Below are 71,395 nucleotides of genomic sequence, written 5' to 3'. Positions count from 1 at the left end.
AGGGCTGTAATCCAGAGAAACCCTATTTCATGGGGAAAAAAACCAAAAGGTAAAATTGTTGTATATTTATATTTGTGTGTGTGTGTGTGTGTGTGTGTGTGTGTGTGTGTGTGTGTGTGATATGTGCTTGAAAGCATGTCCATGCCACAGTGCACATATGGATGTCAGGGGTGACTTTTTTTGAGTCAGTTCTTTAATTCTGTTGTGGGCTCCAGGACTGAGCCCAGGTCATCAGGCTTGTGCAGCATGCACATTCACCCACTGAGCTGTGTTGTCAACCCATGATATTTTTTTTTTTTTTTTTTTTTTTTTTTTGGAGTCAGGGTTTCTCTGTGGAGCTCTTGCTGTCCTAGAACTTGTTCTGTAGACCAGGCTAGCCTTGAACTCAGAGAGATCCTCCTGCCTCTGCCTCCTAAGTGGGATTGAAGGTGTGTGCCACTACTTACCAGTAATGAATTATTTTGATGTTCAAATTGTCCATTGTTTTACTAGTGAGATTCCCTTCCAGCTGGCCCCTGAGTATCTTGTTTGTTGATAAAGTTCACTAGGCAGCCTAGGTTGGCTTGAGCGTCTAGCTTTCTGACTGCTGGGATTACAGGTGGGCATTACTGTTTCCAGTTGTATTTGAGTTATAAAAGATACTCCAGCATCATGCTGTAATTTTTCCTGCCCCACCTCTGCAGTCAACTACTGCTTCAAGGTGTCCTTATTACTTTTTGTAGAAAATAGTTTTTAGAAGTCATGATATAGGCATGAAGTATGTTTACCAATACTGAACTCTGGCTGCCCATTGTTCCTCATAATTGCATCAAGTCAAGGCCCCCTCCCTCCTCTCATGCACACACACACACACACACACACACACACACACACACACTCAATCCACTTGTCCATATTGAAAAACTGAGTTTAAAGTGTCCATTTCAAGCTAAAACCGCAGCACTCACTCTAGTTTTGCTTCCAACAGCGAACAATCTGGCAATGCAGAGCTCCTTCAGCTGGAGGAGGGTGTTGCACAAAGCCTTTATGAGGATGTGAAAGAAGAGCATTTGCCATGCAGATTCTGGCACAAAAGTGTTGTAACAGGACTCAGCTTAGTCTGCAGTGGCCTGGACAGTGGTGCATTGTGGGAGAAACAGCAGGACTCATACAGCCGGTCAGCAGGTGACAGTGGCTAGATAATAGGGAATGGTGGAGGTATCCATTTATGGACCTTTGTAAAGATTCTGATTTTTTTCAAATGACCATGATAGAAAGCCTTCAGAGCAATCTGAACAGAGGAGGGGCACAGCTCCAAAAGGCCTTGTTAGGCCTGTGAACTCGAAAGCCAAAAGACTGATAGCAGCTAGGTAAATGGTGGGGAGAGAGTACTGTTTGTTTGGGAGGCTAGTCAACTGGATGGGACCTGTGCTCTGAGGGGGAGGTGATGGTGTCTGTCAGATAAATACCACTAAAAGCCTAGGTACAAGTACTTGGTTGTGCAGTACTTGCTGCCACTGTCTGTCAACTGGTGAACGATGAAAACCCTGCTTTGTTACCACCAACCCCATCGGTCCTTTGCAGTGTCCTGGAATGTGATTTGTCCAACAGAGCTCTAAATTTCCAAATTGAGTTCCCTCTATCCTTCCCTCCCCTTCTCAATGAGTCAAAACTCCTACTCATTGGAACCCTGATCCTGCAGGGCGTGGGTTGACATCTGATAAATAAATATTGTATAGACTTCTTTTAAGATGCCTACCCGCCTACCCCTCCCTGAAGGATTCACTGACTCACTTTTTTTTTTTTAAGGCGGCAACTTATTTACCTACTTCTGAGATGTGTTAATAATGAAGGAGATCATTTCTCAAATGGCAATGTCCTTGTTAGTGTTACTATTGCTATGACAAAACATCAGGACCAAAGCAAGTTGGGGAGGAAAGGATCTATTTGGCTTACACTTCCACATCATAGTCCATTACTGAAGAGAGTCAGGGCAGGAATTTAAGCAGGGCTAGAGGTAGGAGCTAATGCAGAGACCATGGAGGAGGGCTGCTTACTGGCTTGCTCCTCATGACTTGTTCAGCCTGTTTTGTTATAGAATCCAGGACCACCAACCCAGGCATGGCACCACTCACAATGGGCTAGGCTCTACCTCATCAATCACCAATTAAGAAAATGCCCAACAGGCTTGTTTACAGTCCAATCTTATGGAGGCATTTTCTCAACCGAGATTCCCTCCTCTGCGATGACTCTAGCTTGTGTCAAGTTGACGTAAAACTAGCTGAGTGTGTTAGCACATACCTGTAATTCCAGCACTTGGGAGGTGGAGGTAAGAGGTTGGGAAGTTCACAGGCAGTTTGAGGGCAACCTGAGCTACCTGACACCTTATCTCTAAAACAAACAAAGCTGGGTGGTGGTGCCCCCACACCTTTAATCGCAGCACTTGGAAAGTAGAGGCAGGCAGATCTCCTTGAGTTCAAGACCAGCCTGGTCTACAGAGTGAGTTCTAGGACAGCCAAGACTGTTGCACAGAGAAACCCTATCTTGAAAACAAACAAACAAGCAAACAAAAACCATGGAAGAAAAATTGACTCTCTCGCTCCCAGCAGCCACAGTTGCCGGAAACTCTTCAGCTGGGAGTGGGAGTTTCTGACATCTCCTCCACTCTATGTTGGGGTTTCATCTGACTTAATTTGCATAGGTCTTGTGCTTGTGGTCACAGCTGCTGTGAGTTCATACGTGCAACCACCATGTTGTATCCAGAAAGTACTATTTCACTGTAGTCACCCACTGCCTCTGGCTCTTACACTCTTCCTGTCCTCTGTTCCAGGCCCCTGGAAAGGCTGCTAAGGCTTTAGGAGATACCCCACACCTATGCACACATTACCAGTGCTAAATGGAGTCTATGATTTTTTTTTTTTAACTAGACAACACATGAAATAATGTGAGGAAATAATGGTGGTAGGGACAGGGGAGGAATTGGAAAGGAGGGTATGGGGGGTGGATTTGATAAAAATATATTCTCTTCATATAGAAAATTCTCAATCAAAAATAGACTTTAAAAATCAGAAAAAAAAAAATGATGTGAATTTCTAATTAGCCCCATTTTTCATGGCCAGAAAAACATGTAAGACTAACAGGTGTGGGGTGTGATTTAACAGTTTTTAAAAAAATATAAAGAAGTAAATAATTTGCATTAGTAAATACTCATCCCCATCTCCAGTGACTAAAAGTTAAGTGATCTATGAGTATTACAGCATCATTTTTTCTTAATAGCCCCATAGGTGGAGGCAACCCAAGTATTCACCACCTGACTAATGACTAAGTGCAGTTCTATACTCTGCCATTGAAATATTATTTGGTAATAAAAATAATGAGTTACTGATATATGCTGCATCATGAATGAACTATGAAACATTATGCCAAGTGAAGGAAACCAGTCACAAAAGACCCACGTATTGTGTGATTTTATTTATAGAAGTCTCTAGAATAGGCAAATCCATAGAGACAGAATGTGGATTACTGGTTGCTAAGGGGTGGGAGGCAATGAGGAGTAACTGCTAACTAACGATGAGACCACACAGCTGTGTGAATATGTGACAAGCCACTGACTTATGAACTTTAAATGGCTGGATGGTATAGGAGTCAATTCTCAATAAAACAGTTAATATATATATATTCTTTTTAATGCAAGGAAGGAAGGGGGTTCCAGGGAGGAAGGAGGGAGTGATGGAGGAAGAGTAGGAGGGAGGCAGGGAGGGAGGGAGAGAAGAAAGGAGAACCGGAAAAGAGGGAGAAGGGATGACAGCAGGCAGGAAGCCAGGTTAGAGCAGTAGCTAAATGGAACCAGAACCAGGGATGAGAAAGGACCACAGAAACTTTTTCTATTTCCTCTTAGGGAAACACTGAGCCGGTTACAGTGTGGATCCCCCCATTAGAGAACAGAGGATGTGGGACTGGAGAGAGCTCAGCCCTTAGATCACCTGCTGCTCTTTCAAATGATTGGAGTTGGGATCCCAGCATCTACATTGGGCAGCTCACAACAGCCTGTAACTGCAGCTGCAGGGGGTCTGACTCCCTCTGCTAGCCTCCAGAATCACACAGCATGCATGCATGCATACATACACACATAAAAAATTAAATTAAGTAAATCCTACAAAAACCAACGAAGAGCTTCCCAAATTAGAAAACGAAAAGAAGCACTGCATATTTCTTTAGCGCATGTCTTAACAGAGTCCTCAGTGTGGTTTCAGTGTTTAGAGATGTCCCTTTGTTTGACTTGAAGGTGATAGTTCCTTGGGGCCCAAAATCTACAAAGTGATATGCTAACACAATTCCAGTAGTGAAACAAATAAAAAGGATGACCCTAGCAGGCACACAGTTGGCCCACATCTGTAATGGGGAGACTGAGGCAGTAGGACTGACAGTTTGAGGCCAGCCCCGCTACACTGTGAGGTCTTGTCACATGCACATAGGAAGGATAATCCCAAAGGTAATAGTTTTATTATCCTGTAGGCCATTAATCAATTTTGTTTCTAATCTGGCAGACTGATTTTGGCATGCCTTTTCCTGATGAGCTACACAGTTATTTCCTTAAAAGGAGTTAAATGGTCCTTTGTACCATATAACATTTTCCCATTTACAAACACATCTTGGATGCATGCTCATTTTAGTAAGAACTAAAGTTCTGAATATTATTAAGGTAACAGTTTGACAAGGAACAGAAGTTGTTTTCTGTATTACAGAAACGATACTAGTTGGGTGGTGGTGGTGCACACACCTTTAGTCCCAGCACTTGGAGGCAGAGGCAGGTGGCTATCTACAGAGTGAGTTCCAGGACAGGCTTCAAAGCTACAGAGAAACCCCATCTCGAAAACAAAACAAAACAAAACAAAAACAACAACAGCAAATTATACTGGGGACTGGAGAGATGGTTAAGAACATTTGCTGCTCTTGCACAGGGCCTGGGTTCGATTCCCAGCACCCACATGGCAGCTCACATCTCCAGTTCCATGGGGATCTGAAACTTTCTTTTGACCTCTGCAGGCACCAGGCATGCACATAGTGCATAGACATACATGAAGGCAAAACATACATACACATAATAGAAAAGAAGTAAATCTTAAAAAAAAATTAAAAATGATATTGAAAAATTATGTCCTTGTTAAATAGAAGATATCTGGATTTGTACCAGAAAGATCCCCCTGTGGTCTGCACAAATGAGGAGGTGTTGCAAAGGATTCTGGGTACTGAAAGCCAGGGGAGATGTTACAACATTACCATATGAAAAAGGTTTGAAGAGAGCAACGGATAAAGCTGTCTTGTCCAGGCCTCCACCTGCATTGGGGGAGCACACATATTTTCATGCACCACACACAACAACCCCCCACACAAAGACAGGGATTATGCTTAAAATTCTTATAAGCATATGTATAGGAAGTAGGATAGAAAAGAAGAAAGTGGTTTTTTTTTTTTTCCTATTCTTGATTCTCACCTAACATTTTTGATTCCAGACTTTTGAGGCTTCTCCAACCCTACCCCAGGCAACCCCTCCTCCCAAGATTTGCTAAAAGCCATTAGCTAGGCATCTTCATTAGTTCAGTTCAAACCAGAGCTCAGCCTGGAGGCAGAGTCAGATCCTATAGGTTGAGGGTCCAGCCCCACTAGGGTACCAGTCTCAAGTGCAGACTGTGATCTGTGCTTCCAGAACACTGAGGTTTGTTGTCAACCCTCCTTGGCGTCAGTCACTTTGTTAGAACTCAGAACTCAGAGACTTTTTATTAGAAGATGTAACAAAGATTATCGACACTAGCAAGTGGTGCTCAGAGCTGAGGGAACAGGAGAGGAATGAGTCCCGTGTCCCCCCCCCCCCCCCCGTCTCCCCCCTCCACTCCTCTCCTGCAGCTTCCCTGAGTTCACCTCTCTCAAAGCTCGCAGAAGTCAGTTCCTCAGGTTCCTGTGGAGATTTCCAAGGTAGGCATGACTGGCCCTCAGTGTATCGCCTTCACATTCAGCCTCTCCCCACTCCCTATCTCTCTAGAGAAACCAAGGATTTCAGAAGCTAGAAGCAGGGATAGACATCAAAGGCATGTCCTGTGGTTTGAATGTCCCTACTACAAAAATAAGTCAGAACTTAATCCTCCAAATGCCAACCATTCCAGAGCCAAGAAATCCTGCTTTATAAAAACAGGCTGGCGTGGTGGTGGCATATGCCTTTCATACCATTACTCGGGAGATAGAGGCAGGCAGATCTCTGTGAGTTCAAGGCCAGCCTGGTATACAGAGCCTTTTCCAGCACAGCAAAGAGAAACCCTATCTTGAAAAATACAAAACCAACCAACTAACCAACCAACCAACCAACCAACCAACCAAACAAACAAACAAACAAAAAAAAAAAAAAAAAAAAAAAAAAAGCTACAGAGAAAAAAGGCAGAACTTGAAGTGTCCACACTCTGATTAGAATTATGGAAAAACAAGTGAGGATCCAGAAGCAATGAACTCCAAATCCCACCTGCCCAGTGCCCTCCCCCTTAGGATGGGATAAGGAATGACAAAGGTGATTTTTATTGTTGTTACTATTCTCTTTTTTCTTCTGGAATGTAACTCCTGTTCTTAACCTTGCAACATTATATGGCTACAATAATGAATGAGGATATCTATATATGGTCATTGGCAATGTGTAGAATATATTAAGTGAAAAAAGCAAATTACCAAACCATATGCATAGTATGATCCATTTTTATAAATACAAAATTATACAAAAGGATATGAACACTTGCTTATGTGAATAATGAAGCAATACCACAGCAATTATATTGGAGGAAAAAGGAAAATGTAGCCCTTTCAGTCAAAACAATAGGTTGAGAAAATCCTGTTTCATCTCCAAGACCAATAAAAAAACAAAAACCTCTCAGTATACAATCCTCAGAGGTTAAACCCATAAAAAGCCATCAAAGTGATCAGAGAGAGGACACTAGCAGGTAAGAGATTCTCCTGGAGGTTTCAGAAGGTGGGAAGCAGCTGAACTGACAGAGTTGAAACTGTCCCAGAGGTGCCAAGCAGCCTGCTCTGCTAGTCCATGTCAGGTATGTTCAAGCCACCCCTCACAGGCCACATGCCTCCCAGGTCAGCTACAAATGTAGTCAAATATGTTTGTAGTAGATGACATCGTATTGCCGTGTCCAAGGCTTGAGCATGCCCGCGCATAGTCATTATGTGAACAGGAAGTGGCTCCTGCAGAGGCATAACTTCCATGGGTGGGGACTGACATCATTTGGTGTCCCAGCCACTGCCCTGATGTCTGCTGAGAAATGACCACCATCAGTGGACCAAGTTAGCAATATCTACTTGGTAAATTGCTCCTTAAAATGTGGCTTTGCTATGTGCTCTTGGCTTGCATATACTTACATGGGAAGCCTTCCCAAGAGGCAGGAGGTTTAATGAGTGACAGCCCCAAAATGCTAGGAATTGGGTCAGAACGATATATCAGAGCTGGAGCAGGGCACATAGAAGTGTGACTAGGATTCCCAGGTGAAAAGCAATGAGACCACAGCCAGGATTCCGTTTTCCAAAATTGCCACTCCAGTGTTTCCTATTTCATGTGCTGCCCCACGGTGCTACTGAGACCTCCCTCCTATTGAGAGATAGAGTCTGTGTTCCCTCTCTTTCAATGGGGTGGCATTCAATTCATGAGTCACTCATGACAACAGAGTTCAGTAGAAGTACCGCTTCCCAGGCTGGAGCTCTTGTACTGGAAGCTTAAACCTTCATGTCAGCAGTTTGACTTCCCTGAGACCACCAAGCCTCAAAGTAGCCTATGTGGGGACACACAGGCAGAAGCCCCAAGATTACAGAGAGAGGGGCAGAAGTCTGGCCAGCTAGCTCTCTGTCATCTAGCTGGCTGGAACTGCAAGGGAGATCCCAAGCCAGAACCCCTTGCTGAGTCCTCTCCCAATTCTCCACCCACAGAAACAGACTGCAAAATGAATGTTGTTGCTTTCATCACTTCAGGGTGATATTCCTCACATCGGTTATCCTTGGAGTAATCTCTCAGAGGCCCTTTCAAATGTGACATGGCCAAATCTACTCTTTCGGACCCTAGTATAGGTTGCTCTACAAACCAGGGAAACACAGGACAGGGCCAAAGGCTGGAAGGAATGTGATTCTAAAACCAGAGGTATTGTACAAAAGTCCACATGACTTGGGGCCACATGGCTCCGAGGATTCTGCCACTTAGGCACATGTCTTCCACAGCAGGACACTGGACAGTCACCATTGGAGAAACTCGGGAAACTATCATATAGATGTGGTGAGCCAGGCTAAGTCTTCACACAGCAGCAAGAGTGACTCCTTCAGTAAAATGTTAGGGATCCAGAGAGGTGATCTAGCTGGCAAAGGCACTTGCTTCGAAGAAGACTTATGACCTGAGTTCAAGTCCCAGGAGCCACACTTGGAAGGAGAGCCAATTTACAAGTTGTCCTCTGACCTCCCATTAAGTGCTGTGGCCTGTGTGTGAGCATTCTCCACATACTAAATAAATAAAAATGTGATTTTTAAAAAAGATTTTATTTATTTATTACACATACAGTATTCTGTCTGCATGTGTGGCTGCAGGCCAGAAGAGGGCACCAGACCTCATTACAGATGGTTGTGAGCCACCATGTGGTTGCCAGGAACTGAACTCAGGACCTCTAGTAAGAACAGTCAGTGCTCTTAACCTCTGAGCCATCCCTCCAGCCCTAGAAATGTGACTTAAGAATTTTTCCAATGCTATGGTTGTGATGCAACTCAGTGGTAGAACATTTGCCTAGCTCAGCTCTGGGCCTGATCCTCAGCACCACAAAAAACATAAAGGCAGATAATCCCAGAAAACACTGGTTGCGGGTTGGGGAAGTAGGACTGGGAAGGAAGGAAGCTGATAAACAGGTGTGTGATTAAGCCAGTGCACAGTGTGAACAATTGGAATTTGATCGTACTGTCAGCCTCTGGGAGAGTGTGCAGAAAGAGCATGCCTCAGAAGTGTTCCATCCAGTGGGCAGGGATCCATCAACTGCTTCCAAGGGAGTAGTAGAGCACTGTTTCTTGCAAGCTTTTCCTGCACTTGGAATGAGCATCTGACGTGGAAGAGAATAACCCTTGGGAGAAGTCATAGACACAGCCAACAGCTCTTTACATAATACTCAGAAAACTAATTTGGACATACTTTAGAAAACTAATTTTGAAATTAAGGATTCGAAACCAAGCAAAAATTAAACCCATCAGATTTGAAGACAGAATAAAAATATTCCCATGTACCCTATTTTGGAAACTACTAGAGTGTAGATCCACCAAAAAAATGACTCAGGATCCAGGATGCAGGGAATGTGGCACAGACAAGCAGAGAGTGTGTGATGGGTCCAGGATGCAGGAAATGTGGTACAGACAAGCAGAGAGTGTGTGATGGGTCCAGGATGCAGGAAATGTGGTACAGACATGCAGAGAGTATGTGATGGGTCCAGGATGCAGGAAATGTGGTACAGACATGCAGAGAGTGTGTGATGGGTCCAGGATGCAGGGAATGTGGTACAGACATGCAGAGAGTGTGTGATGGGTCCAGGATGCAGGGAATGTGGCACAGACAAGCAGAGAGTGTGTGATGGGTCCAGGATGCAGGGAATGTGGTACAGACAAGCAGAGAGTGTGTGATGGGTCCAGGATGCAGGGAATGTGGCACAGACATGCAGAGAGTGTGTGATGGGTCCAGGATGCAGGGAATGTGGCACAGACAAGCAGAGAGTGTGTGATGGGTCCAGGATGCAGGGAATGTGGCACAGACATGCAGAGAGTGTGTGATGGGTCCAGGATGCAGGGAATGTGGCACAGACAAGTAGAGAGTGTGTGATAGGTCCAGGATGCAGGGAATGTGGCACAGACATGCAGAGAGTATGTGATGGGCCACACAGGCACACTGAGAGGAGTGGGGCAGAGTGGTGAGACCTCTAGAAGTTTCTAGTTGGGAATGGGACTTACTGTTGTGGTTGGCAGGATACACAATAGCTTTCAGAGGGGTTTTCCAGTTCTGTTGGAGAGGAAGGAAGGAAAAAGGAAAAAAAAAAAAAAAAAAAAAAAAAAAGAGGGATGAGAATTTTCATTTTCCCAGTGGGAAATACTGAATAGGGAGAATAATGCATTCACTGTACTTGTCTTGGGAGTAGTCCTTCTCACTGTTGGCTAAATATCAGTAGCACTGGGAAGCATCAAAAAGTCCCGATGGCTGGTCCCTGCTCTAATAGCCTGATGTAAGAGATTTGAGCACAACCTGGGCTTTAAGATTAAAGGTCTCTGAGTGATGTAGTATACAGTTAAAGTTGAGAGCCGTATCTTGGCAGGAAAAATACTTCACTGATCACAGAAATGTAAAAACGGAATAGGATCTAATCAGAAATTTGTCACACAGTTCTATGGGAAGAATGGAAAGAGGAGGCATGTGGGTGAGCATAGCTGTCAGTCAGCTCTAAAGTCAAGAGATCAAGGCAGCATAAGGGAGCATCTCATGCAGAAATCAGGAGGTAGATGCCAGAAGAGGCAGATGCAAGAGTGGCCTTTCCTTAGAGAATCAGCACTCACAGATGGAAACTGTGTGTGTAGGCGGGAACTGAGGATATTACTGATTTTGTCTGGAAATAGTATTTGCCTTACTAATACCACCAGTGTGCATGAATATGACCAAAGAAAGACAAAGAAAGGGAGGAAGGGAGGAAGAAAAAAAGGAAGGAGGGGAGAAAGAAATTGTTATGATAAAGAACCAAAGAAACAATTGGGAGGCTCAGCAGTCAAGTTCCCAGGCTGCTTTTCCGAGGACCTGGGTTTGATTCCCATCATCCATAGAGGCTCATAGCCATTAGATACTCCAGTCCTAGGGGATCTGAGACCCTCCTCTGGCCTCCCCGAGCACCTGTCTAGAATGTGGTGCACAGACACACATGCAGACAAAATATTCAAACACAGAGAATAAATAAGATGTTAAAAAAAAAAGTGGAAAAAATGGAAACAACCTAAATGTCCATGAAAGGGAATAATGATAAGCAAGTTGTGAGGTATTCATCTACAGAAAGCAGCACCTTAGAGGGAGGACCCTGACCTTTTCAATGTATGTGTGTTAGGACGACAGTGACTAGTGAATAATAGCTATGATACATCACAGGCATAGAAAGTGAAGCTGCGCATCTCTCAGGCAATATAAACATGGCAGTGGGGGAAGACTCACCTGGTTGTGGTGAGGGAAATGGATTCAGATTGCAATGAAGGTCACAGAGGAGTTTATTCTGTTTCTTTTATTTTTTAAAGAAGATACATTTCTCAATTACTATCATTGTTTTGGTTGTTCTTGTTGATGGTGGTGTGTGTGTATGTGAGCTTGCTTGCTGGGAATCAAGTCCAGAGGCTTGTGTATGCTAGGCAAGTGCTCTATCACTGAGCTACATTCCCAGATCCTTTCTATTTCTTGTAAAATTAAAAATTATTTTAAAATGAATATACATAGATGAAATCTAGAATATTCTGCACCAAGCTGTTAATAACTGTTTACTTTGAGTTGTGGGCTTGGCTGGAGAGGAAGGGAAAGGTTTCTGGTTTTTCTCTAGCCATCTAATAATAATCACTTTTCTTTACAGAGACCTCAGGGAGACTTTTGACCAGGAAGGCATCTGGGAACTCAGTCAGTTCTGGCCTGGCGTGTGCTCTGCTTCTGACTTGGGAGGAGGGCAAAGGGCGAAGGTTCTGGCTTGGCAGGGGCAAAGGCAGGTCCTATTGCCAAGGGATCTGGTAAAACCAGCTGCGAGTTGAGTTGTGGAAAGGGCATGTTGACAGGATGACTCACTGTTGAGGAGGGTGGAGATGGCTGGCTCCTTCTCCTTCCCTTCCCGCTTAACCATGCAGCTGGAGCTTACACAGCACTCCATCTCGATAATCCTAAAGAAGGGATCCTTTCCAAATCCAGAGAAACAAGGGACCATTAGACTTAGGCCATGCATGAGGGTTTCTTGGAGGCAGCCTGACAAGTGGAGCCAGGTTCACTGATTCATTACACAGGAGGGGAACCTGGGGAAGAGTCATGAAATCCAGGACCCTTGGGCCTGTGTGCATGGAAGTTGGGACAGAGCATGGTTTAAATCACCAATGGAGCTTCTTTGATTACCCTCCATAATCCAAGAGCTCCTATCTCCTACCCATAGGTTTTCTATGTGACCCTTAGGGACCACTTGGGAAGCTTACAGAAATGCCTATAAATAGCCCCAAAGATTTGAACTATTTACTATTTATTTTTTGTTTTTGCTTTCAATAGGTCATAACCTAACCCAAGATTGGAACTCATTCTAAAATCCACACTCATTTCATGTCTATGGCAACTATCCTTCCTCAACCTCCCAAGTATTGGGATTGTGGGCATGATTACACACCTGATTTTATTAGACAGACAAGCTAGTGGGGTTTCAGTACCACATGCATAAAGTGAGGACATGACCCCTCCAGGGTATGGTGGAGGAGGGTTTTATTGCTGATATGAAGGAGAGTACAGCCAGAGGCATCTGGAAGAGTCCAGAGCAGGAAGAGAAAGTAGTAGACTAAAGGTGGCTAACAGAATGAACCAGGCCATAAGGGAGAGGCTACTGAGAGAGGGGGCCAAATGAAAGACAGAGAGAGAAGGGAAGGGGGAGGGAGAGGGGGAGAGAGAGAGAAGACCAAGAAAGGCACGACCAAAATGTCAGGGTTATATAGGAATGAGAAGCTGAAGGAAGGGAAGCCCATGAGCTAGAGAAGTTGGGGTGGGGTGGAGGGCTGGGTGAGAAGAGCTAAGAAGAGCCAGGGTGCCAGCATAGGCTTTGTTCCAGGTACTTGCCATGCTGACAGTGCCTGGAGGCCAGCATTCGCTTTGGTATGTTAATATGCACCATAGTTAGTCATTTGTCTCCAGTTTCTTGGGGACTAGACAGTGGCTAAGTCCAGTCTTACTAGCCCAGTTCTCTCTCTCTCTCTCTCTCTCTCTCTCTCTCTCTCTCTCTCTCTCTCTTTCTGAGACAGAGTCCCACTATGTGTCCCAGCTACCTTCCAACTCAAGATTCTCCTGCCTCAGCCTCTTCTATCGTTTGGTTTTTCAAGACAGGGCTTCTCTATGAATCTTTGGCTGTCCTGGAACGCGCTCTGTAGACCAGGCTGGCTTCAAACTCACAGAGATCCGCCTGCCTCTGCCTCCTGAGTGCCAGGATTAAAGGCGTGTGCCACCACTGCCTGGCCAGTATCTGCTCTTTCAGCATCTGATCTGTGCTGCTCCCTAGAAAAGGGAAATGACAGAGGACAAGGAGTGGATCCTTCTGTTCTGTGGGTCAGGATGGAGCAGGGGTCACTGTTTCTCTTCATCACATGCTGTCATTTTAATTATCACTGAGTTCCATACAAAGTAACTGGAGGAAGATGGGGTTCTTTGGTAGTCAACTGGAAACCACAGCAAGAAAGAAGGGGTGTTTGGGGGTGCCCCAACATCTCGAGGCTTCAATACACAGTGAAGGGAGAACTCTGGAAGTTGGCAACTCCTTCTTTTAAAACTTTTTCCTTCAAGTCGCGTCTCACTATGCAGAGCCCTGTTTGGCCTTGAACTTGCTGTCCTGCAACCTCTACCCCTGGGGAGCAGGGGTTATAATATGCACCAGCACGCCAGATGCCCAACAGCTATCAGTTTGTCTTCTCTGGGGAGAGGCAGGCAATGTTCTGCATGTGTAGAATGTTGAGAATCTGAGTAGTATGCTTAGGTCTCACAGCTGGTGTGTGTGGGGGGGTAGAAAACAGAGGGGCATCTCCAAAGCACTTAAGTGCATACATCCTTGTTAGTTGTTCTATCCTTCCGGTTTCCACCTTTATTATATAAATTCTGCACAAAAGGAACCAGAAGGTTTTGGAATAGCAGCTGAGCCCAGACTTGGATAAGGGAAACAGACAAATGGATATCTGGTCTTCCAGGAAGCGAACAAGTACACAAAATGATGAGGACATGTCACAAGAACACAGGCACCAGCTTCAAGGGGCTTCTACTGGCCAAATTCAGGGTGATTCAAGTGTCAACTAATTTAGCAGTAGCAAGGAACTATGATTTATACGATAAAGTGAGACTCTAAATCTACCAGGTGAGTTGGAGATATGGTTCAGTGGTTCAGTGGTTAAGAGCCCTGATCTCCCAGAGGACCCAGGCAGGATTCCCAGCACCCAGATGGCAGTTGACAGCTCCAGGTCCAGAGGATCTGACACCTTGCTTGGGCCTCTGCAGGTGCTAAGCATACACATGGTGCTCAGACATGCAGACAGCAAAAACACCAATATACATAAAATATACATAAAATAAAAATAAATACAAATCCAAGAAGATCTTATCAGTCTATCCCGAAATAAACAAAGTAGAAATTTAGACAAAGAAACATAAAAGGAATGATGAGATAAGAAAAAACACCACTTGGCAGTAACAGTGAATTTGGGCAAGAATCACTAAGGAGCACTAATGTTAGTGGGTGGAGGATGGTGAGAAACAAGATATTCAAATAGGCTCACAGTATCTTACAACAACATACTCTCTAACCATAAAGGGACAAACAGCAGCTGCAGCAGAGAAACCAGGCGGATACCATCTTAACCAAGGGGCTTGCCCATTATGAAATTCTTAGAATGATAGCACTTCTCTATCTCAGAATGACACTCCAGTTCTCTGATATTGCTGTACAACATGCAGAGCCTGAACTGAATCACAAGCAAACATGAGACAAGCCCAAATTGAGGAGCACTGTATACAAATAACTGGTGTTTATCCTTTAAGAATATCAAGGCTGGGGCTGCTCCATCACTTGAAGAGGCAGAGTCAGGTGGATCTTTGTGTTTGAAGGCAGCCTGTTATACATAGTGAGTTTCAGGACTATATATTAAAACTCTACCTTTAAACACACACACACACACACACACACACACACACACACACACACACACACTTGAAAGAAAGAAAGAAGAAGAAGAAAGAATGTCAAGGTTGGGGCTGGAGAGATGGTTCCCAGGTTAAAAATACTTGCTGCTCTTGCAGACACCGTGGGGCTTGGTTCCCAGCATCCACATGGCTCACAACCATCTATAACTCCTCTTCCAGGGGATCTACTGCCATCTTCTGGCCTCCACAGGCACCAGGTAAGCACACAGCACATATATGTAAACAAAACACTCACACACATAAAATAAGTAAGCATTCAACACAATGAGTGTTACGGTCACAGAAAACAAAGATTAAGGCACCATTTGAGAACAAAAAAAAAAAAAAAAACCTCCTGAAAACATTGATGCATTTCTTTATCTCACTATGTAGGCACTAGCAGAACAGCAGACAAAATTTCCACAAGGAACATAACTTAGATAACAAATCACGGCAACTGTATTCTCTCAGTCATTATAATTTATTAAATTTACTTATTTGGGAGGTGCTGAGAATCAAACCTAGGTCCTTTGCAAGAGAAGCAAGTACTCTCAACTACTTAGTCATCTCTCTAGACCTCTAAATTTTATTTTAAAAATTATTGGTTCTATTTTATAGTTTACTAAAATGCCCTAGTTTCTAGGAAATGTACACTGAAGTATTTGAGGACAAAGAGGTGGCACAAATTATTAGTCAGTGTTTCAGAGAAACTAATACACAGAGAATGATGACACCAAGGTAAATGGTTAATATTCAGGAGTTTTGGAGAATCTTGGTGAAGGTTCTCTTCAACTGGAAATACTGGTAAATCAAAGGTTTAAAATAGTACAGTACTAAAAACAGACTTGTAATCCTGAGATTTCAATGTGGTCACCAAGGGGACACCTTACATCCTGAGGGTGGAGTCTAAAATAACCTATGCATAACCATATGTATGATTTTATCAGGTTAAAATACACTAATTTTCAGCTTGTTTTACCTTTGCATATGCACAAATAGGTGTGTGTATGTAATGCTTGTGTGCATGCAGGCACATGCGTGCCACAGTGTACCTGAGGAAGTCAGAGGACAACCTTAGGTGCTGGTCCTGACCTTGATTGAGGCATACACAAGGTGATGCGGGCTGCTAACCGCCAGCAATTATCCTGTATTTACCTCTGTCTTGTCAGGGGCACTGGAACCCCAGACACTATAGAGACCCCATCCAGCTTTTGGGTTCTGGGGATTTAAACTTAGATCTTAATGCTCACACAAGCCATTTACCCACTGAGCCATCTACCAGTCCTATTTTTTTCTGCTTCAAGACAGGGTTTCTCTGTGTAACAGTCCTGGTTGTCCTGGAACTCACTCTGTAGATCAGGCTGGCCTTGAACTCAGAGATTCACTGGCCTCTGCCTCCTGAGTGCTGGGATTAAAAGTGTGCACCACCACGCTTGACTTAATTGTTGTTTTTTGTTTGTTTGAATCCTGAGGCTCGTGACTTGTTTTCATCTGTCACTTATTTTAAATAGGACAGCTGGAAAGCTGGTGTGACATACATGCACTGAAGTCCAGTTTCATTATTGTGCATGCATGCGGCTTACCATCACTTCAGTCTCACTGTCTAATTCTCCCCAGAATCTGGCCCAGTGAGTGGCATTCATTTCATCTCACAGTAAAAGAAACTGAGGAAAATCACATGCAAGACCCCAGCTACAAGCCATGTCTTTTAAATCTAAGCCCAGGGTGTGCAAAGCCTTTACTACACTGAGCATTGATGCTACTGATAACAACAAACATTGACTGGGTACCTGCCTGAACCTCATCTCATCCAGAGAATGGACCACAGTAACATGTTTAGTGAGTTAAGACATCAGTGCTGAAAGCAGTGTCTCTGAAGCGTTTATCTAACTATTCCTTATTAATAAAAAAATCAGAAGTCAGATATCTGAGTAAGAACCTAAATGATTAGAGAAGCTGTGTGGGACAGCCACCAGTGACCTCCTACCTCTTCCATTCCTTCCTCCAAAACATTGGAGAATTTCTCTAAGCCCCACCTTACTACTTCCTCAGTCCTCCAAAACCTCTATGGTTAATTTTGGTCAGCTAGTGCCTAGCTCCGCCTTCTGATTCAAAATAAACTTTATTGTCATAATGCAATCAAAATACCACACAACATGTCTCCACATAGTAAAACGCTCACGTGTCAGTTCTGATTGCCCATAGTACATAAGACACATGGAATATCATCAGGTCTAAGATGCCACTCTCCACTCCTGGGGCTGCTCCGTAGGCAGGAAGATTGGGCACACTTTAAGCAGGTATAGAGTTACAGCAGGTACCTCATGTTAAGGACTAGTCTGTGGGTCCATAGGCAGGAGGAAGCAGCTTTGGCCAGGATGAACCCGAGATAGGCATTCTAACACTACTCCTCAGCTTAGGAAGAGTCACTGCCTTTAATTGGCAGTAGTCCCCCCTGGTGAGACATCAAGCGACTAGAGGATCACCTCTCTCCAACACCATGTATCTTTTCTGCTACCATCAGTGTAATGGTTTCATGAATGAGATTTTTCATTTTTCTGGAGATTTCCCCACTGTCCCTGGAGGCCTCAGATGGGTGTCAATGGGAAAGAGACCCTTCTACAGCAGCTAAAGAGGACACTCTATGGGAGATGGGATATAGACAATGGAGAGTAAAGAAGCCACCATCAACCGCAGCAGGAGAGGCAAGGGAGCCCCAGGAGATGCTGTAACCATGGCAACAAGTGATACTGAAACAGAAAGGAGGACCTGTAAAGCCTTTTCCATTCTGCCCACTTTGGTTCAACTGACCCCAGGTCTTGGGAGAGACAGACTGAAGGGGTGTGGACCAACCACTTCATCCCTGCCTTCTCACAAGAAGAAGGAATAGATCTCAGGGCACAGAAGTAGCTAAAGTGACCATTACCTTGGCATTTTAACAGCTCAACTGTGCTTGGCATAATCGAGGCTTCATAAATGTAGCTGTTTACTTTGTTTATAACAAGTTCCTACTCTGTGGTCCCAAGCAGTCTTGAACTTGTGGTAAGGCTGCCTGGGTGCTAGAATGAGAGGTCTACCACTATGCCCTGCCTAATTGGTTGTTGAGGAAGGAGAACACAGGAACCTGTGCCCTGATCTTTTTTTCTCTTTTAATTGGTGAGTTGTTTTAATTTTTGTTTTGACAAAATCTCCCTATGAAGCCCAAGCTGGACTTGAACTTACTATGGAGTCCCAAGTTGCCTTCCACTTACTGTGAAGCCCAGGCTAGATTCCAACTTATGATCCCTTGCCTCAGCCTCCCATGTCCTGGGATTATAGATATGTATGCTACCAAGCCTGACTTAACCTGAGTTTCTTCAAAATATACTACGACCTAGCAGTCCCACTCCTGAATCAACACCTTGCAGAAACATGCACACGTGCTCTCTAAAACATATACTAAAATCTTCACTGCAGCACTTACTACAACAGCCCCAAGCTAGAAACACCCCAAGAAACTATCCCTGGCAGAATGGCTAATCTCAATGGAACACTGTGTAGCAGCAGCAGCAAGAATGAGTAGTATACAACCACCCACGCTGGGGTGGGGGAAGTGTGACATTTATCAACATGCTGGGCGAAGGAGTTGGACATGGATGGAATGATCTGATTGATCAAAGATAGAAGAGGAGAATTGGACAGTGGCTGGCTTCAGGATTCAGGGTAGAAGTTACTTGTGGGGTAGTGATGACCTGTAAGGGGGTCTTTGGAAGGCTGGTGTCTATAGCCCATGAGTACCAAGAAGTGTATCCTATTTCTTCACTTACGTTCTGGTTGCATAAGTCTGGTCCATTTTTGAGATTGTATCAAGCTGTACACATATGGCTTGTGCAGATTTTCTTGCACGTAGTAAATCTTTAATAAAAAGGGAATACACCGACAAACAATTTTCTTTTACCACTTCCTATTTCCCCCATCTTAATTCAGAGTGTGTTTAGAAAAGTGAATGAAGGAGGGAGCTGGGCTTAGGTTCATAGCCAAAAACAAGAAAAAAAAAAAAAAAAAAAAGAATATGAAGGGCCGTGTTCTGTCTGTGTGCGGAGTCCTGTGTTGAACTCGTAGGAAGATCACTAGAACTGCAATGCACACATTGTTGTGTGATTAAAGTCATTGAAGTGGGCAACCAGTGAGTGATGGAGACAAGATCTGAACCTAGATCACATTGATGCCAGAGCTAAAGCTCATGATGCTTCTCCTCCTGTTTGGTACAGATAGACTAGGTGACATAACACAGGTCTTTAATTCCCTTTGTTCTGTCACCATCAATGCAATGGCTTGGTGATACTTGCCCCTTTGCCTCATGCTTTTTTTTTTTTTTTTTTTTTTTTTTTCTGGGACAGGGTTTCTTTGTGTAGCTTTGGAGCCTGTCCTGGCTCTAACTCTGTAGACCAGGCTGGTCTCAAGCTCACAGAGATCTGCCTGCCTCTGCCTCCCAAGTGCTGGGATTGAAGGCATGTGCCACCACAGCCCAGCAGCCACATGCTTCTGATGCTGAATTTTATAATGGGAGCTACGCTGGCAGTGAATAGGTACATGGGCTCATATTTCTGGGAACTTTCTTCCTCTGCCTGTCTCTTGGCTGGGACAAAGCAACTTTTAGATATCAAAGATCTCTGGCTATTCTCAATGCCTCCCAGCACTTTTGAATGTGTTTAAAGACTTTGGAGACCAGGCAGGCCTAGATCAGCCTGTGTGACTCTGAGAAGAGGGGGAGGAAGTTCAGTACAAACCCAGGAGAAAGCGTCACAATAGCTCACACTGAAGGCCTGGGAGGAAAAGGTCGTGTGTTATGAGGACTTCTGCTCTGTTCTTCTAAATGACTGGAGCACAGGCCAGCTTTCCGTTGACTATCCAGAGTGCTCTCTTTCTTCTCTTAGTCTTCATAACACTTCCTCTCTGGGTTACCACTCTTGTCTTGGCCTTTCTTTAGGGTCAAAGATTGTGGTCAAATTCGGGCTAAGACCTGGATCCATATTCCCAATCTTCACACCTCAGCTAAGACCTCATTTGCTCTGGGAAACCTCCCTGATGCCTTGAAAGCTGGAACACCCTGTGTCTCCCCTCTTACCACACTGGGTTGCATTTGTTTCCTCAGAGGTGGAGCTCCCAGTGAGCACAAACACTATCAGCCTTGCTGCTTACTGCTGTAGGCTCAAGGCCATGCACACAGTAGATGCTCGATGAACATTTGCTGAAAGAATGAAGACAGGTGCTCTGGAAGTCATTAGATGAGCTCCACCTCACACAACTGCTCGTGTTTGCAGAAGCCCCAAACATTCTCTTCTCCAGGACCAAGCATCTTCTTCTCTGGAGAAGAAGAAGCCAGGAAGCTCCAATTTATAGTTAAAGCTTAATACTTGGATGGACTGGGCCCTGTGCTTCAAAACACAGACTCTTGAAGAAATGCAGGCAGGAGGCAGCATCCACGTGGACAAAGCAGAGCCCAGGTGAAAGGAAGGGTCCCAGAGAAGTAGAGGCAATAGTGGGAGGGTGGCCTCTGAGCATGGGGTCATTGCTTGAGGCAGCTGTCTGGATTAACAAGGGTGCATCTTCTTGCTCCCCAGGGCACAAACACCTAAGACTCCCTTAACCTCAGCCTTGCTGGTATCTGGAGCTACATAAGTCTTGGTTGTGGGGCTTCTCTTGTTCATTGTTCTGTAGCAGCATGTGTTGAATAGCTTCTCCCCACAAATTCAGGCCCACTTGGAACTTCCAATAGGGCCCTTAGGAGAAGGGTATTTGAAGGTGTAATCAGAGCAGAGTCTGGGGAGAAAATACTTACTTAATGTAATGTTCTGCACTATTAGTTTTTGATTAAAAGTGAAGTGAATGGCTGAAGAGATGGTTGATGATTCGAGTTCAATTCTCAGGACCCACCCACATGGTGGAAGGACAAAACCAACTCCCATACATTGTCCTCTGACCTCCACATGAGTACTGTGGCAACACATTTGTGAACACAATTAACCACTTAAAGCAAAAATAAAATTAAAAAGAAAAAATAAGCATGGTGGTTTATGAAAAAAAGTAGAAGACACAATGATACAGGGCAAGAAGCCAGATAGAGAGGAGATATGTGGTGTGGGGTGGTAAAACCGGAAGCCAAAGAGAGCAAGGAGCCACCAGAAGCCAGGAAAATTGGGAAGAATTCTTCTCTAGAGGCTTCAGAGGGAGTAGAGCATTGCTGGCTCCTTAATTCCGGATTTCTAACCTTCAGAACTGTGAAAAAAACCAATCCCTGTTGCTTGAAGGATTGTTTGTTAGTAGGGTTCTAGGATGATAATATGAACAGCAATTTTAGCACCACCATCAGATGCCCACGACATTCTCAGTTACTACAAAAACAGCTCAGACATTTCCAGGAGTCTCCAGGGCGGTAGAGGACCACCGTGGTAACAAGGCAGGTGGATTAAAGGATGGAGGGGAGTGAGGTGAACTGAGATTTAAATTTCAGCCCTGCCCAGAATGGCTACGTGATGTTGGGCAAGTTGCTCAACTTCTCTGATCCTCAGTGTCCTCATGAGTGAAACAGGGCACCTGTATCTCACAGAATTATCAATGCTGATGCAACAAGACAGTGCACAGAATGTGCTTTGCATAGCATTGAACATACAGCTAGCACTCAACAAACAGTAACCGAAACAATGATTGGTGCAAGGGCCTTTATTAAGCAAGAGTAATATTACCTAATGTGTGCCAAAAACACAAAGAGCTAACAATGGCAATTTACACTATTATTATTTAAATCCAGCAAGCTGAATCACTCATTCATTGCAATAATCTGTGTTGTGTGCAGCCTCCACACCTACCATCACCACAGTGGCTCTTCGAGAGGTGATGCTTGAGTGTCCAAATTGGTTTCATGTTTTCTATGTACTTTTCCTTACCCCCATCTTATGGATCATAGTAATCTTGGAAGATGCATAGAGTAGTCACTGATTTCTATAGAGGTGGAAACCAAGAGGCAAAACCACTGGGAGGTTTACCCAAGCTGAGGCAGGTGCCAAGCCATGGCTGGAACCCTGGGTTATTAAAACAATCTGCTTCTGAGGCTGAGGAGGTAGCTCAGGGAGTAAAGGTGCTTGCTGTACAAGTGTGAGGACCTGAGTTCAGATCCCAAGTATCCACATACAAAAGCTAGGTGAGGGGATGCTGGGATCCTCAGTGCTGGGGGCTGATGTAGAGACAGGGAAAGAATGGCTGAGGCTGACTTGCCAGGCAGCCTAGCCAAAAATCACCAAGCTCTGGCTTCAGTGAGAGTGATAGCGCTGGAGAGAAGGAAACAGGAGGATCATGAGTTCAAGGTTATCCTTGGCTATATAGGTGATTCAAGGCCGACCTGGGCTACAGGAAACCCTACCTCCAACAAACAAGCAAAACAAAACAAAACAACAAAAAATTATGATTAGAGGCTAATTTGAAGGTCAAGGGGGGTGAAATAGCAATCTACGCATCTTGCAGTGATGGGCCATGTGTGCGAGCTCCTCTGTATTCCAGGCGCTTCTTTCTTTCTTTTTCCTTTTCTTTCTTTCTTTCTTTCTTTCTTTCTTTCTTATTTTTTTGTTTGTTTGTTTTTTGTTTTTGTTTTGTTTTTTGAGACAGGGTTTCTCTGTATTGTTTTGGATGTTTTGGAGCCTGTCCTGGCACTCACTCTGTAGACCAGGCTGGCCTCAAACTCACAGAGATCCGCCTGCCTCTGCCTCCCGAGTGCTGGGACTAAGGCGTGCTCCACCAACGCCCTGCTCCAGGTGCTTCTTTAATGAACTTGATTGTAGGCTGTCCGGGACTGAGAAGAGAGCAGAAAGGAGGAGACAGACTTGAAAGGAAACTTAAAGGAGAAAAAAAAAAAAAAAAAAAAAAAAAAAAAAAAGGACAGAAAGAATTAAGTCAGGAGCTCTAGGTAAGAACAGAGGCAGGAGAAGAAAGAGCAAGGCAATCGAGAGCGTGCACACTTAAAAGGGACTCTGGGTCCTACCCTGCGCCGGAAGTTATCCAGAGGTATGGGTCAAGGAGGCTCGGCCCAAATTTTGTTTAACTGGAACCTTTGCTGAGTGGTGATATGCTGCATGATATGGGGGAGGGAGGGAGGGAGAGAGAGAGAGAGAGAGAGAGAGAGAGAGAGAGAGAGAGAGAGAGAGAGAGAGAGAGAGAGAGAGAGAGAGAGAGAGAGAGCCTTTCTTCTTTTTCACTCTCCCCCGCTCCCTCTCTCCCTTAGTCTTTTCTTTCATCCCTTCTCACCTTCCTCCCCCTTCTCCTGTCTCTCGCCTCCGCTCCTCTCTTACAGTTTTATTGACACATTACAAAGTGCATAGTGAAATGGTAACTGCAGTCATTTAGGTAAAAGACAATGGTGGTTTAGACTGTGGTGGCAGCAATAAGAAATTAACATTCTGGATCTACCTTGAAGGAAGAGCCAGACAAATCTGGCGAGAGATCAGATGTTGGAGCTGAGGCAGGAGCATTCAAGGGCTGCTCCAGGATGACTCCCAGGTTTGCTGAGCCGAGCTCATGGAAGGATGGAGCCATCATCTGCTAAGATGAGGAGGAATGTGCAAAGAGTGGGTTTGGAGGGAGAGGGGAAATAAAAAAAAGATCATGCTTTAGTGAGAACATGTGAAGTTCAATATGCCTGTCACACAGCCGCGAGCAGATGTTAAGTAGAGGCCGAGTGTGCAATGCTGGAATGGAGAAGAGAGCACATTATAGTTGCATGATTTGTAATTGATGTACAGAAAATTTACTCACTAAAAAGTATATGGTGTCTGTCTTAGGGTTTCTATTGCTGTGTAGAGACACCATGACCACAGCAAGTTTTATAAAGAAAAACATTTGATTGGGGTGTCTGGCTTACACTTTCAGAGGTTCAGTCCATTGTGATCATGAAGGGGAGCATAGCAGCATGCAGGCAGACACGGTGCTAGGGAAGTAGCCGAGAGTCCTACATCTTGCAGGCAACAAGAAATGGTCTCAGACACTTGGCAGTATCTTGAGCATAGGAAACCTCAAAGCCTGCCCTCACAGTGACACACTTCCTCCAACAAGGCCATACCCACTCCAAAAAAAGCCACACCTCTTATTAGTGCCACTCTATATGACCTTATGGGGACCAATTACATTCAGACTACCACAATATCCAAATTGATAAATTTTAGTCTATTTATACCCACGGTGTATGTTCCTGTTCCTTGTGTGTTCCTCTCCATAGTCCTGTTTCACTGTATACGCATGTCTCAAGCAGCTGCTGATCTGTTTCTGTCATAGTGTGAATTTTCTAGAATTTCATACCTAGGAGGCAACACAACATGAATCTTTTGTTGTCTGACTTCTCTCACTCACCTTCTTATTTTGAGGTTTTTGCATGTTGCTACCTGAAGTTGCAGTCCACTTCCCTATTTTATCGATGGACAGTAACTCATGCACAGCAATGACCTTAGTCTTTCATCTGTGGGTGAACATTTGGGTTGCTTCTAATTTGAGACTATTAAAATTAGAGTTGCTTGGGACTGCAGAGGCAGTTCAGCAGTTTAGAGCTGAATTGTTCCTTCTAAGGACTTCAGTTTGGTTCCTAGCTCCCATGCCAAGTGTCTCACAACTACTTATAACTCCAGCTCCAAAGGGATCTGATGTTTCTAGCCTCTGTGAGCACTTGCTTAAACAGGAACACACACACACACACACACACACACACACACACACATGCACGCACACACTCATTCATGTACACAGGCACGTGTGTGCGTGTGCATAGTCAAAATAAATTTGTTTTTGATTGTTGAGATGGGTTTTTCTGTGTAGCTCTGGCTATGCTGGAACTCACTTCATAGACCAAGCTGACCTCGAACTCACAGAGATCCATCAGTTTCTGCCTCCCAAGTGCTGAGATTAAAAATGTGTGCCACCACCACCTGGCTTAAAGTAAAAACAAAAACAAGAACTTTTAAAACTGTGTGAACTTTCCAGTCTTTGGACTTGATTTCTTTAGGTGAACCTAGGTTTCTTCCCTTGGGTGAGCACCTCAGGGTGGCATGTCTGGGCCATGTGGTGAAGTATTTTATATCCTTAAGAAACTGCTGAATGTTTTCCTAAGGGGTTGCATCATTCTACATTTGGGCCAGCAGTGGGAATCTTTATCTGCTGCTTGGTCTGGCCGGGAATTTTTTTTTTTGTTTTGATTTTTTGTTTGTTTGTTTGTTTTCAAGACAGGGTTTCTCAGTATTGCTTTGGAGCCTGGAACTCGCTCTGTAGACCAGGCTGGCCTCGAACTCACAGAGATCCACCTGCTTCTGCCTCCTGAGTGCTGGGATTAAAGGCGTGAGCCACCAATGCCTGGCTTTGGTTGGGCTTGTTAAATTCTGTGCACTCTAGTAGTTTATTGGTAAGTTATAGCTTTCCTCCTTGTTTCCAAAAAAGAGGGAAATGTTGAGCATCTGCTCCTTTGAAGTCCATACACAGGTCAAAAATAGACTAAATCTATAGTGAGGTTCCCCAGGTAGTAAGGAGCTGATCTACATTATTATTGTAGCCATCCCAGCATCATAGTGCAATGTGTTATAGCCATGTTTGTGATGCTGATGGTGTAACCAAATCCAGAGTGCTGCCAGTGGTATAACAGTATCACAATATAATTATACATATTTAATAACGAGAGTATTATGTTGGTTTAAGTAAAAAGTGTACTGTTTTAGAGTACATTCTTTCTGCTTACATAAAGAACTTTACTGGAAAGCAGTATGCTGTGTTATGCCAGCAGCAGCTTCATGGGCTCTGTGTTTACCATGTCGCTGGGTTGCATCATTCTCTCTGGTGTTTGATATGATCTTGGGATGTTCTGTTGTTCATCCTGGCCATGGGTGAGGTAGGCTGAACCTTTATTTACCACCTTTAGCCCAGGAGTGCAGTAGGCCCCCTAAGTTTGTGTAAGTACACTCTATGGTGTTTCCATTGTTTCCTTATTGCTAAGCAACAAAAGACAAAATCTATCTGTCTGCCTTTCTGTTTATTTATTTACTTTTGAGACAAGGTCTCAGGTAGCCTAGGCTAACAAATAACTTACTATGTGCCTGAGGATGACCTTGAACTCCTGCTCCTCCTGTCCCCTTTACCAATGCTGGGATTACATGTGTGTGTAATCCCACAGCCTGATTGTGTTTATGTGTTTGTGCATTCTTTCAGTGGCATTAGAAGTTGAATTTGATCACAAGTGCAATCGATGTGTGAATAAATACACACAGTATCTTTTCCTTCCCCATTCCCATGCCCCCTTAAACAGAAAAAAGTTCAAAATGTCTCTTCATAGCCTTTTTGGCCACAGTTGATGTTTATATTGTTTTAAACAGACTGCAGATTAGTCTTCTGAAACCCTTTGAACTGCAATGCATCCACTAAAGAATCTCAGGAAAGAAATCCTACTGCTATTTCTGGTTGTCTACAGGTGCAACTGTCCTGTTGATGGACTGTAGCTGTCATGAAAATAGCTGGGAAGGGCACTTCAGCAAACTGAAAGCCACTGGGAAACTATGCAGAGACAAACCCTGTCAATAAGCTACTGGCTCCTCCATTAAAACTTCTGGAGGAGGCCGCACATCACAGCCGACCCACTTGCGGCTACTGGTCCATTTCTTACTGCCAGGATGGTCTCTGGTAAAATACCAGTGGCAGAGCACTAGAGGCCTTCCTGCCTCTGACTTGAACTACACCACAGTCAACCACAGAAAAGTGACCTCCCCAAACTTCAACACCACCTTCCAGCTGTAGCGTTCTGGTTTTGAAAGCTGTCAAATTTGCTCCGGGGCTTACTCTAGCTGGAGAATTTTGAAAACTTTTGATGGCTTAAAAGAGAACACCACCTATGGTGCCCTTGGTATAACCCCACCACCATAGCATCCATAATTCGCCAGGGACAAGCTGCCCTATTTTCTAATTCCTTCCGGTAGATGATCCTGTCCTCCCTTTCTTCCTTTTTTCCTTAGGGACATCTTAGAGATAGCAGGCTACACTACCAAGCCAAAACAAAGAATGAATTTCAATATTAATTGTATCATGCCAATTCTTACATATAAATTGTATGAATTAAGGTTTATGTTTTTCAAACTTACCACACTTTGAAACACAGCTTTACATTATTTATTTATTTATTTATTTATTTATTTATTTATTTATTTATTTTTAAACTGGTTTTTCGACGGGCGTTGGTGGCGCATGCCTTTAGCTCCAGCACTTGGGAGGCAGAGGCAGGTGGATCTCTGTGAATTCGAGACCAGCCTGGTCTACAGAGTTAGTTCCAGGCGGGCTCCAAAACAAAACAGAGAAACCGTCTCGAAAAACAAAAACAACAAACAAACAAACAAAAAACCAAAACAACAGCAGCAACAACAACAACAACAAACAGTGGTTTTTTCAAGGACAAATCATAAAACTTACTATCTTAAGCACCTTTAAATGGATCAGAGAATGCTGTTGCTGTCGTCATCCCAGGCTGCAACTTGTTGGATCTCCTTTATCTCGTTAACAGCAAGCCAGTAAAGAACCCCAAAGGTCTTCCCCACACATCATCTCAGGATACTACAGACACATAATTATATGCGTCATAATTAATTTAAAACCAGACACAGCTTCTCTTACTCTTCCAGCAACGCCAGACGTTGCAAATGTTACAAAAAAAAAAAAAAAAAATGTAGCTATCGTGCGAGGCTACAGGCGTGAACATAGACTAGGATTCTCATCACTCCGTGGGGCAGAGCCTTGGAGTCTTGCTAACTGTGTGGGCCTGGAGTTTCTGGCTGGAAGAATAAGTAGAATTATTTATTACAGGGTCCTTGCAAGGATTTGCATGAAGTAGGCTAAACATGACGCCAAGGACAGAGAAAGTGCTCAGCAAACCCGAGTTGTTGTTGTGACTACCAATTTCAGAGCGACTTTCAGACAAAAGAGACAGATCCGCGCTTGGGCATCGGACTAGTCAGGCAGCATCGCTCCACCTCCGTCGCGGGAGGCGCAAGGAAGGGGCAGGACCACCCGAAGCCCCGCCCCTACGAGCGGCGTTCAGTTGTCTGGGCAACGCGCTGCAGGGCCGCAGCCAGAGTGACGCCGGGTGTTACTGAAGGTTTCCAGAAAACATAGACAGAAAAATGTCTGAAGAGGACTCGGAAAGCATGGCCACTGACTCCCAGACAGAGGATAGTGGCGAGCTGCCTGTCATCCAACTGTGCGGACTGGTGGAGGAACTCAGGTACCCGCACTGTGGGCCTCTGCGGACTCAGCTGCAGCCTGCAGACCACCCAGTCTACACCGAGCCCCGCGGGGACACAGCCCACTAGGGTGGGGAAAGAACTTCTTTGCCTGATTATTCTTACTTCTTGTCTACTGAGCTGACAAGCCACTGATGGAGCCAGGACAAGGGAGTCAAGTGACCTTGCAAAGGCCAGAGAGGATTTGGCGAAGCTATAGCTTTGACCAGAGAGAATTTGGCGAAGCTATAGCTCTGGCCTGATGTCTATCTAGTGCCTGGCAGCCGCTCTCTTGGTCTGCATCAAGTGGCCTCCTAAGTCCTTTTCCAAAGTGATAAATTCCAAATGATAAGGCTAATAGGGAAACTGGGTGGAAACGAAATGATTTGATTGAGATGGAGACATGAGGAATGATTGGCCTGGTGTTCTGTATTTTCCACAGCCTGTTTTCTACCTACCACAGCAAGTTAACTGGATGAGAAGATTGCATGGTGTAGTTGAGGTTCTGTGTACAATATATTGGTATTAGACAGTATCCTGTTTCTGGCAGCTTGAATAGATATTGCTTCTGCCATCTATAAATAGTTTACACCAGAATCGAGGGATTATTACTAATAGCTACCATTTTGAGTATCTATCATATGCCACAGCCATACATATGATGCAGTAGTTCTAGGAAGTACACACTTTCTGAAGTTTTCTTCCCTAAGGTCATGCAGCAGAGATTCAGACCCAGGGACCCATGGAGGGCTCCCCTGAAAATACAATAGGTGCCGAAAAGGCAAGATGTCTTGATTTTCCTTTCTTTTCCATTAGGCTTCTGTACTAATCTCAAATTCAGAAATTAGCTTAACAGTACACCTATGCCTCAATGCCACGGTCTCTTCTGCATACGTGCATACAGATAGATTGGGAAAGTTTTAGGACTAGAGATGTTGCTCTCTGATTGGTTCAATCCCAGTACTACACACACACACACACACACACACACACACACACACACACACACACAAAGTTGGCATGGTGGCTCACACCTTTAGTCCCAGCACCACTAATGAGGCAGGTGAATTTCTGTGAATTCAAGGTCAGACTGGTCTACATAACACAAGTTCCAGGTTAGCCAGGGCTACACAGTGATGCCTTGTATCTTAGTTTCTTTTCTATTGCTGTGACAAAGCACTATGACCAAGTTAACTTATAAAAGAAAGCATTTAGTTTAGGGACTCATGGTTCCAGAGGGTTAGAGTTCATGATGATCATGGTGGGCAGTGTGGAAGCAGGCAGGCAGGCATGGTGCTGGAGCGGTAGCTGAAAGCTTACATCTGATCCACAAGCACAGGGCAGAGTGCATGCTGTAACTAGGAAGGGCATGGGCTTTTGAATCTCAAAGTTCACCACCAATGACACACCTCCTCCATCAGGGTCACACCTCCCAATCCTTCCCAAACAGTTCTACCAGCTGGAAACCAGTCATTCAAATACCTGAGCCTAATGGGATAATTCTCATTCAGACCACCATACCCTGTCTCCAAACAAATAAACATTAAAGGCAAGTTTTACACATGAGAAGTAGTTATAAAGGTCATAATCTTGGCATGTACAAGTTAAGGTGGATATGGTATCTCTTGTTGTTTAAAAACCACAGTTTAAAGACTTCTTCTGTTTGTGATCAATAATGTCCAGTGGAATTTCTAATCTGTTGGATGCTGCTAGTGAAAGAGCAGAGATGCATAAGCCACCATCTGAAGATAGTGGACGGGTATAGATAGCTTCAAGGAAGTAGTTATTCGGGAGTAATTTTGCAATTGACTTAGGTGATGTCTGAGGATGGGACCAGGAACAACAGTCATCAGTAGGACACCAGCACTCTGAATATTGTGGCTTGTTAGACACAATAACCAAGAGATCCACTCTAGCAGCAGTACATGAAGCTCTTCCCAGATCACTGCACTCCTTGCCACTACCCTTAAAGAAAGGTGATGTTATTATACCCATTATAGGTGAGTGAAGAAGCTGCATGTCTGATAGAAGGCCATGTGTGACCAACAATATACTAAATACTGATTGCTTGGGTGCTAGTCATAGAATTCATTTAGGTGCCCTCTATCTTACAGCTATGGAAACTCTGCTCTCAGAACAGAAACAGAGATGTTTGAGAAATATTACTCTAAACTGGAACCCAGGGACCACCGAGTGCCACGGTTATCAGAAATTAAAATATCAGCAGCAGAGTTTTCACAGGTATACAATGAAAGGTGAAAACTGTTTTGTCCTGTTTGCCTCAATCAATGCAAATAGTGTTGGTGTATCTGCCTTTGGTGTGCTTTCTTGGGTCAAATAGGATTTTCTGTCTGTTCTGCTTTGTGATTATCCCATCCCTTCTAGTTCCTTTCAAGAGAGGGAATCCCATTCACCTAGTAGCTGATTCTTCCAGAATACTTTAGTTTATCCAGAAGAACTCCTTGAAGGCTAGTATGGTAGTACTAACCTGTAATCCTGGCACTTGAGAAACGAAGGAAGGAAGGTTACAGAGTTTTAGGTAAGCCTAGACTACATATAAGATCTTGTCTCAAAACAAACAAAAACCCAACACTTGCCTAATAAATACAGAGCCCTGGGTTCAAACCATTTCACTGAAAAAAGAAATCCCCTTAAATGGGGAACTCAGTTTACAAGTTTTGTCCAAACCGGGTATGATTTCACATGACTTGTTATAATATGGCACAGTGTAGGACCTTGGTGGATTTCATGGCAGGGGACAAACGGGCCACCAGGCAGAACTTATATGAAAAGGAAGTTTTATTAGAAAGGGAAGAGAGTGGAGAAAGTGAAGGGAGGAGGGGGAGAGACAGAGTTGATTGGGCTTATTTACAGAGCACGGGGATCCCAAAGAAGCTGCCCTGTAAAGTCCTAATCCAGTATGCACAGTGCCTTCCCCATAGCTTCATAGGGGCAGCCCCCTTGCCCAGTCCTGCCCGGGCTATATACTCTCACCCCTTCTGGAGACCTCATGCAATTAAGGCAAAATTGCCTACGAGTGGCTGGAAGGAGTGGCCAAAAATTCAGGTGAGGGTCCAGTGATCTTGCCTGCTTCCTCCATGAGGGAATGTCAACAGTCCACAGGCATGATTGTGATGGACTCTCCAAAGTGCATACAGCTGTTCTCCTGGAGATGGTAACAGTTTAGCTCAGAGGATAATGTGTTACAGTACTAGTCTGTGGCATTTCTACCTTTGTAATAGTTCCCATATATTTCAACTCACTGTCAAGCATAAGCCTTGTGATATTCAGTGCAGGGCTTCAGGATGACTTGGGAAATGTCTCAGGCCTAATGCCCACGTCCTTTCACCATGTCTGCTCCCTGGCTCCCTCCAGGGCCCCTTCTAGTAGGTCTCAGAGCTCATTTTGATGACTGTCTGGGGCTGCTTTATCGCCAATTTCTCTTTGACCCTGATTTGGTTTTGCTTGGGTTACAGTTTCGAAGTAGGCGTAAATCCAAGACCCGCTCAGGTCTGGACCGTTCAGCAGGCCTCACTGTAGACCAAAAGCTTGAACTTGTACAGAAGGAGCTGGAAGACACAAAAGATGAAATACGGCACATGCGGGCTAATGCAGAACGGGACCTGCAGCATCATGAGGTACCACCTGCTTCCTGGGCTGCACCTCTCCACCTGTGCTGTGTCTGTAGCCTGCTGGTCCTCGAGAAAGAGACAAATGAAGGATTTACCTCTACAGAACTTATCAGTAGTTCTCTCTCTCTCTCCCTCCTCCCTTTCTCTCTCTCCTTCCCTCCCTCCCTCCCTCTCTCCCTCTCTCTCCCTCCTCTCTCTCTTTCTCCTTCCCTCCCTCCCTCCCTCCCTCCCTCTCTCTCTCTCTCTGTGTGTACAATAATCTTTAAACTTGCTTCAATATAAAATATCAAAAATACTCCAGCATAAAGAACTGTTATCACCAACAACACCTAGATATGACACTCATTGGCATAAGACCACTCTGGTTCCCCTTTCCACATGGGAATGCTAGGAAGTGAACTCTAGATGTATTGTCTACTGAAAGTATTTTAATCATCTGTCTCTAGAATATGGTTCCTTTTTAAAAGCATAGCCATGAGTTGGGGAGATGGCTCAGCAGTTAAGAGCAGTTGTTTCTTTTGCAGAGGACCAGGATTCAATTCCCAGCACCACATGGTGGCTCATAACCATCTTTAACTCCAGTCCCTGGAGATATGATGCTCTCTCTGACCTTCAAGGGTACCAGGCACATATGTGGTCTACATACATACATGCAAGCCAAGCTATCAAAACATAAAAATAATAAAATAAATAAATCTTCAACCTCCACCCCATAACTGCAATAACTATGCAGGCCCTCAAGTTTTTCAGTAATTATTTAATAACACAAGGAGTTTAAGGTTTAAGTGAGTGGATTAGGTGCCAGTGCCCAAGTCACCCGTGGATACCACATGCATAGTCTTGGACACGACTTCTGAATTCCAACACAGCCTCCCCCATTCAATCCAATCAAATCAGCCTTCCAGTGAAGAAGAAATCCTATTCATTTAGTTTCCTGTGGGATGAAGTTATAAGCTTATGGATGAAAAAGAAATACTCCTTAGCACAGGACTTGGTATGGCCTTGAAGGAGGATGCCCTTTGTTTCAGGTCAGGCCCAGGAGGAGCAACACAGGTAAGAAGAAAGTTGCAAGAACATCATGTAGGTACAAGCTTGGCAAACTCCCATGGGGGTCCAGTTTGGAAATCAGGTCAAGTAGGGTAATTAGGCTGGAGAATTAGGCAGAGGGTTTATCAAACCTCTGTGTCTTAGAAAGTTGGATCCCACTGAGGATAATGGAGCAGAAAAACAACAGGATAAAAGCAGCGTGTAAAGGGCCTGGTGCTCCCGCATGGGAAGACGAGAGTCTGGGGAGACCCACGGAAGATGCTATTTCCTGTTAGCAAACCAGGAACGACTGGACTAGCATGATTTACTGTGCCTTCTCACATCATCCCCTGAAAGAAAGAGAGAGAGAGAGAGAGAGAGAGAGAGAGAGAGAGAGAGAGAGAGAGAGAGAGAGTGAGTGAGAGAAAGAAAGGGAGAAAGGAAGAAAGAAAGAGAGCAAGGAATATTCATTTGTATCTTTTCTTCAAGTTACACACACAAGAGTGCTTTGTCACCTCACTTACTAATTCGTCTTCTCTCTAGATTTAATTTGTGTCTCGTGTTTTGCACTGGCGTTTTGGTAGTATTGTGTTATTTTGAGACAGGGTCTCACTCTGTAGACTAGGCTGGCCTCACACTCATGGCAATCCTCTTCCCTCATCCCCTCAAGTGCTTGGATCACAGGTGTGTACCACCACACCCAGATTTTCTGAATCTTTTATATGTCGGGACTATTAATGGATAAATAATACTCCCAATATGGAAATAGTGACAGAGACAATTGATCTTGTTGGCTTGCCAGATCCTGTGGATTTTTTTTTAAACTTCCAAGGCATGTTTTAAAACAATAGTTGTCATATACTCAGTTTTGTACTTAAAGATGTCTTTCTAAGCCCCAAAAGAAACAGCTGCACTGAGACAGAGGCAGTGGTATTTAGGTGTTCTTAGAGGATGCGCTGTGGAGGTTTTCTGGAAACCATTCTCTCTTGGCTGACCCTTCCAGGCTATCATTGAGGAAGCTGAAATTCGATGGACTGAAGTTCAGAGAGCAGTGCATGACTTTGAAAAAGATATTCTGAAAACCATATCCAAGAAGAAAGGAAGCATTCTGGCCACTCAGAAAGTGATGAAGTACATCGAGGATATGAACCGCCGGAGGGTGAGTTGCTGGCAGAGCTTGCAATTAAAGAATCGATTCTTTTTTTGTTGTTGTTGTTTTTGTTTGTTTGTTTTGTTTTGTTTTTTGAGACAGGGTTTCTCTGTAACAGTCCTGGCTGTCTTGGAACTTGTTTTGTAGACCAGGCTGGCCTCAAATTCACAGAGATCCACCTATCTCTGTCTCCCTAGTAATGGGATTAAGGTATGCATAATTTTTAATCCCAGCACTCAGGAGGCAGAGGTGGGGGGGGGGAATCTCTGTGAATTTGAGGCCAGCCTGGTCTACATAGCAAGTTCCAGGACAGTCAGGACTATGCAGAGAGACCCAGTCTCAAAACAAAACAACTAATTCTTAGGGCAATTACACAGAAATGACCCACGTCCTGCAGCCTCTGCCATAATAACCACTGCTGTCATTACTCTGCTTCCCTGACAAGGCAGCGATGCCCATGCCATGATAAACCACTCTAGGGATGGCTTCAGGGAACAACATCTGCTTAATCTCACGTGATCAACCACTTATGTAGTGGAAGCCTGCTGACTATGATTGGTGTGATTGGTGTGACTGGTGTAATTGGTTAGCACATCACCTTGGATTGGATAGTGAGTGCTCACACCACCAGGGTCTCTATGCCAAAGAAGACTCATCAGCAGGCCAGCTACCACCAGAAGTCAGTGTTCTGACTTCAGGAGCAGGTTGTGCCTTGTTTCTTATTTACAAGAGCAGTGTGCCAGGTAGGCTGACCACCAGGGTATGCCTGCATTTTCTCCCACATGTATAAAATAGTTTTTAAGTCTCCAAGTGTGTGTGCATATCTAAATAAAAAATATGTTGTATGGCTTTTCTTTTGTGTGTGTGTGTTTTGTCTAGCTTTATTTATATGTACCATGTGCATGGCCTGGTGCTTGTGTAGGCAAAAAGAGGGTATCAGATCTCCTGCAACTGGAATTATGAGTGGTTGTGAGTCTCCATCTGGGTGCTGGGAATCAAACTCAGGTCCTCTAGAAGAGCAGTACTCTTAAGTGTGGAGCCATCTCTCCAACCCCCACAACCTCCCAAACATGTGTTTTTAATATATGTTTATAAAAGGATAAAACAACCAACTAGCCAGAATGTGTAGTTGTAGTATATCATATTGTTTCTTCCTGTTTGTTATCTGTTTTGAGATCTGTGTATTACCTTGAGAAAGGTGAGAACCAGACAGGTTACTGAATAGGGTGAGACAAGTCGCTCTCCAGAGCTTTTTATCTCCTTCTTATGAAGAGATAGACCCAGACAGACATGAGAAAGGAAGGGGAACTGGGTGAGAAGAGTATGCTTTAATTGCAGAGATTTTGGGTGGCATGTTAAGCTTTGGACACTGGGGTCAGTTGAGCAGAGTTCTTAACCCTACACCGCTATGAATGATAAAAATGTGTACCCTATGGGGCTGGAGAGATGGCTCAGTGGTTAAGAACACTGACTGGGTTCAATTCCCAACACCCACATGGCAGCTCACAACTGTCTGTAACTCTAGTTCCAGGGCATCTGATACCTTCACTCCAATGCACATAAAATAAAAGTTAAATAAATTATTTAAAACAAAACACCAAGAAGATTATATTATCAGTAAAGTCTCCTGCAGTAGCACCACACCCAAACAATGCCAAATGCAAATGTACTGTGACATGGCAGGGAGCCAACCAAGTTTCCTCTTCATCTTGGCTTCTAGTGAAATGGCATCTCAGTACCTGTTTGGACAGAATTAAGAGAGCTGAAAACAAATGACTGAACGGTAGGGCGCAAGGTCCAGTTTGTAGTCCTGGATTTATTGTTCAGAGTAACAGGGGTATAGATAAATATTTGATTGAAATGTGCTTTTTTTTTTTTTTAGGATAGTATGAAGGATAAATTATGTTTGAAAAATGTTTCTCTCAAAGTTCAGAAGAAAAAGATGCTTTTACAATTGAGACAGGTATGTTGGTTTTTTTCTTTCATTTTTGGGGGGAGGAGTTTTAAGAAAGGGTTTCTCTGTGTAACCCTGGCTGTCCTGGAACTCACTCTGTGTACCAGGCTAGCCTCGAACTCACAGAGATCCGCCTACCTTTGCCTCCCAAGTGCTGGGATTAGAGGTAGTGCCATCACTGCCCGGCCTCCTATCATTTTTAAAAGGTAGCTTGAGTACTATCCCTGCCCATCAGCCCACCCACCCCTGATAAATATTCCTGTCCTAGTCACTGGGATTTTTGAACAGGTTATTTTACACAGTAGAAGAAATTTGCAGTTGTTACTGATTTAGAGATCTTAAGAAGGGGAGATGTCCTAGCTTCATTTCTGTTGCTATGATAAAATATTCTGATAAATAGAAACAGCGTAGAAAGGATATTTTTCAGCTTACAGTTCCAGGTTACGGTCCATCATCACGGAGAAGTCAAGGTGGCAGGGTCTTGAAACAGCTCATCCCATCACATCCACAGTCAAGAGCAGAGAATTGAAAGCATTCATGCTTGCTTACTTGTTTGTGCTCAGCTGGATTTCTGCACTCTTAACACAGTTCAGAACGCCCTGCCTAGGGCATGGTGCTGCCCACAGTGGGCTGGATCTTCCTTTGTCAATTAGCTTAAGACTCCCCGACAGGCCAGCCAATGTAAACAAACCCTAGTTGAGACACTCTTCCCAAGTGATTCTAAGTTGTGTCAATTGGACAATTAAAGCTAACACATACTGATGATCTTGGGTTACCTGACTGCACCTAACACGACTTCCCTCCTTATGAGAGAAAGGAAAGAGGGTGGGAGGAAATATAATCAGCAGGGGTCATGAGCCAAGGAATACAGGCAACTTCCAGAAGCTGGAAAGAAAAAAGGGGATGCTCTCATTGAGAGTCCCCAGAAGGAAGGGTTGGTAGCCCTCTTAGCATTATGATTTTAGCCCCAAAGATAGTCAGACCTTCAGCCTCCAGAATGGGGACGAAATACCCCTGCATGGTTTTAAGCCAGTAGGTTTGTAGCAATTTGTAGCAGCAAGCAGAAGAAATCAAGATAACTACTGGGCAGGCAAATTCGGGGCTTTCAGTAGACAGAACTGGCTTGCATTTGAGATTCTTATGACGGGGCTTTTTGAGGGATGTGGCTGAGTGGCATCATTTCACTGTGCAGCAGTGTTTCAATAGATGACTTCAAGGGCTCCCAATTAAAGGCAGGAAGGCTGGTGTGGCTCAAGGATTCTGGAACATGGTCTGTGGCTTTATCATTTCCTTGCCCAGTGTTTTTATCATTTTTTCAAATATGGCCTCTGATAACATGTGCATTAGAGGTAACCATAGATAGTGACATGGGGCTGGAAAAGACAATATTCATGTCAGGCAACTATTGCTTGGTTGACTCAGGATCCAGTGAGACCTCGGTAAGCTGGAGCAGCCCTCACGTGACTAAGAAGAAATGCAAGACTCCCCAAATATCTGCACAGGCACAGGCTTAGGTGCAGAGTCTGTGACAGTCAGCAGGGGTTCAGGTTGTCCTAGAAACCAGACCAAGGAGAGACTGTTCTACTCTTCCTTCTCCATGCAGCCCCACCCACCAATGTGAACTCCACACTTGAAAGAAGCTCAGTGTGGCGATGGCAAGAGGAGGAAAGGTGGCTGGCTGTGCTTAGGGCTGCCATGGAAAGGAAGAGGCGATGAGAGCTAGAAGGAACACTGCTCAGGGGCTGCCTGCAGATGGTGAGCTCCTGGTCTCCAGGGCTTCCTGTAGGCTCAGGCACCATGACGAGGGCGCCTTGAAGTAAGAGTATGTGGATAACCTTCAACTTATATGTCATTGCTGCACAGAGATGAATGGCATGTGAGCCAAATCCCTAAGCATACAGGCTAATGGAGAGGAGCATAGTGTACCTCTGTGTAAAGGGGACAGAGATACAAGAGCCTAGAGCTACCTTGCCAGAGGTTCAGTGGCCAGTGGGGTTGCAGAAAACAGGCTATGCAGTGTTGCTAGGTGAGTGGTATCTGGAGTTAAGGTGGCATTTGGGAGGGAGCGGCAACCCCGGAGCTTAATACAGCTCAGGAGATGGTAGAGGGAGGAAGGAAGTACAGCAACTCCCAAGCTGGCTTGTTGCTACAAACAAGAGGACATGGGCCTGGACAGGAAGTAGGGGCACAGTTTAGAGGGGCACCTTATAAAAACAAGAGGAATTTATGGGCAGCATTTTGTGGGTTTCAGGCTTAGAAGTTGAATTTTTTTATTTGCTTTTTAGATGAAGCTTCACCACATAGCTTACTATGATTTCAATCTTGAAGTCCACTTGCCTGAGCCTGGGATTACAGGGTGGTGCCACCAAGCCCAGATTTTTTTTTTTTTTTTTTAAAAAATCACTTTTAAATGGCATGCCTTTAATTTGTCCTCATAGCTTTGCCAAAGTACCACTTCCTCTGTGGGCAGTCTCCTTCAGCCTGGCCTGGTCCTAGGACTTCTGTGTGCTGGGTCCCTCCCTTTTTCAGTATACTGCTGTGCCACCATCTTTGGTTTTTGCGTGGTGTGTATGTTCCTTGAGTCTGGAGGCCTTGTGTTAACTAAAATAGGCAGCCCTAGTACCTACGGCCATGCCAGTGCCCAGAATGTCTCAGTGAATGGTGGTAGATCTCCGAAATCCCGCCAGATCGAGGGACAGGAGCTTAAACTAATAGTCACACCTGACCTTGCCTCTGTTCTTTGTGAACCACAGAAGGAGGAGGTGGGCGAGGCCCTGCATGATGTTGACTTTCAGCAGCTGAAAATCGAGAATGCTCAGTTTTTAGAGACGATTGAAGCAAGAAATCAAGAACTGATCCAGCTGAAGCTGGCCTCTGGGAACACCCTGCAGATCCTCAACACCTACAAAGTAAGCCTCAAGCCCCCAGGGCCAGGCACCCTGCCAGGCTTCCTACATCCACCTGCCCTACCTCAGGGAGGTCCCTGTGCACACAAGTGGGTGGGTCACCCAGACTGTAGGTGTTTCCTGTTGCCCCCTGATTTGGTAAAGCCTGGTCTCATAAAATCCCAGAAGGCTCTCACAGTCCTAGCCTTTTCCTTTTAAAAACACATGTCTATGCTCTATTCCTACCCTGGTTGATTGAATTAGGGGGTGAGGGCCATGGATCTGGCCTTGTTTTGAATTCCCTGGGCAATTTTTATATACAGGGTTTGAAAGTGGGGCTCCATTTAATTGAGGGATGCATTGAGCTCTTTACTTAAAACAGTCTCAGTCATAAATCAGAAAACTGCTAAATTATTTATCATCTGAATGTAATACTTTGGGGCGACAGAAGAGGCACTATTAATAATTAAGCAAGGACTACGTGTATGAATAGGGCCTGTCCCCAGTAGGCCAAGCCATCTGGTCACCCTGTGAGTGATGAAGAATTGCAGTGGCCAGTGAGATGCTCCATCCTGCCATCTAAGAATGTCATTCGCAGAGGAACACATGCGTGTAATTGAATGATGGAGAACACTGTCAAGCCAACTCATAAAAACTGAGCTGTCTTCTATAAAGTCCATATATATATATGTATATATATTCCATAGATATATATCATCTTATTTATACATATATAAATTTATATATATAATATATAATATATATATATATATATCTCACATCCTATTATTTCCAGTGTGTACATGTGTGCTTGTGAGCAAGTATGCCATGGCACACTTGTGGAGATCAGAGGACAGCTTACAAGATTCAGCTCTTGCCTACCATGTGGGTTGTCAGGCATGATGGCAAACATGTCTATTTGCAGAGCCATCTTACCAACCCTATTCGAAAATATTGCACTCAGTTATTATGCTTTTACTTTCACCAGTAAAACTCTTGTAGGATTCTGGAGATATTTCTCTTGTTAGTAGAAGTAGCTATATATGTGTAAAATTTTGCCTCTGGTCATGCAAAGGTGAAAATACTTACTATCTGGTCCTTCACAGAACGAGTTTGCTGGCCTTTGGCCTTGTTCCTGGGACGGTGGTGACTGTAGCCTAGATAGCTTATATGTAGGCTTCATTTGACCCAAAAAATGTGATTAACAATGTGAATTTGTAACTAGGCATGGTAATGTGTCTGTAATTTCTACACTTGGGGATAGGGGTGGGAAGGGAGACCTTGTCTCCAAACAAACAAAACCTCTCAAAAATCCTCCACAAAAAAGGGAAAACAGTGAATGTATTACACCAGACTTATATCTGCTCAACATTTTTCCTTACACATAAAAAAAAAAAAAATAAAGCAAAGATGCAGAGTTTTTGTTAAGAGTCAAGTCATAAATTAAGAGCCAGTGGGGACTGCCAGCCCAGTGTGTCCAGTCAGTCTTCTTCATCCTACACAGAGCATGAAGAGCTACTGAGCCAGCATTCCAAAGTTCACGCATGACTGTCCACATCTGGCTTATGCCATCTGAACAGTTACTTCAAGATGAAGCTGGGGAGATAGCTCAGGAGTTAAGAGCACTGGTTGCTCTTCCAGAGGCCCTGAGTTCAATTCCAGCATCCACATATTGCCAGGCAGTGGTAGAGCATGCCTTTAATCCCAGCACTGGAGAGAGGCAGAGGCAGGCGATCTATGTGAGTTCAAGGCCAGCCTGGTCTACAAAGCTACAAAGAGAAACCCTGTCTTGAACCCCACCACCACCCTGCGCAAAAAAAGAAACCAGTTCGGGGTGACTTCCAGTTCTCAATTCCTGGATAGCTACTCTTATCTCATGGAGACAGTTCAGGGGTACGGGGCCTGCCTCAACTTACGAGATTTTGGTGGTGGAGCAGCAGTTTCCATGGTAAAGCTGTCAGGTTTCAGAACTTAGGCTCCATAGGCTAGGTCTATAGTCAGTGTAGAGTGCTGGTGAATGGGAACAGCAGCAGACCAGTCAGAATACTGCCCATGAGCCTGTCGTGTGAGAAGGTGAACAAATGTGGAGGTGAAAAGATGCCCCAAGGGGGCCTGAGGGTGGCCCAAGTAAAGAACTGGGGGAGAAATCATCTTGCTTCTGCTGGCTTCTCCTATGTCTGGATCCTAGGCTCTTGTAGGGGAAATGGAGGCAGAGCAATAGTGACTCGGGGAGTCTGACTCCACTGGGATTGGATGGTGGCTCTACTGGGGGAGTGTCAACGTTTCATCTGGTATAGGTGCTTCAGCAGCCAGAGGCAAGGTCCACAGCTCATGTCTGGAGGTTGCTTGGTATGGTCTGTGCGGGGTGCCCAGCAACAGACAGCAAGGCCTGCCCAGAGCAGGTACTTAGCAAGTAGTGGCTAACCGGCAGCAGTTTGGGTGTGCTTTGGTGGTCATGGGATGGTGAAAGGAGGAGCCATTTGGCACACATATCAAACAACCACATATGAGACCTTGCTGGAAACATTCAGATCAACTCCCCTCTATTGGCAAAAGTAATGATGCCCACACATGCCAAAGACAGGGCCAAATGCTCAGGGCACAGCTCTGAAACCATGCAGGCAAGCATGCGGTCTTCTCTTCTGTGACTTTCCTAAGTGAGCCTGAGTGTGACTGGTGCTGGTGTTTTCTCTGACTCCGTGCCCGCAGGCCTGCCTGGTGAGTCCAGCAGGGAATAAACTTGTGACTGCATTGGTCATGAGTCATCCTTGACTGACTTAAACCACCTGGTGCCCTGAGGAGGACAGAATTTTAAGAAGTCACCAGCCCCACTCACAGGAGTATACCCTATGTAATGCAAATCCAGACTGGAAATTCAATGGCTTATGGCACGGAGTCATTTCTGTGATGTAACTATGTGGCTAAGTTGATACTAAGATAAGGTGACCAGGAGGCCTGATTCATCTCATGAGCAGATTTTCTTTGCAAAAAGAAATCATAGATATGAAGCAAAAGTGAGATTTGGGGGCCAGGAGACTGCATGGGAGGAATCTTAGAAGGCCTCTTAGAACTGAACAAACTGCCAGGAAGAAAACCCCTCAGTGCTATCACTTCAAGGAAATATCTAGCAGCCACTGGGCTTGAGAGGTCCTTGAGACCCAGACGAAAGCCATGGGCATGATCAACTCCTAGATTTCAGTTTGGTGGACCTGTGGGCAAAGGAGGCACTATACCCAGACTACTGCCCTGGGTAGACAGAGACAGGAGTGGAGGTTGCTTTAAGCACAGAATCTGAAGTGCTTTGCTACCCTCGAGAGCTGAGTCTGTCTTTTCTGTAGTGACCTCATTGCCCCTAAGTGTCACTCATGTGGTTTGCATCCCTTGGCCCAACAGAGTGCAGTCCATTCTGTCCTGCCCTGCCCCTCAAAGTTGAGCAAATGTCTTCCCAGACTCTTTTTCCCTCCCTGACCCCATCCCCACATCCCATAGCTGAGCCTCTTAGTCTGGTTTCTTGTCCTCATATAGAGCAGGGAATAGGAAATGAGTAAGGCCTGGAAGGACCAGGAATTCCTGGGTGGCCTAAGGTTCCTCCAGACAGGTGGCTCCAGGCTTCTCTGCCTGTGTTTTGATATTCTGTGGCAATGTCCCTGTATCCTCCCCCTTCTCCACTCTGTGATCTGCTCTTCCAGTTCCTTCCCCGGACACTTTCCTTGCCTTCTCTTCCTTCTTCATAGAGCTAAGTGTGACTTTATCTTTCAATTCTCTGTCCTCATTCCTGTTGCAAGATACCCTCACCCCCAACACACGCTGGCTTCAGTCTACCATGAGTCCACTGGCACAGGTGCAGTCTTGGAATTCTTCTTGCCATGATTTTCAGCATCCCTACCTCCCTTGGCATTGGTTGTGAGTGAACTGCCTGGAGTCAAGGCCTAGAATGTTTCGCTAACCAGTGCCTGGGGTGGGGTGGGTTAGTTCTTGGGGTGTGCCTACTCCTCACCCAGGCGGAGCACATTCCAGCATTTTTGGAGACTTCCCAGCAGGGTAGGGCTCAGGGAGAGGGTTCCAGAGGAGATCAATCCAAGCAACAGGGGCCTGGAGGAACTGAAGGGCAAATTATATCGTGCGCATCCATAAGGCTGTTACTGTAGACTTCACTGACACCAGCAGGCCCAGCTCCTTTATGTAGGGGTGTGTAGTGGAGCTCAGGGGCTGAGGAATCTCACTGCATCTGTTCAAATCCTGGCTTCCTTACTTTTAAGTGGGGAAAGGGTTCAGACCGACCCACCTCCTGTGGGGCTTTCTCTCTCTCTGCACCCTCATGAGGCAGTCGTGATCTGTATCTGTCACACACAATGCTCTGCTCTCTGCTAGCAAGGTGACCGTATCAGTGTAAGATACGTTTCTCGTAGGAACCAGTGGGATAAGAATCTAGTCCTGTTGTTGGACCACTCTGCATCTCCAGCAGATGCCAAGATACCAGGGTCTTCTTCCTTTCTCCAGCCAGCTCTGAGACACCAGATCTGGAAACTTTTGGGAAGGGTGGTTCCCATTTAATAGGAATCTGTGTAGATGGAATGGATGGCCTTGCTTCGTTCCTGTCTCCCCACCCCACAGTTCGGAGAGTTCCTTTCAGCACATACCATTCTGCTGTGTTTCAGAACAAGCTTCATCGGGCAATGGAGATATACAACAGTCTGGACAAGGAGATCTTGCAGAGAAATGAGCTACTTGGGAAAATTGAAAAAGAAACTATACAAGCAGAGGAGGTAGGAGGGCACAGTGTGCTGTTTCTGGTGTTTGCCTTCTTCTGTCCACAAGGATCACTGTCCACCTAGATACCAGATCCTTGGTTGTTAACCTAGAGAAGTTCAGACCACAAAAATCAAAACAGCTCTGAGCCATGAAAGCAAATGCTGGATTTACAGTTTAGTGATTTACTGCGGGGTGAGGTTCCAGGGTCTGCTCACAAAGAAAACAGTCCACAGCACGTGCCAGAGTACAGCCTTCAGAGATCTAAAGCTCTGTGTCTGTGATATTATAAAAAACATAAGGTGTGCTGATGCTGAGACAAAAGGCACGATGTTTTACATAAAGGGTAGAGATAGAAGGGGGAAGGAGAAAGGGAGGGAGGGAGAGAGAGAGTGTACGGAGGGAGGGTATGTTCTGTGAAGCATAACAGTCCTTCAAATGCTCAGCTTGAGCAGACTGTAGCAGAGATGGAAGGACTGTGACCTCTGGCAAGTCAGAGCTCACTTCAAGGCCAACGGTCAGTGTGTGGAAGGATGGGCAGAGTCAGCAGAGCTGCCTACACATCAGCTTCGCATGCCCTGAGCACGGGTAGCTGAATGTCTGGAATTATAGTACGCTAGGGTGTTATTCACAGAGGATTCTTTGGCAATAGTGGAGGAGTGAATCCGTTGGCCTCCTGGGCAGAAGGACTGGCCTCAGTTCACTTCTGCTGACTTCTAGTCTTGATGCATTTTAGTGAGACAGGACTGTTTTTAACACAATAAAATAGAGGCCAGACGCTTACAGTGGTGACTGGATTGGTCAACCTATAACAATGCTTTGTCAGCTTCTGAGCCATCAGCATTGTTAGTGTCATGCTTTTGAGTGGATCTGAAGTTTCTCGAGTATGTGTGACCCAAATCAGCTCACAGTGGCCAGAACACCAAAGGGTTACCACATGAGCTTGTGGTGTCATCCACCTCACGTGCTTGGTAGAGAACCAGCTCCTGCAGAAAGCCCAGCCTCAGGACTGAGTGACAGGCAGCAAAGTGAAGTTGCAGTCTAAGCATTGTGCTTTTCCTTGGATTAGATCGCCATTAAAACGTAAAGTCCTCTTATTGAAGTCCTGATTAACACATTTTCTTTTCTCGTTAACGGTGCTAGGGATTGAACCCAGGGCTTTACACGTGTTATGCAAGGGTTACGCTCCTAGCCAGTCTTAGCTTCTTTTCTTCTGCTGTGATAAAACGCCATGACCAAGGCAACTTATAAAAGGAAACATTTAATTTTTCAGAGAGTTAGAGTCCATGATGGAGGACTAAAGGCACAGTGGCAAAAACAGCTGAGAGTTTATGTCTTGATCCAAAAATGAGAGGAGAGAGAAAGCCTTTTGAAACCTCAAAGCCTGTCCCCAGAGACACATCTCCTCCAATAAGGCCAAACCTCCTAATCTTTAAACCTAATCTTTTCCAAATAGTTTTACTAATAGAGGCCAGGTATTCTAATATATGAGCCTATGGGGCCATTCTCATTCAAACTATCAAACCATTACATGGCCCTGTGTTAAGTCTCATTATGTAGCCCTAGTTGGCCTGGAATTCATATGTTGATCAGCTGGCCTCAAACTCACAGAGATGTGCTTGCCTATGTGTCCTGAGTTCTAAGATTAAAGTGTGTTACTACCTTGCCTCGCCTCTTGTTAACGTGTTTTTATTTTTTGAGACAGTGTTTCTCTGAGTAGTCCTGTCTTGTCCTCTGTAGACCAGACTGGCTGCGAATTCAGGGACCCGCCTGCCTGGGTATTGGGATCAAAGGCATGTGTCACCACTACCCTAGCCTCTCTCTTTGTTTTTAATAGCACACTGAGTCCACTTTGTGCTGACCAGTATATTCCTAGGTTTGGAATCATCCCCTGGAGCTTGGTGAACCCACCAGGAGCTACATTGTTTCTCACTACCCCAGAAGCCATCAGCTATTAACAGCTCCTCAGCCTTGGAGGCTCACCAGCCCCTGCTTTGCAGGCTAGAACAATGACTGACTTGATTTTCTGCAGGTCTTGTGTGGGCAGCCACAGGTCCTGTGAGTTCAGGAATGCAGTTTCCCTATCATGTCCAGCAGTCGTTGTTTTGCCCCGGCCTTCCTAACTTTTGGCTCTTACAATCCTTTTTGCCCCTCTTCCTTGGTGGCCCTGAGCCTTGGGTGTGGAGGTGATGTAGATGTTCCATTTGAGGCTGAGCACTCCATTAACTTCTTTTCTGTACTTTACATCCGGGTTTCCTAAGTGACTTCAAAGGATCGAGTCATCAGACTTTCATTACAAATCTTTTGCCCATTGAACCATCATACGGGCCCTTCTATACATTGTCATCAACACATCACTATTTCTTCATGGCCATCCAGGTTGGTGTGAAGTTGTGTGTCTTATTAAGGTTTTGTTCCCTGATGACTAATGATACAGAGCACTTTTTTCTGCTTGTGGCCACTTGCCTGTTGTTTTGGAGAAATGTGCTGCCATGTCCTTTGCTTCATGTTTTAATTGAGTTTCCTTTAAAAATTGAGTTGTAAGAATTCTCTTATCACATATATCATTTTGACTTATTCTGTGGTACTTCTTTTATGTGCATGAGTATTTTGTCTGCATAATGTCTGTGTGCCATGTACCTGGTGCCCAAAGAAGCTAGAAGAGGGAGTGGGGTCCCCTGGAACATGGCTTTGAGCTGTCATGTGGGTGCTGGGAATTGAACCCAGGTCTTCTGGAACAGCAGCCATCTGTCTAACTTTCTGTTATTTAAAAAAAAAAAACTTTTATTCTTTGTGGATTTCACATCATGCATCTATCTGATCCCACTCATCTCCCCATCCCCTTGCATCTGCCCTCTGCTCTTGCACCCCCCCCCCAAAAAAAAACAATTTAAAAGAAAACTCAAATCCAAGTAAAGCAAAGAACCAAAACCAAAACCAAGAGAAGAATCTCGTTGTGGAAGCCGTAATGTTGCTCTAAGTCACACAATTTACCGGTCAGTCCATCCATCTTTACTAAGTGTTCATTGTTATGAGTCATTGGTCTGGCTCGAGGCCTCCGGATTCTGCTATGCCACCACTGTTAACGGGCTCTCACCGTTCTTTCAACTTCTTAATGTTATTGTTTATAGCACAGGGCTTTACTTTTTTGGTGCTCCACTTCATGTTTTCTTTCATACTGTGTTGTGAGGTTGAAGGCACGAAGAAGCCCTGCCTAGCCAGGCACAGTGAAGATCTCCCCTGCTCTTCTCAAGTTTTACAGCTTGGTTCTCACATCTAAGTTTAAGTATGAGGAGAGGATTCAAGAGTTGATAGAAAAGAAATAAGGTCAGTAGATTCTACGTCTGCTATTGCTGTGTTGTCAGCAGGCACAGCCTTGTCGTGGCCAGTCTGACAACCAGGGATGGTTGCTGTTTCAGCTGAGTTCTCCTTGGTTTTCATCTTCCTGCTAAACAGTCCCAGCTGGTACCCCCACTCAGCTACTAGCCCATGTTAGTTTAGTTACTACCTAGTTTCTCTCTTCCTATCAGCAATTCTGTGAGGCACTGCCTTACATTCTGATTCAATTTTACGCCAGGCCTCTTTCCAGCAAGGTATTTGTCCATCTTTGCAGCTTGCTCTAACCCCAAGGAGGCTCTTCTTTGTCTGCTGGTCAACTGTTTTGTTTGTTGTCATTTGTATTATTGAACCCGGCTAGTTTTATATCAACTTGCTTCAGAGCTGAAGCCCTTTTGGGAGAGAAGACCTTATAACTAAGAAAATGTCCCCACCATCTTGGCCAATGGGTGTCAATAGGCAGTGGTGCATTTTCTTGGTGTATTATTGGTGCGGAAGTGCCCAACTCACTGTGGGCAGTGCCACCCCTGGGCTGCTGGGCCTGGGCACTATAAGAGAGCAGGCAGGAAAGTTAGCTCAGGAGTTAAGAGAAAGTACTGCTCTTAGAGAAGACCTGAGTTTGGTTCCCAGTATCCACATCCAGCCACTTACAACTGCCTGGTACTTCTGCTGCAAATCCAATACCTCTGAGGGTACTGTACTCATATGCACAAACCCATACCCATATACATATAAAAGTAAAATATAAAAGAAGACTAAAGGGAGAAGGAAAGAAATTAAAAACAAGGAAGGAAGCAAGCAGGCTGAGCAAGCCATTAGAAACAACCCAGTAAGCTGTTTCTGCTTAAGTTCCTGCCCTGACTTTCCTGGATGACAGATTAAAAGCTGTAAAATGAAATAAGCTCTTTCTTCTCCTTGTTATTTTTGGTCATGGTGTTTATCACAGAAGTAGAAACTATAAACAGTTCCTCTAAAGTGGCTATCCCAGAGATCTCCGTTGTTTCCTACAAAGTCTTAGGCATGAGCCCTTCATACTCTTTCCCAAATACAGTCAGTCCGTTAGGCAGCCGACCAGAACTTTCAGCAAAACTCCTGCCTTGGATTTAGAAATGAGAACAGTGGATCACCTTCTGTGAAGATGTACAAATGAAACATTCTGTTGTTACTGTAGTCCATGGTCTTCACAGCATGACCCTCAGGGATATAACACATTTTGATACTTCATAATCCTCCTCCTCTTTCTCTTTCAAGACAGGGTCTCACTATGTAGCCTAGGCTATTTGGGGGGGGGAGATCAGGGGGGTGTTCGAGACAGGATTTCTCTGTGTAACAGCCCTGACTGTCCTAGAATTCACTTTGTAGACCAGGCTGGCCTCGAACTCACAGAGATCCTCCTGCCTCTGCCTCCCGAGTGCTGGAACTGCCTGGCATACCTAGGCTATTCTTAAATGCTCAACCCTTCTGCCTCAGCCTACTGAGCTTTGGGACTACAGGTGTAATCTCAGATGTCATGAGAAAATACTCGGTATTCTGTGTCATCATTATCCTGATGAGAAAGCAAATGTACCTAGGTTCTGGGAACGTCCCTAAGTCTAACCACAGTTGCTGCCTGTGATAATCAAGGTGATTACCATCTTCTTCTTGTTTTGCTTATTTGTTTGTTTTGTTTTCTAAGACAGGGTTTATCTGTGTAATAGCTCTGGCTGGCCTCAGTGTCAAAGAGATCTGTCTGTCTCTGCTTCCCAAGTAGTGGGATTAAAGGTGTGTGCCACCACCAACCTGCTTGGATTACCACCTTCTTAAAATATGTTAATAGTAATTTTTTTTATTAGTTTTCATCACAGTGAATCAAAATACTGCTTGTCAAATTGGAAACTAGAAAACCCAGGACCTAGAGAGCTTGTTAGAGTTCAGACTGACAAGATGGGTCTGGGGTTGCCAGGTCTGCATTTCTAACCAGGTCTCAGTGCCAGACATGTAAGGGATCCAAAGGTGGTCCTCGGTGAGGAGGGTTCAACACCACATGTTGACCTATGACATGATACCTTTTCATTTAGAAGTACCACGGAGTAGTTTGCCTCAAAACTGTATGTGCCCGGGGGCTGGAGGGATGGCTCATTGGTTAAGTGTACTGGCTGTTCTTTCAAAGGTCCTGAGTTCAATTCCCAGCAACCGCATGGTAGTTTGCAACCATCTGTAATGAAATCTGGTGCCCTCTTCTGGCATGCAGGCAGAACACTGTATACATAATAAATAAGTCTTTAAAAAGAAAAAAAAATGTATGTACCCAAGGATGAATTAAAATGCCAATTCCTCCTGCATCCACCTCCCAAGTGCTAGGATTATATATGTACTTACTGTCACTGAGCTATGTGCTTAAAATGGTTAAAACAGAAAATTTTGTTATGTGTTTTTTACAATACAGGAAGGCAGGAAAGTGAATCAAGACTGGTGAAATCAAAGTGTGTATAAATATATAATCTCACACACAAAAGCACCTTAAGAAATCTAAACAAGAGAAGGCATAGTCCTCAGTAAAGGGGAGAAAGAAAACAGAGAAGGAAAAGAAAGGGATAAAAAGTCTAGTCTCTAGTATTTCTGAACTAGACAGAAGCATCACATTTGCTAGAAAAATCCAGCATCTTGAGAGGTCCCCACCCTTTGCAACCATCATCCTCAGTTTTGGAACTGTACTAAGATGTGGGGATGGAGTAGGAGCTCTCAGAATTTCATGGACTGATGGGTCCTTCCCAACAGGACAGAGCCAAAGCCTATACCTTGAACAATAAGCTACGGAAGCAACTGGCAGAATTCCGGGCTCCCCAGGTAATGATGTACGTCAAGGAGAAGATCTTGAATGGGGATCTGGAGAAGACCATCAAGATGTGGGAGAGGAAGGTGGAGATCGCAGAGGTGAGCCTCTTATCCCCAGTGTAAGATCGCCAGGTATCTCAAGTCATCAACATGTTTCTTCAGGAATGTGTTTAGTGGGCTGAGATGATAGGGATGTTGGACATGTTGTGTTCATGAGAAATCTCTGCAGTTGTTTAAACTGTTCAGCCAAAATGAACGAACACTGGAATTTTTTTTTTCTAAGTTCCCACTTTTTTTGAGACATGGTTTCTCTGTGTAGTCCTAGCTGAGTTGGAACTCAACTCTGTAGACCAGGCTGACCTTGAACTCAGAGATCCATCTGCCTCTGCCTCCTGAATGCTGAGATTAAAGATGTGCACCACCATCATAAGCTCCCACTTTCAGTGATTAAGGATAGTGTGCTTTAGGGTCAGGGAGAGATTCTTGCCACACAAGTGTATTTATTGCTTGTTTCCACAATGAATTCTAGAATCTTGTGAATCCCTCCATACCATGGGTATTTAGTAACTGCTGCTTCTTATATGGAGAACACAGTGTTTAAGAAAATGAGAAGCCACACACATGGTTGTGTACACCTTTAGTCCCAATACTTGGAGGCAGAGGCAGGCCAATCTGTGTTTGAGGCCAGGTCTCTATAGAGAGTTTCAAGCTACTCGAAACTACATAGGGAGGCCCTATTTCAGAGAGATGGGTGGGGGGAGATAATGGATTTTAATGGCTCTCAGAATCCAAGTCCATGATTTACATGGTTGCTATAGGGCTCTGTGTTTATATCTAAGCCTGTAGACTTGAAATCGGTGGTATGCACCTAGATCTCATGGTAGCCTTCACACTTAGGGTGCCATTAGTGCAGCTTAAAAACCACATGAGCTGCTGGGGAAACAAGGATCTTTCTACATCTAGAACCCAGTTCCATTTTCCTGAACTAGTCACTTGGTGACAGGGAGGACATGAGGGCCCTAACTTGGCATATATCATACCTGGAACTGAGCAGAGAATTCAGCAGGGACATGTACCATCTCAATTCTTTGGACAAAAACACACTCTTTAAAACAATTTTTTTTTGGGTGGGGGAGGGAGACCGGGTCCCATGTATCCCAGTCTATTCTTCAGCTTAATACGTAGCTGAGGATAGCCTTGAACTACTGATCTCCTTCCCTCACCTCCTAAGTTCACCACCATTTCAATGTATATAGGGAGTTGTGGATCAGACCCAGGGCTGTGAGCATGCCAGGCATGCACTATACCAACAGAGCTACATCCCCAGCCCTAGCGAGATCCTTAGAGTATCCATTGCTCTATGATGATGTCTGCCTGCAGGGTGAACCACAGGACTGTAGCCTCTCATGGGGACATCTGCATAGTCGCCGTTTATAGATGGCAGTGGCCTACAGCACAGGTGCACACTGTTTTTCCCAAGTAATCTTCTCCCCTCTCCCCCTTTTGTTTTGTAGATGTCTTTAAAGGGCTATCGAAAAGCCTGGAATAAAATGAAAACATCAGATGAGCAGCTACAGACAATCAGGCCCCCTGGGAAATAGCCAGGAGCAGCTCATACATAGCATGTAGACTGAGAAATGACCTATTAAAGTACTCTAGTGTTTTCCAATAGTGGGGTTCTCTCATTGTTTCCTGTGCCCAACTAGTACACCCCCCCACTACCAGGTGCCATCTAGATGGTCACCAGCAGGGCCACACCCACCCATGGGAATATCTTCCCAGCCTGGCCCCTGACACCATTAACTCTGAAAGAACCACAGGGCACTCTAATGGTTTGACACTTGTTAGCCCACATTTAGTTCACAAGCATAAATCAAAGTGACCTTCCCACATACGGAGTGGGACAGAGGAGGGAGAGCCAGCCCGGTGCTGCTGTGGGCCTGCCCATGAACGCCCAGGTGGCACCTATCAAGAGCAGACACCTATCAAGAACAGTACAGTAGATGCCTAGCACCTTGCACTCTGAGCTTCTTGTCTGTGGGGAAGGTTAGCTGCTAGCTAGACAAGAAAACAAGCACAAGGGACATCAAGATCATTTCTTGGGGCCAATGCAGCCTGTTCTGGCCAGCCACAGCCCCACCTTCCCCCGCCTCCCCACCATAGTAGTCGTAGTACATAGGTTGAACAGCCACCTTCGAAGGCCAGCCTGCTTCCTGAAGACCATTTACCCTGAAGTTATGCCCACCATCTGTTGGCTGGTCGTACAGAGTGGACATTTTTTGTCCTTGGGAATAGGATCGGGGCCATTCAGCATGTCCATGTACAGAATACATGTTCTTTGTCAGAGCGATATTTGATTCGTCAAAGAGGAACTCGGGGACCAACTTCTCCCAGGGGTTGATCGAGGACAGGGGAGGGCCAGCCCTCCTCGCCTTGGCCAAGATCCAGTCACTGTAGTCTTCCACACTGGCATACAGAAACAGGCCAGGGCACGAGTCGCCTCCATAGGTCAGGATTCCTCGGAGGACCCAGAGATCCTGCCTGTTCAGTTGGCACATCATGGGGTTTCCTGGTTCTCCCTGCAATAAAGGACAGCGGGTCTTAGGTCTGAGAAAACCTTCCTTCCCAGTACATTCTTGTGCCAGTGTCTGTTTTCGGTTTTACATTGATTCTCTCCGGAAACAGGCAAATTACAGGCTACCATTTCAAATCTAGACAGCCATCACCAACTACAACATGGTGGCACAACTCTCTCCTCTCCCCCTCTCCCTCTGTCTTGCTTGCTGGTTGGAGTCTGGATTTCACATAACCTCCTCACTATGTGGCTACAGATGATCTTGAACTCTGAGCCCCATGACTCCATCTCCTCATGCTTGGAGTACAGGCATGCTAGCACAACTGGTTTATAATGCAGAGCTGGGGATCAAATCCCTGGAGCCAGGGCTCTTTATTCAAGGCAAGCACTTCCCCGGCCCAATTTTTCTTTGTATTATGCAAGTTATTTGTGGCCTTGGCTCCTAGATTGCCTGTAGCTTTCTGGCTCATTTTTCCCTGTCTTGGCTTTTGCTGGTACTCTGCTCATTTTTCTTTCTTTCCAAGGAAGAGCTGCTTGGAGGGGAAGGAAGGCCAGAGTTCCTCAGGAACTGGGACTGTCCTGGGTCTACAGCTTCCTAATCCATGCCCCAGCAGCTAGTTACTCCTGTTCACCAGCCCTGCCATGCTGTAGCCTTCCCCTTTCCTGAATTAGTAGTCCAATGGGGCTCAGGTGTTCTGCCGCACACACCTTAACTTGTGCAAGGCTTAGCATACTGAGTTGGATTTGTGACCAAGGCAGGTGGCCTGGTTCTAATGCAATGTGGAGATAGGCTAGTGCCCGTGACACATGCTGGGCACACAGTATACACTCAGGCAAGAATTAGCTATGACCATTGTGGGGGCTTCAAAAGGCTGTAAGTTTTCTGTACGAAGTTGAGGGAATAGGGACAGTCCCAAGACAACTACTAAGTTTCATTTATCCCACCCCAGGCCCCTTCTAGTGCAAGTGCCAAACCTCCATTCTTACCTCATGGTCCATCTGGGTCAGAGATAGGGGAAAGACTATTTACCATCCTTGACTGTATGGCCCCCTTAACTGGAAAAGCCAGGCAAGCAGCCAATGATATGTTGCTCTTGCTGTTTGGACTGAGTGAGCAGTGAGCAGGGTGGCAACTGATAACAGCAAGCAGTTTGACCAAGCTCAAGGATGAGAAGCAGAGAGGCAAAGGTTGACCTTATCAGCCCTTTCTCATGTGAGGCCTGGGTAATGGCCTGAGTCTCCTCCCAATCTACTTTCCTTTGCTTAGGAAGTGTGGCCAGAGCAGACGGGAGGGTGAATGGTAGAAGGAGCGACTGAAAGCAGGGCAGAGCTGAGACACATACATTCTGCAAAGACACTGTCATGCCTGGGGAGCCTTTGATTCTCAAAGTCAGTTGATGGGCAACACGTTCTGTACAATATTCTGTGTTGCTCACTCCAGGGAAGGGGCAGTATAGCATCCTTGTATTTCCTTTTTTTTTTTTTTTTTTTTCATAGTCTGCTGGATGGGATCTAGGACACACAGCTCGATGGCTCTGACACATAGTAGTGGGTACAGACAGATGACCCTGGCTATCGTATGGTTTTGCTGCTAACCCCGGGCACAGAATTAGCTAGGGTTTTTCCTTTTGTTTTTCCCCTTCTTCCCACCTAGTGGAACCATGGTTTCTGATGTAAAAGGAACAGAGGCCACCGGCCCAGGGTCCTTGAGGCAGTTCTATTTAACCTCTTGGGGTTAGGGCAGCTACCACACAGGGGCCTCTTTCACTTAGTGGTCGTCCCCCTTGACATCCCACTAAACTAAGTGTTATAGGAACTCTGAAAGTTAGGGGGGGAGTGAAGAATAGCTCTGCTGGGTCCATGGGGACCCATTAGTCAGATTCTGAAGCCAGAAGCTTCTTCTGTATCTGAGAAGTGTTGTGTTCAAGACCCAGACACCAGGTCCCATTTCCAGGAGAGTAAAGCATTCCAAATACCAAAGTCACTAACAGATGTTTCATGAGCAGAATTCAGTTCAAAAGCTAAGGCTAGTGGGGTGGCTCGGGGGATAAAGTACATACTGAACAAGAGTGAGGGCCAGAGCTTGGGTATTGAGAGTCCATGTGGTCTCAGGAGCAGGGTAGGACACATGGTGGAGTAGGCTAACCAGACTGGTTGTATCAAATGGTCACACTGTAGGTCTCTGCCAAGTGTTATTCCTTCCAGAGACATGACTCCCAAGGCACTGCCTTCATCCCCTTTCGGTAAGAAAGGGCTCTCAGGACCCCTTGGTGCAGGCAATGATCACTTTGAAGATTTAGCGTCTACTGTATCAAGTTCTTACCAGGCAAACGTTGGATTCCTTATTTGTGTGACTGGCACATTCTGTTTTCCGGTCTCTATGTAAAGGACACAGGCCAATGTCTTTCACGGAGATTCTCCTCAGGATACTCATTGTCATGTGATTTCCTGTCTGGACCATGCAACAGAGAGCCCAAGAATTACTAACAAGAAGGCAGTCCTGGTCAAAACAACAGCAACTCACATATCCAAACAGGAATAAACAGGAAGTGTTCCTACACATCCCTTCTACCCACAGGAATCAGAAGTGGTGTCTGAGTTTTTACTGAAAACTATCTTTGCTTTGAATTTAAAAGCTGTAAACTTTATGGCATGGGTGGCTTACACCTTTGATCCCAGCACTCGGGAGACAGAGACAGGAGGATCTCTGTGAGTTTGAGGCCAGTCTGGTCTACAGAGCAAGTTCCAAGATAGTCAAGGCTACACAGAGAAACTGTGTCAAAAACAAAACAAAACAACCCCCAAAAAACAACAAAAAACAAAAACAAAACAAAAAGCCAGAACAAAACAAAAATCTGTAAACAGGCAGAGAACACATCACCCTTCCTTCACACTTAAAGGACATGCATTTTCTTGTTTCATTTTTATCCAAGAAGGACGGAAAATTAGCGGCTTAGGTAAGTACACTCAGCTCTAGTCCCCTTACTCCTCCCAGCACTTGGTGAGGCAGTATGTGGCCTATTTACTTCTTGGGTATAGAGCTAAAAAGAAAAAAGGACCCGTGAAATATAGTACAAAGAAAGCCCAGAAAGGTAAACACTAGGAATCAACTCTAGAACCTTAAGCATCTTGAATGATTAAGACAGGCCCTAGGGAGGTCCCTCTGAGTCACCCCCACCGCCAGCACACACACAGCCTCCTCTAGGAGAAGGAATGCATTAACTGCAGACGTGGGATTCCATCCTGCCACCCAGCAGTTCTTCAAGGCTAGTGGTTTATGTAGCTTTTTGCCCAGGAAGCAGATGGCCTGGACCATGTCGTCGAAACGTATGGCAGATTCTGTCTTCACGAGGGCTATGTTGTTGCTCATGGAATTGTTATTAAAGTTATCATGGAGGATGATGGTGTTGACTGAGTACTCTGTGTGATCAATCTTTCTGGGATCCATGTTCGCTATACCGACAACAGCAATGACCTTCTTCCTAGAGAGAAAGACAACAAGGGGATGTTGAGAAGTCAAGGCAGCTAGGAAGCCTCACACTTCGCTCATTTCTCATTTTTTTTATGTTTTTTTTTTTTTTTTATTTTCAACCTGGCATGCTCATCCAACCCAATACCTGAGTATTTTGTCTTTGTTTTTAGTGTGTGATTGTGTGTGTGTGTGCATGTCACATGTGCCTGCTAAGGCCAGAACATACTGGATTCCTTGGAGTTGGAAGTTACTAATGGTTGTAGCTACTTGATGTTGGTGCTGGGAACTAAACTTAGAGTCTCTAGAAGAGATAACCAACCACTTGCGGGGGGTGCTGGAGGTAAGGCCCACTCCATGAGATAGAAGCCATACCTGATACAAAGTCATCAAGAACCTGACACTAGATAGGTCATGGGCATAGGGAGAAATCTAATATGATTGTTATGCTAAAGGAACACAGCAATAAAATGACTCCTTTGATCAACACACATCAAGACAGAGACCCACAACTGGACTTAGGAACACTCAGGCCTAAATGGGACATATTTATTAAACCCCTCCTCTCAAGGCTCAGGACCTATGAAGAAGAGGAGGCATCAAGATTTTAAGAGCCAAAGGTAATGGATGGACGACTCCAATGTCTTCCAGATACAACAGGACAGAAGTGCATATGAAGTCAACAGAGACTGTGGCAGCAAAACACAAGGCTTGCACAGGTTCCAGCCTACAGGGTCCCAGCACTGAGGGGGAAGTGTACACACAAAGTCCAAGGTTAGAATGCCAGCAAGCTCATTTCCTTCTGGACTTACAGGTAGCAGCCCTAACCAAGAAGCTAATTGTAATTGATCGCTGCTGGCAAAGGGAAAATCAGTATATCAACCACATTCTAGGGAAGGCCCCATGCCCAGGAGCAGTTGGCCAACACAAAACCAACTCAGTGATATTTTTGTGGACTTTAAGTTTTATTTTGTTTTGTTTGGCATATTTTTATCTCATTGATCTTTTGCTTATTTGTTTTGAGTTTTGTTTTTAAAAGAGAAAAAGAACAAAGTTGAGTAGGTAGAGAGGTGGAGAGGATTTTGAAGAGGGGGAAACATAGTTAAAATATATTTTATGAAAAATACTTAATTTAAAAAAATAAATAAAAAAGAAAATGCCCACAAAGCTATTATTTTCTAGGCACACTAAAAGAATAATACATTTAAAAATACATAAACTAAGTATTAAAAAATTTAGCAGCCACTGAATATTCTATTGGGTGTTTACATTATAATTTCTTTAGCTAATTAAAGTGATTATTCTTCCAGGTTGGGGAAATGGTTCAGTGGATAAAGCACTCACTATGCAGGTATGAGGACCAGAGTTTGGATCCCTAGCACCCACATGAAAGCCAAGTGGCCTGCCTACAATTCTAACACTCAGAAGGCAGAGAGAGCCAGCTCTGGCTATCAGTGAGAAACCCTAATTCAGTAAAGTGGAAAGCAATGGAGGAAGATACCCCATCTAGCACACACGCTTGCACACACATGTGCACATTACACATGTGTATGCAAAACCATCACGGGCTTTATCTTTCACATCTACCATAGTAGAAATTAATCCAGAAAAGGTTAAAGCACAAGCACACACAAATTAATGCATACGTTTGGCCATCAGAGTGACAACATCACAAAGCTGGTACTCTATTCTTTCTCCAGCTACATAACACATTCTATATTCTCTTACATACAGTGTGCTCAAGAAACTATATTATAATTTGCTTATCTGTGGTAACTAGATGTTCGCTTTTATTTGGCTGGTTGCCTGTTTTGTTTGTGTCTTATATAGCTCAGGCTGGCTTCAGACTCAGCATGAAGCTAAGGATGAAGAAACTTAAACTCTTGCTTCTCCTGCTTCCACCTTCCAAGTGTTGGGATCACAGGTCTATGCTACAATCCCCCTTGGAAGTTTACTTTCTTTCTGGAATTTTCTGTGTAATTAGCCATTCAGTGAGCAACTTTGTGTAGGAAATATTTTTCCCCAGAGGTTGAAATTATCTCCTTGCTGCCGATTCTCAAAAGTTAGAGTCGTTGGACTAGAAGTGTTCTACAGTTTATGAAAATATTTTAGAATGTTTGTCAAATATTTTCCTTAAGCATATTTATGAGTTTTTCTTATTTGTGAGAATTTGAGCTTATGGTATGTAATCTGGGGAACACAAACAAGCACATTTGGAGGATAGAAGTTAGTGTTCTGAGAGCCCAGAGAAAAGCATTCTGGAAGCATCCTGATCTCCTTTGGCTTTTCCCTGTGGCCTAAGGTGTCCTGCTGACTTTCTTACCTTATCCTGGAAGGACATCTGGTGGGTAGAATTAAAGAATCCGCATCATGCTTTCCACTGGTGTCACCATAGTAAAGTTCCATGAGCCACTGGAGACCTCAGGACCTTGGCTCAGGTGACTATACCAGGTGTCTACCCTGCTGACCCCACCAGTCCTGGTCCCTGCAGAGCACCCCGCCCAACCCTTCCCCTGGGGAGCAGGAACCTGTGCTGGAGCTCGGAGGCGGTGCTGAGGATCCAGAACTCGCTGAGGATGCAGCCGAATGCCAGGTGGGTGTATTCTGGGTCCTGTAAGGATACCACCCAGGGGAACTCGTTGCTGCCCACGAGGGTCTCCTTGGGGTTGTCCATGATGTTGGCTTTCTGGATGCCGCAAACTGCAGAGGGAGTATAGGCCTCACTGTGTGGCAAGGAGCCGGCCCACTGTGGGCACCGACATTCCCCAAGCACTTGGGACTCCTGTTTTGCAGACTCTGTTTTGCTTGGGGCTCTGACTCTACCACCCTCATGCTTTCTTTGTTCATGCCAGGAGACCTTCCACATAAAAGACGCTTGCTAGCATCTCTGAACCCTTTAAAAGTCTTACTGGACCTTGCTATTGACACTCTTCTGCCGGGCACAGCACTACTTCCTAGGCCTTGTCTGGCAATTTTTCATAAATCAGGTGGCAACAGAACCTGCAAGCATCTTGTCTAGGCAAGATGCTTTTTCCCTTTCTTCAGGGAAAAGCTGTTGCTTGCTTTCCCAACTCTCCTGTTTCAAGTGTGTGGGGCAGTTTTACAGCTTTGTGATGTCGTCACTCTGATGGCCAAATGTATGCATGAATTTGTATATTCTTGTACTCTAATCTTTCTAGTTTAATTTCTATTATGGTAGATGTGAACGATAAAGCCTGTGATGGTTAGCTTTAATTATAAACTTGATACACCCTAAAATCACTTAGGAAGAGAGTTTTGTTTTTGTTTGCTTTTTGTTTTTGGTTTTGGTTTTTGTTGTTGTTGTTGTTTTTGTTTTTTGAGATGGAGCTTTGGAAGCTGTCCTGGAACTAGCTCTTGTAGACCAGGCTGGCCTCGAACTCACAGAGATCTGCCTGGCTCTGCCTCCCAAGTGCTGGGATTAAAGGCATGAGCCACCAACGCACAGCATTTGTTTTTTGTTTTTTAATGATTTTTTGACTTTATATGCATTGCTGTTTTGCTTGCATGTTTGTCTGTGTGAGTGTTGGATTCCCCTGGAACTGAAAATACAGACAATTGTGAGCTGCCATGTGGGTGCTGGGAATTGAACCCCAGCTCTTTAGAAGAGCAGCCAGTGCTCTTAGCCACTAAGCCATCTCTCCAACCCTGGGAAAGGAGTCTTAATGAAGAATTATCTAGTTAAGGTTGAACTGAGAGCATGTCTGTTGAGGACTGCCTTAATTGCTAATTGATAGAAGAACCCACCCCTTTTGGACACAGTAACTGTGCAAGAGTAAAGATGCCCCAGGGGTGATCGCCTAGACCTTTAATTCCAGCACTCAGGAGGCAGAGGTAGAAGGATCTCTGTGAGTTTGGGGCCAGCCTGATCTACATCAAGTCTGTGTGGAAAGCAGTTCTCACACCCATCCCTCTGCTCCATAGGCCATCCTGTGTCTTAAACCTGATTTTCCTAACTGTGTCCCACCCTTAGAATTAGTCCCACACCCACACCCTGACACTGCATTGTCTAGTTCCAACCATTCACACCTACTGCCTAGGACAAAGTTCTGGGGATTGGCTTCCTTGCCAAGTGAGTCCCTCTCTGGGCATTAGGGGCCACTGGGTTTTCCTGGATGGCCCTCCACCCCACCTCAGCCCAGGCTCCACCTGTCACTGAACATCTTGGGAAGGGAGCTGCACTCACTGGCAGATGATGAGTGACACATGTACAGCAGGACCAGCAGCGCAGCTCGCATCTCTGCCATCCCCGGAGAGAGACGCAGTGAGCACCATGGGCAGCTGGGAAGACAGAAGACGCAAGACTCTATCACCTTCCCACGCCCCAAGGGGTGATTCCCTTTGTAGGAGCCCATTCCTTTTTACCACTGAAGCTTCCCGACTGGGCAAACTGACCTGTCACATCCCCAGCTCTGGGTTCTGTACAGACATAGGCGGGAAGTGGCTGTCTGGCTCCGATGCTCAGCTAGCAGTTTGAGAGCTGGCCCAAGGAGAGAGGGTAGTCTGCTTTTTCCAGTTTTCTTTTCAGGACAGCCTGGGGCCCTAGGTGTGCTAGAGAGTTGGTTCTCTAATAAGGGTTGGTTTTTGATTTGTGGAATTCAACCCTTGCTTTAACCGAATAGCCATAAAACACTGCTGAAAAGAAAAGAAAAAACAAACAAACAAACAAAAAAAAAAAAAAAAAAAAAAAAAAAAAACGAGGGTTTTGGTGGGAGCTCCCCCAGGGATTAGTGTCTTACTGTGACCTTATCCTATTAAAACTCACATCAAGTCTTGCTGGGATGTCTTCACTAGCAACGGTCTCAGCATTTAGCTCAGTTATTTAGCCCTAGACATAGGCACTCTCATAATCCCCATTTTACAGACTCAGAAACTGACACTCAGAGACACTGAGTAACAAGCCCAAGGTCACACAGCAACTAAGCAGTGAATCTGGAAAGTGAGATCAAAACTATATGAACCCCTAAGCCCATAGGGGCTTCACCACACATCCTGGCCTCAAACTGTGCACCATGACCTAAGGAAACTATGTGCACAGTTCTAGGTCACCATGTTCCCCTCATGACATGAGATGTTTCTTTTGTCCTCAGGATGGTGTGGCAAGTTCTTCTGTGAACTGTTCCCACCAAAGGAGAAACAAACTCACTGTGGCCTTATGCAGCAGAGCTCTACAGCGGAGTTTCTTCTACGCCTTGGGAAGAATGTTCCATTATGGCGTCATGGTTACCACGGTATCTGTCAGCAAACATTTGGACTTAAGAGAAACAGGATAAAATGTGTGTTATTACCTGGCCTTGATGAGGTTATCCTGGAAGAGGCCTTCTGGTCATGGCTAAGAAGATTCCCCCTTTGCGAGGCAACAAGGTCCTTGGTTAGGGCTACAGGCTACCTCCTGCTCAGCACCTGCCCTCCCTTAGACAAGTTGCCTGACAAGAGTGAGTATGTCTCCACTCCCTCACGTCTCCAGTCCCTCATACTGCCAGAATGGTCTCTTGGAGAGAGAGTTCGGTTTTCTTCCCGCATTCAGCTTGTGGGTCCATGCTAAAGTACTGGACAGGCTCTAGAAAACCATGTGGCCAGGTGGAATCTGCCCTCCAGCTGCTAAGAGCAGGCCTTGGTTTCATACAACAGCTAGGACTGGATGAGTGTTGACAACGTCATGGTAAAATATAACTCCGCAGAAACACAGAGGGCTAGCGGGCTGCCACCATGGGCTCTCAGAAGAGATTCACTTGGTGGATAATGGTGACCAAAGAGAGGAAGTTTGGGGAAATGCAATGTGGGTCCTAAGAAAGTAGTGGCTGTTTCCTACTGTCCTCTGGGCAATGGGTTTGGGCAGTGAGAGCCAATCTGTCTATTGTTTGATGTTGAAAGTCCCCATGACTTTCCTGTGCATTTTCTCATTCCCAACCTATAGCCTCCCTGGAAGAACAAAGGAAATGTTTCCCAGATAAGGACACAATGGCCCAGATTGCTCACTTCCCCAGAGTCACCCACCTGGGGATTGGCAGGGGAAGGGCGAACCCAGATACTTCCAGGCCGGAGGTGGCAAGCCATCTCCTGCCAGGCCATGATTGTTTTTTATCAGGGGCAGGAGCAGAGATCAGAACCCTGTGGGACAAAGCTATAACTGCTCTCGAGGAGGCGGGGACTGTTACGTGACCTTTTCTTGAGGAGTCTGTTTCTATTCACCCCAGATAGAGAACATAGGCACAGACAGAAGAAATGATTTCTAACCTGGTGAACCAGCGAGTTTACTGAAGTTCCTGGAAGGCGTATAGGTGAGGGGTTACTGTAAAACCATGAACTTTTATCAAAAACACACTTTTTACAAAAGTCCAATGCTTTTGAGAGGAATCTTATTGATTCCTCTTTATGTTTATGAAGCCACTTATCACCACCAAAGATGAGGAGTGTAGTGCCCGCTCTACAATCTGTTCCACTAATCAGGCAAAGGCCTAGAGATTTAAATAAAAGACGGTGGGTCATTCGTGCAACAAGAATGTCAGAGTGCTGAATGCCGTTTACTGAGGGGAAGGATCTGGCTTATATACTGACTCAAAGCACAGTGGAAAACAATCAATGGTCAAGCATTCAAGTGCTCCGGCTTAGTTTCTTCCCAGCAGATGTGTGTTAGCAAATCAAGAAGAGTACCAAGAACTACTCTGGTGCAAGATGTTCCAGCTAAAACTGCAGAATGTTCCAGCCAACAGGTCAGACTTGCTCAAGGTGCCTCAGGGGTCCATGCAGGGCCCTACAGAGGGGGTTGTTATTTCCTTCACTCTCCAGGATAACTGATAAAAGAAAATAATAATTGACTGGCCTTGCAAAATTCAGTGCCATGTTCTAACACTGCACACTTCCTCTGAGCCTGAACTACCCTCCTTAGGGTACTTCTCAGAGTAGGCAGTCATTTCACAAGTAAAATACCATTTTATTCACAAGAATAAAGCGAAAGACTCACTTTCACCTTCAAAGAAAAGACAGGTTTATTCAGCAGCCTCCAGCACTTAAAATGAGAATACACAGCATACTAGTTCAACTAACTCAAAAAAACAATTTGCATACTAAGCATTGTAAATGATTTGCAAAGAATGAAAAAATATGGTTATTATTAATGGCTTAATTAAAGTAGATGATACACTGATACTTAAATAACAAGTGTGTAGTAGATTGTTAGTTTGCCTTTGGAATTCAAGAGCTTGAAGTGTTTTGCAGAAATATTTCAAGATTTTTCTGGCTATTTACAATCCGATTTCCCCTGTTTCTCTGGCCTGGCAGCCTCCAGTCTACCCTGCACCTCTATGCATTTCCTACATTGAACATTCATCTAAACTGGATCATGTACTTGGCGGCCTTCTGCATCTGATTTCTTTTATGTGGCATGATGATTTCAAGGCTATCCATGCTACTGTGTTTATCATGTTTCATTCTGTTATAAGGCTGGCTAATATTACATATAAGTACATTACATGTGCTGATGGGCATACATGTAATATTGCCACCATCCATTCTCCTCTTATGAGAGGGCTGTTTCTATTTTGGGGATTCTGCGAATAATGCAACTATTCATATTTATCTGACTTAAGTTTGTTGGGCCTCTTGCCTATATTGAATAACATTTTCATCATGTCTGGGGATTTTCTGGCCATTGTTACCGTTACTATTTCTGCCCCCTTATCTCTCTCTTTTCATTGAACACATGTTGGTGCACTTTTGGGGTCCCAGTTCATTTGTCTTTGTTTCTCAGGCCTAATGATCTTGATTGATTGAAGTTAGCCAATCATGTCCCTCTCTGTTCTGGTCTGATACTGAAATGCTCTATGGAATTAGGGAGGGGTGGTTACTATGATTTTCAGCTCCAAAATTCCTATTTGCGTCCTTTTTTAATGTTCTAGCTCTTTGGCTATTTATTAATATTACCTATCTGTTCATTCATTGTTTCCATAATTTCCTTTTCTATATTTGGTTCTTTGAATATTCTAAAAATAGCTAGCTGTTCTGGGGACTGTAGCTCAGTGATTGAGCCTGGGTTCATCCTTAGCACCATGTGTAGGTCCCCTGCATGCAGACCATCCTTTCTTGGCTCTTCCTATGTCCTGTAATTCTTTGAAAGTAGAGGCAGGACTCAGACCAAATAAGACCCCTTAGAGCTGACTTTCCTGTGGGCTGGCTTGTTTTCTTTCTAGGCATTTTTGTGGTTCCTTTAAGACCTTGGTTTCCAGAGCTGGAAAATTGTAATCCTAATGATTTTTACTAGATTTTCCATTGGTTTTTATGGAAGGACAGACTTTTTAAGTTTTTTTTTTTTTTTAAATATTCTATGTAATCTTTTAATTTTTAAAAAAAAAATGTATTCTATGTGTGGACAAACTTTTAATCTTACCTGCCATTTGTACTAGTTTGGCTTACTCACACATTTACTTACATTGTGAAGGATATATATAGACGCCCCCTCCTCATTTAAGCAGTTCAGTGGTGTTAACATACTAGGGTTGGGCAACCATCACCAGTTTTTCTCTAGAACATTTTTTTCTGAAGCAAGATGTATGTGTGTACCTTACATAATAGTCCTAGAGGGCTGGCCCAGAGCTTTATGTAGACCAGGCTGGCCTCAAACTCATGGTGATCCTCCTGCCTCCGTCCCTTATGTTACTGTGTGCACCACCACACTGGCTGCAGAAGTTTTTCGTCTTTTTAAATGGAAAGCCACCTATCAAACTGTAACCCCTATCTTCTCTGTCAACAGGCACCCTTCTGTTTTACATTTTTAAGAATCTGGTTACTTGTGAACACACATATAAGTAGATCCCCACAGTATCTGTCCCTTTGTGTCTGACATTTCATTTAACATACTGTCTTTTCTGTTCATTTGTGTTGTGGCATATAGCAGAATTCACTCTTGATGTGTGTACTTGTGGGAGGGGGGCAGGTAGCTGAGGTTGACATCTGGAGTCTTCCTCCATCATTCTCCACAGTGTTAATGAAGCAGTCTCTCAGTCAAATGCAGAGACTACCAATGAGGCTAGTTTCCATAGTCAGCTTGCCCCAGGAATTTCTGCCTTCTGAGCCTGCAATTATATGTGGATCACCACAGCCATCAAACATTATGTGGGGTTTGGACCTCAAGTTTGCACTTCATCCACTGAGCCATCAACCTAGAGGCTTCATTCCTTTCTAAATATCACATTTTATCCATTCACCCTTGGGTGCACGTACAGGGTATTCCCATCCTTTGCCTATTATGAAGAATGCTGCTATGAATCCTAGTGTACAGCTCTCTCTCTCTCTCTGAAAATTTTGGATTTTAATTTTGTTAGATATGTACCTACCCAATTACAGCTCATTTGCCAACTTGCTTTTGAAGCAGAATCTTACAATTCCAGGATGATCTTAAGCTTCTGTGTAGCAGCGAATGACCTTGAACTAACTGTTAGACCCTAATTCTGGGGTCCTGATGGGCTGATGGGAGAGTCCTGCGACACAAACACCAAAACCAGGAGATGCAACAAGCAAGAGGTGTTTATTGAACCACTGCACTCAGGTGTCAGCATCTTGGGGAAAGCTGCACACCCCCCAAAGTGTTCAGGCTCCTTTTTATAGAGACAAGCCGCAAATCAGCATACATGCATGGGGCACAAGGTGATTGATTACAAAGTATGATCTCATGTTTGACAGGTTACCCAGGTATGACCTGTTTTTATTTAAGGGATAAACCATAGAATAACTTGGAAAGTCCCCAGATTGTCCATTGGCCAGGAGGGACCCAGACAGCCTGTTCATCTGGAATCATTTTTTCCAGGATTGGGGGCCTATTTCCTTGTTGTGGGCCAAGACCTGTGAGAAACTTTTTCATACTCTGGCTTTCTCTTGGCTGTACATTTAGAGCCTTCAGTTATTCCACAAAGGTTTGATGATTTAGTAACTAGCCCAATTTAACAAGAACTAGCCCCATCACCATAGTAACCTTTCTCATTCTCATAATTCCTGTTTTTTTCTCCCATGTCAACGTCCATTCTTTATGATTTTCTGTATTCTGCTTGCAAGAATTATTCTTCTGCCCCTTTCCTACATCCTTGCTCTGCAAACTAAAATCTTTCAGAACCCCTGATCCTACTGCTTCCACCTCCCAGGCACTGCCCCTTACCATATACATGCAGTGCTGGGGATTGAACCCAGGACTTTGTGTTCACTAGGCAGGAACCCTACCAACAGAGATCTATCCCTAGCCCTCTGGAGAATTCACAGACACACACACACTGACATACACATACATAATAAAATAAATCTTCTTTTAAAAAGATTCAAGGCAAGGCAGTGGTGGCACAGGCCTTTAATCCCAGCACTTGGGGGTCAGAGGCAGGAGGATTTCAGTGAGTTTGAGACCAAAGTGAATTCCAGGACAGCCAGAGAAACCCTGTCTTAAAACAAAACAAAACAAAACAAAACAGACAAAAAAGCTGATAAGCCAGTTCTGTAAAGTTACAAGACTATAAATCTAACATACAAAACTTAGGGCTGCAGATATGGCTCAGTGGGTAAAGTGCTTGCCAAGTAAGCATGGGTACCTGAGTTTGGATCCCTAGCACCCTCATAAGACCCTGGTACACTGTGCCAAATCAGTAAGCTCTGGGTTCGATAAGAGACCCTGGCCTCAAAATTAGGGTAGTGTCATTTGAGGAATACACCTGACAACAATCTCTGGCCTCCACATACATACACACATATCCACACACATGTACACATGTACCCACAATCACACATTTTAACATGCACAAATCATACACAGAGAGAAAATTAGCAGCATTTCTATATAGTAACAATAAAGAGTTGAACAAGGAAATCAAGAAAATAATCCTTTAACAATAGCACAGAAATACCCAGGGACAAGTTTAATCAAGAAGGTAAACATTTGCCAACTAAAAGCCATGAAACACTAATGAAAGAAGACACAAATTACTCTGTAATTTGGGGTTGAAAGAATTATATGTTGCTAAAATGTTCATAATTCTTAATTTATGGAGTGTATATGACCCCTATCAAAAATTTATGGCAGCAGGTATGGCAAAACACATCTATAATCCTAACACTTGTGAGGTAGAGGCAGATGGACCTCTGTGTTTGAGGCTGGCCTTGTCTTTAGAATGAGACCCTGTCTCAGGAAAAAAAAATAGTATCACTTTTTTTTCATAGAAATAGAAAAAAAAAATCCTAACATACACACGGAACCACAGACAATCCTATATAAAACTTTTTTCTTTTGCCCCCAAAAAGTAGAGCTAGATGCCTTTCACTATTTGATTTCAAAGTATGCCACAAAGCTATAGCAATCAAAACAGTGTGGTACTGGAATAAGAATAGGTATTTAGGCCAGTAGAATAGAGTTCACATGTATTTTTGGATAGTTGATCTTCAGCAAAGCTGCCAAAGAAACTCAATGAGGAAACAATCCCTTTGGTACACAGTATGGGGGAAACTGGATATCCACGTGCAGAAAAAATGAGATCAGACCCTTTTCTCACACTGTATTCAAAGGTAACTCAAAGTAGATGAAAGCTTAAACATAGATCTAAAACCATAGACTGTTGCTTGTAGAGGAAAACATAGGGGAAAACTGAGATTTTAGGACTTTTATGACACAGCTCCAAAAGCATAACAACAAAAAGAAAAACTAGACCAACGGGCCATGAGTTTTGAACAGTGCCAGCCTATGGAGAAAGAAAGAAAGCCAAAAACACTTGCAAAGAAAAAAACAGAATGGAGTGGCCTCCGGTGTGGGAGCATGTATTTGCAGGTGTGCATCTGGCAATGAGCTAACATCCAGAACACCTAAGGAAGTCAACTCAATAGCCAGAAAAAATTACTATTATTCAAAACAAGCGGAGTAAGAGCTGGGGCCATGGTGTGTGCCTGTAATCCCACCAAGCGCCCAGGAGACTGATGCAGGCCTGCTAGCGAGCCATCAGCCTGGGCTGCATTGAAAGACCCTGTCTTAAAAGGGATAATGCAATCTTAAAACTTTCGAAGTGGCTGGGTGGTTGTGGCACATGCCTTTAATCCTAGCACTTGGGAGGCATAGGCAGGCAGATCTCTATGAGTTCAAGACCAGCCCGGTCTACAAGAGCTCTCTGCCTCCAAAGCCACAGAGAAACCCTGTCTTGAAAAAAAAATTTTTTTTGAAGTGGCCAAAGGAACTGGGTAGATATTTCTTAAAAGAAGACACTCAAGTGGCTGGCAGGTATATGGAAACCACACAGTATCACCAACCATCTGCTAGAACAGCTATTTCAAAAATATTGGAGACAAGAATTGAAGAGACAGAAACCCTTGTGCAGAGATAGAAGAGTTTAAAATGATGTTGCTATTTTGGAAAACAGTATGTAGGTCCCTCAAGAAAGATTTAAAAATAGGACTGTGCCAAAGAAAATGAAATCTGAATATCAAAGAGATAAGTGCATTCCCCTTTTTGTGCAGTCTTATCCAGAAGAGCTACAATATGGAAGCAACCTATACCAATTTATAGATGAATGGGTAATGAAAACATGGCATTTACCCATCCTGGAATATTACTCAACCTTAAAGAAGGAAATCCTGTCGTTTGTGACTGTAGATGACAATGTAGGACATTATCTTAGAGAAATAAAGCAGGCCCAGAAAAGACAGTTATTTCATAACATTTATGTATGGAACCTGAAAAACCCACAGAAGCAAGGAACAGAATGGTGGATGCCAGGGTCTATGGAGAAAGGATGGGGAAATGGGGCACACGGGGACCAAAACTTCAGTTGGGCAGGGTGAGGGAATTCTGAGATCCATTGTACAATATGGTGGCTGTCATTGACAGCAGCAAGTCCTGCACATCAAAGTTGCTACTAGCTGGTGAAATAGAGGACAATGATGTGGAATTATGAACATGGTAACTAGCTTGAATGTGACAATCCTTTTATAGCAGATATGTATAATAAAATGTCAGGTTGAGCTGGCAAGCATGAAGACCTAAGTTCAGACTGTTAGTACCCATGTAAAAACTGCTCACAACAGCGTGTTTCTGTAAACCCAATACTGAAGGGTAGAGATGGCTCCCTGGCCAGTCAGCCTAGGCCAGCCAGTGATCTTCAGGTTCAGTGACAGTTGCTGTCTCAAAAAGTAATGTTCATAGCAATAGCAGAGGACACCCATTGTTGACCTCTGGCCTCCACAGGTGAGCACACAGGTGAGCATACCTGCACACGTGCATACACACACAAATATACCATGCTTCCTGCTGTAACAATAATGGAGTATTCCTCTAAAGCTGTAAGCAAGCTCCCAACTGAATACTGTATTTTATAAGTTGCATTGGCCATAGTGTCTCTCCATATACATACTCAGTGTGTATGTGTGCATCCATACATATACGATTTTGTCACCTTCAAGCTGAGTGAAAAACAGAAAAGGAGAAGAAAAAGGGATGACTCAAAGTTAAAGGAAGGAAGAAATGGAAAAGAGTTTACGGATGAAGGTGAAGTTCCCAATATGGCTGCATCAGGAAGTCCTTCCCCTTGTTATTACTCTGAAGTCACAGTAATAGAATTCTGGCAATTTAGCTACCAGTTGTGTGGATCCAACACTTTGTGGGTCTTTACACGGTCCCACACCGCACACAACCTTCTGTCAACCTTGGTTTAAGATCTCTGTTCCTTTCCAGTGATGTCACGTCTTCCATCCTGTAAGAGAGCCTCCATTCATTCTCTCGCTGCATTTGTTACTCCTTGTCACTGTGCTAAAGGACCTGAAAGACACTTCTTGAGGGAGGAAGGGTTCTGCCTTGTGTGTCAGAGCCGTGTAGTAGGAACGGCTCATGGCGGGGCAGCAGGAACGCAAGGCACTAGTTCTGTCACATGGGCAGTGAGGAAGAAGAGGGCTTCAGATGGAAGCAGAGACAGGTTATACCCCATAACCTCCTTCCTCATCCATCCACTTTCTCCAAAAGGGCCCAGCCTGTTAAAGGGTCCACAGTCTGTCCCAACAGCACCACCAGCAGGAGACTAAGGGTTCAAACGCATGAGCTTCTGCAGGACATTTCACACTCAAGCAAAAACACTTGTCCGTGGACATCTGAACTGTTACCAATTAAAAAAATATATAGATTAAGAGCCGGCCGGTGATGGCACATACCTTTAATCCCAGCACTCAGGAGGCAGAGGCAGGTGGATCTCTGTGAGTTAGAAACCAGCCTGGTCTACAAGAGCTAGTTCCAGAACAGCCTCCAAAACCACAGAGAAACCCTGTCTCGGAAACACACACACACACACACACACACACACACACACACACACACACACACACATATATATAATTCTGCAGCAAATATGGCCCCATAGGTCTTGGTGGTGCCTCTGTATTCCATGGATGGTGCTGTCTCACTGGAGACACACCAGTGAGACAAATGCCAGCTTGTGTTCTGTTTCTCAGTGTTCACAACCAAAGCCCCGAAGGAAATGGAAAGCTCTGCTGGGGCTGTGGACCGTCTTACAGCCAGACTCCGACCTAGCCGCCATTGTCTAGTTCCACTTGGGACCTCATTGTTCCCAGAGGAGGTTGAGTTCCCTTAAGCACCAAGTCACCAGCTGGTGCTTCACAAAGGACAGAAACTGCTACAAGGTCCCATTCCCTCTGTCTTCCCCACAACTCCCCATTCTACTCCTACAAGGATCCCTTTGCAAATTAAGTTGATGGCTTTGTGGCTAAGCTTTTCATGTTAAAGTATCAGGGCTGAAGATGATAGCCCTGTAGGAATCCTGCACAGTTCTGCAGCCACAAAACAGGGTGCAGTTCAACGCCCGGGCCATCCATCACAGAGACAAGCAAACTAAGAAACAGGAAGTAGAACCCATTTTTTTTCTCTAAACACATTATGAAGAGATCACTTTAGAAAATGTCTGATGGGCTATACATAGCCACACCTCCAATGGCAGCGAGCTAAGGATGTGGGGGTGGTGGGAAGGAGAAAGGGCTCTTTTATTTTGGGCTTTATTCCGTTTTATACTTTTCCTTTAATAAGCTTGTGCTGCTTTTTTTATAGTAAGGGACATTTACAGGACACACGCTGTCATCCTGCCAGCCTCTCTGTAGTGTTCAAAGAAGCCCAGATAATTTTAAGAATATTCTAGTATAAATAATTAGTCACAAAGATTAGTTTGTGTTTCAGAAAATCCATGCTGTCTTTAGCATTGATCAGTCAATAAACATTTATGATAAAAGGAATCAGAGGCTGGGGAGATGGCTCAGTAGTTAAGAGTGCATACTGATCTTGCAAGGACCTGGGTTCCGGTCCCAAAACCCCCACATCAGGCAGCTCCCAGCCCCGGGAACTCCACCTACAGGGGATCTGACACCTCAGACCTCACCTGTGCTTATATGCACATAAGCATGCACTGAAAATAACCTACATACAACTGAAAATAAAATCAGTTCAAGAAGAGAGAGAGAAGATATTTTAGGGAAGGCAAGAGTGATGTTAGGAGGCCACAGGTCCCTATGTGGGTCCCTTGTAGAATAAAGCCATGCCGGAGACTTCATGAAGA

General features: G+C 44.6%; 2 protein-coding genes across 3 annotated transcripts; one reads left to right on the top strand and one right to left on the bottom strand.

Annotated features, from left to right (window-relative positions):
* The first annotated feature begins 28,121 nt into the window (after nucleotides 1-28,121).
* On the top strand, nucleotides 28,122-51,417 carry Ccdc113 (coiled-coil domain containing 113). 2 transcript variants are annotated; one of them, XM_051201923.1, is made up of 9 exons: nucleotides 28,122-28,223; nucleotides 30,336-30,462; nucleotides 31,698-31,859; nucleotides 33,883-34,038; nucleotides 35,912-35,992; nucleotides 38,737-38,892; nucleotides 43,527-43,634; nucleotides 49,711-49,866; nucleotides 51,282-51,417. In XM_051201923.1, exons 1-9 carry the CDS (start codon nucleotides 28,123-28,125, stop codon nucleotides 51,366-51,368), a joined length of 1,134 nt encoding a protein of 377 aa, XP_051057880.1. In that variant the 5' UTR covers nucleotide 28,122; the 3' UTR covers nucleotides 51,369-51,417. The 2 variants fall into 2 exon arrangements, with proteins under 2 accessions (XP_051057880.1, XP_051057882.1); XM_051201925.1 differs by lacking the exon at nucleotides 31,698-31,859.
* Nucleotides 51,418-51,726: 309 nt separating this feature from the next.
* Prss54 (serine protease 54) lies at nucleotides 51,727-61,059 on the bottom strand. Its single transcript, XM_051201926.1, has 7 exons — nucleotides 60,976-61,059; nucleotides 60,225-60,464; nucleotides 60,016-60,110; nucleotides 58,340-58,511; nucleotides 55,566-55,824; nucleotides 54,666-54,794; nucleotides 51,727-52,346 (listed from the first exon to the last, which is right to left on the bottom strand). The coding sequence occupies exons 3-7, from the start codon at nucleotides 60,074-60,076 to the stop codon at nucleotides 51,822-51,824; spliced, it is 1,146 nt and encodes a 381-aa protein (XP_051057883.1). The 5' UTR covers nucleotides 60,077-60,110; nucleotides 60,225-60,464; nucleotides 60,976-61,059; the 3' UTR covers nucleotides 51,727-51,821.
* Nucleotides 61,060-71,395: the final 10,336 nt, after the last annotated feature.

This window comes from Phodopus roborovskii, unplaced genomic scaffold (assembly GCF_943737965.1).
Source record: "Phodopus roborovskii unplaced genomic scaffold, PHOROB, whole genome shotgun sequence".
NCBI lineage: Eukaryota > Metazoa > Chordata > Mammalia > Rodentia > Cricetidae > Phodopus > Phodopus roborovskii.
The sequence above is the reverse complement of the archived record's forward strand: the minus strand, read 5'-3'. Positions and strand labels throughout refer to the sequence as shown.

What these genes read in the sequence shown, in the direction of transcription:
- Prss54 (XM_051201926.1), bottom strand. Translation starts at nt 60,076, where the DNA reads ATGGCAGAGATGCGAGCTGCGCTGCTGGTCCTGCTGTACATGTGTCAC. An exon ending in GCCTCCGAGCTCCAGCACAG is followed by an intron (nt 55,825 to 58,339) that starts GTTCCTGCTCCC and finishes CTTTCTCTCTAG; the next exon opens with GAAGAAGGTCATTGCTGTTG. An exon ending in GATGGAATCCCACGTCTGCA is followed by an intron (nt 54,795 to 55,565) that starts GTTAATGCATTC and finishes TGCATGGTCCAG; the next exon opens with ACAGGAAATCACATGACAAT.
- Ccdc113 (XM_051201923.1), top strand. Translation starts at nt 28,123, where the DNA reads ATGTCTGAAGAGGACTCGGAAAGCATGGCCACTGACTCCCAGACAGAG. An exon ending in AGATCCTCAACACCTACAAA is followed by an intron (nt 38,893 to 43,526) that starts GTAAGCCTCAAG and finishes GCTGTGTTTCAG; the next exon opens with AACAAGCTTCATCGGGCAAT. An exon ending in AAACTATACAAGCAGAGGAG is followed by an intron (nt 43,635 to 49,710) that starts GTAGGAGGGCAC and finishes CCTTCCCAACAG; the next exon opens with GACAGAGCCAAAGCCTATAC.